Consider the following 72,089-nt stretch of genomic DNA (forward strand, 5'->3'; position numbering starts at 1 on the left):
GTCTTCCAGCCTGTTTGCGATTGCTAAGCTCACCGGTGCTTTCTTTCTTTTTGAATGACGTTAAAAACTGTTGATTTTGGTATGTCTAAGGTTTTGGCCATGTTTCAGATATTTCAGCCTCATAATGGCTTGATTGACTTTCATTGACGCCTCTTTGGTCCTCATGTTGACAGACACCAATAGCAGAGTGCAAAGGCAAAAGAAAAGCCAAGAATCAATACTAGACATTGACAGCTCTCTTATGCCTGCACAAATGATGTGACAGAACACACCTGACTAACCAGAAACACCCGTCAATGGTGAAACCAATCTGGAAAAAAAACATTGAATTCAAGCTGAGAATCTCTACTTCAACCTCATAGTAATTGTTTGATTTCAAATCCAAACTGTTGGCGTATAGAGCTAAAAGAAGACAAAACGCTTCCTCTTTCCAATACTCATGGAGGGCTCTGTAGGTTGTGTGTGCACCCAAAGTTGGATGGAGGTTGAATGCAAACATGTGGACATGCATCTAAAAAAACATCTGATTCTTTGTCCATGTAAGCCTGAGGCATTGCCATTGTCCAATCCATTGTAAGACATCCAGCTGTGAGTGACTTCACATGAAGAAAACCAAATCACTTGCAGCAATGCACCTTCCTTCCTTCTTTCTTAGTATAGGACTTGTGAAAGAAAGATGGACAGTAGCCTCTTTCTATTGTGTATGGAATATTTGTGTGGAAAGGACTGTTCTCTGTATGTATAAAAAGCTAATTTACAGTAGGATCCATAGGAATACATGCCACTGCATCAAGTTTCAGTTTTAATTCTGTGGAAATTACTTTCCTGAATCTGGGGTTTGTCATAATGTTTGATTGCAACTCTAAGAATGGAATTCAATGGTCACAAAATCTGCAAGTCGTATTATGAATAACAACCTCATAAGAGTATTTACTAATCATCATACAGTTGTAATTCTACATACACAAATATGAAGTCAACTAATCACAGCATTTGCACCCTCTGAAAATGACAGAATGAGGTTGCATGCGCACATCTCAGAAATACTTGACAAACTAAAAGACAACAAATGCTTTATTACAATAATGTCTGCCTGGTAACAAAACAGACCAAAACTATTGAAATATGTAGAGTGTCCTGGTGAATTCCTGAAGTTTCAACAATGTTAAAAGATTGTTGATTGTACACTGTGTATGATCATATAACAGGTAGTGTAGCCATTAGAAAACAGCCCAATCTCTCCATTCTCTCCTTCCATATTCATCAAGCACAAAACTGGGTCAACAAAATCACTGTTTTAAGTTTTTTAATGTCTTAAACGGTAAACTATTTCAGTTCTACAAATAAGAGTAGGTTTGAGATTCTAAACTTCACAACAGCTTGAAAGGAAAGAGGACAGGCCCATAACAAGTGTCCTGCTATTTTGACCTACATATTATACAACTGTCACCGTGCAACCCTGTGTGCTCATTACAATCTAAGGAATAAAAGGCAGTTCTGTGCGTAATTAAATATACATTGATGAGTTTTGTTTGATGACATCAACAAATGACATCAACAAATACGTTAATGTTTGAATTCCTATAATTGAGCTACCGATTTACAGGCCTTAATGTACCGACTAGTCTATAGAATTATAACGTATATTCTGGAAATGTTGGCTATAACGCACTATGCTAAGCTATGCGCGGAAACATTTACGCTCAGACGTGTGATCTTGGTATAGTTACCGCCTGTCTCGGAAAACATCATTAATGATACCTAGTAGCAACCTCCTTCGTTAATTTGGCTAGAATGTCAACGCAAATCCCGTAGAACGAAGTTTGCTCTACTGATCTACTGACCTAGTTTCGGAGAGCGCAGCGCTTACGCCCAATCATTGAGAAATTCGCAGATAGTTCCTCCCTCCCGCGACTCGGATACGGCAATCACTCGTCTCAAATGCCGAATAATTAACAAATTGTCACAGCTCCCGGGTCTTCTTTAGGTTGGCTTTACCTGTCTGTTCCCCTGTCGCTCTGTCACCGCCGCCAGCCGCTGCATTCCTCACCGACATGGCTGGAGCCGGTGCGCCGGGGCCCAGGACTCCAATTCATGTGGTTGAGGCGGTAGAAGATGTTGTTGGAAGAGGTAGCTTCAGAGGGAGGCGGGGGGACAGTGTATTGTATAATTGCCTTGTTTTTTTCCCTTCCCCAACTACGGCGGGGGAAAGGGGGGAGGGGGACACAGAAACGTGCGAGAAAAGTACACGGTGTAATCAGGGCACAGTGCTGAAATCCGGGAAAACGCGGAAGACGACGAACAGCCTCCTCCCCCCACCGACCGGGGCTGTGTTCCATTCCAGAAAATTGTTCCCTCTAATCTGTCCTTGTTCTCTCTCTCCTTCACAGATCTGATAGGTGTAAATTGCACAGTGAGAACTGTGTTGCTTACACCTCTCCAGCTACCGTGTTCTATCCGATCTGTAATGGGAGTGAACGAGGTCAGATAGGAACAACTTCCCGGAATGAAACGCAGCCCGAGCCCAGCATCAACGCAGCCTTTTCACTCAAGTCACCCGTGCAAACAACTCGGCCATTCACGCGATATGTTGCCTTACCTACTAGCCCACTGATCTATACAGATAGTGCCGTAGCCTAGCTTGTACTGCGGTTAGGCCATTCAATATTGAAGCACAGTAACGCATAGGGGCAGAGCGCATTGTCAACACGCGATGAATTATTGCCCCAAGCCACTACTGCATCATTCTTGTGCATGTTGCGTAGATTAGGCTATATGTATCATATGGGTATTATATACTGTTTGTCAACTTTCAGCATTGACACACAATGATAATAGTGAAAGAATGATCAAGTCAAAAGTGGCCATTTGTGTGACACTTCAGAACAACTACATGCATTTATTCAACCCGTTGGAGACTGACAGAGCTTGCCTTTCTGTCTAGTTTAAACAAACTGAGAAGAAAATTCAAAATGGTTCGATTGATCATGAAACTTAATCTGCAGAGTAAATTATTATTGGGGGGGGGATTGGAATAGAAATTCGAATGAAACCAGTTTTAAATCAAACTATTAAATGAAGTCTGTTGTCTTGAACAAATACTCAGCTTTCAAATCAAACAAAGGCCCACCGGTTAAATTATATAACCACGATCAAAAAAAAAAAAAAGCCCTGAGTGGAATGAAATGTATACCTCTCATGTAACTGTAAGTTGTTAAATGAAAGATACAACTGTGTCGACGTATTCAGGTCTTGGGGGGGGGGGGGGGGGGGGTTCCATTGAAGCACTACGAGTTTCATATGAACGTTGTGACTTTTGTCCAACCTGTCAATCAAATAGACCTGCCCAAGAATCGACAGTCTCACTGCTCAATGTCAGAGTCTAGATTTCGCCAGCCAATCGGGAAGCTGGAATTCGAGGCAGTAAGTAAGCTGTTTGAAAAAATGAGGAACATCACGTTTTGTATCCGATGTAGTAAGGCACGCAGTGTAGCAACATTATCCAGAGAAAAGAGACACGTTGGTAGGCACTGTCTACTTGGAAAGTCCAGTAGTGCGCATTAGACAAATGGACGATACGTACGTCGTATGGTGACAAATAAAAACGAGGATTATGTTTACTTTTGTAATATTTCTAAAGGCTATATTAAAGCTACATTCTGTTTTGTTGATAACACGTGAACGATGCAAGCAATTATCCAGTTTGCTAATTTAATTGAAATGAGCACGGATCTCTGCTGCTACTGCAATAAATTGTCCTTTTCATAGGCTGCAATTGCCCTATTTTGACATGGTCCACTGCATGTCTGGCAGTATGTAGTCTAACTAGGGCCAACCGGTTTCTGTATGGGATGCCTGCTAACTAAACCTGATCTAAATTCTCCTCAATGTCCATCCACTCTGAGGGTCTCAGTGAATATTTCCTTAAAACCTTGCATCCCTCCTACAGATCGTCCAAGGGGAGGGACCTTTACCTTCAACACAATTGAGAAGGAAAGGACAGAGGAAATAAGGTGCAAGGTATCGAAGAAAAATGAGATTGAGCTGCATGCATATTCTCTTTTTTGCTCCCTTCACCTCTCCCTTACTTGGTGAGGTAATACAGGGATCTTCAAGCAGCCCTTATTACCTATGACCCACAACAGTTTTGGTTTTATTTGCTGCAGCAAGTAAGCCAAATACTTGTGTTGTATGGTCACTGTTCTTATTCCCATTACATAAAGGGCTGTTAGACATACACACACAATTCCATGTTACAGAATAATGCTGCTTTGAGAGATAATGATCAGGTCAAAGGTGCCATTTTAGATATGACACTTCAGAACAACTACATACATCAAATCAACCCATTGGAGACTGTGACAGAGCTTGCCTTCCTCTGTCCACTTTAAACAAACATAGAAAGAAACAATTCAAAATGGTTCAATTGATCACAAAACTGCATCTGCAGAGTTAGTTATAACCATAAAACCTTGCCTAGCTTAAACATAAAATCTGACAAAACTAGAATCTCACCTTGGTAAAAGACATTCAAACCAACACACAATAGACACAATCATTTAAAAAGCATGTGCACTAATCATCTCAATTGATATCACCTGTATCCGTTAGCCACATAATTTAGCTGAACCAATAGAACATTTACAATTACCTGTTGGAGTAATAGTTGATGAGATGGTAAATACAGTCTACTATACCTTCTAGGTTACTATACCTTTTACAAACTGAACTTATTCCTTGCAGTAGACTACATCACCTTTGAGTAAATAGGTTATAGATGAAGCTTACAGTAGGCCACTCCTTCACTGAGACTAATAAAGCCAACTACTGTAATAGGCCTACCCTATTTCCTGAACCAGACTGATTATTTAATTTGTTTCAGTTTGCTGTAAGTAATTCAGTCGTGTCTCCGGCAACTTCATACTATACTGTAAGTGCAGCTTATGAGTGCACCTTCTCAAGTTTTGAGACCAGGGAAATGGTTTTGATTGGAGTACAATGTTCCTTAACATTATAACATCAGTGTCCCATTTTAACCAGTAGATGGTACTGTAGGCAAGGCTTTTACTGAAAGTGTAATCAGGACAACACAACTACAAGAAATCAGTCTCTTGCTGCATATGATTGAATACTGTAGCAATCAAATGTATGCGTCCCACTTTGCATTGTTCCCTAAAACCAATGCATTTCCATGGTAGTTACATAGTTAGGAAGTGTGATTACAGTAGAGGTACACATAGCTACATTATAACTGATTCCTGTTTATGATTTCTGTAATAACATAATAACATATTGTAACAACAAACTCAAATTTATTGTGGCCTTTTTTTCTAATAGTCTTATCTTACAGCTTGCAGAATGGGCATTTTTTTCAGATCTTACACAAGCTCTCCTAGCCTGCAGCCACATTAGCCTGGTGGAAACAGCCTATTCTGCAATAGTTCACATTCTATTTCACTTCTCATATCAGTCTGGAATTCACTCAATACACTAGCACTGTGGAATACCTCAAATCTAGCCGGACCAATCAGCATACTTTAAAAAAACGATGGTGGTGGTTCATTGGATCGGTTCAGTTTTCTGATTTGTTGAAGGTTGATCCAATTGATTGCACATTTGTTTAGGCCATATCCCTGGGCTCAAACGGTTTCAATGAGGAGGAATACCAAGCTGATGCATGTATGTGACAATGGTGAACGCAGCGATCAGGCTGGTTCCATCAGGCTACAGCCGCATAGGTATCCAGTTTCAGAAACACAGCAGCTAATGTCCAACACTGCAAGTCCATTTCGGGGGGCGGTTATATTATTATTAAGGAGGATGTTGTTGTTTGGAAATTTCACTGTGGTGACCAGAGGTGGAAGATTTCCAACAAACTTACACCCTGCTCCTTTAACCGTGTTGTTCTACAGAAGTATTAAATGATCCTCGACTCACCGAAGGTATATAGAATGAAGAAGCAAAAATATTTTAAACAAATGTTCTAATTTAAAGTCCCTCCAACTCCACTTGACAAAGAGTTTTATGATTTTTTCCCACTAAAAATCATGTTGTCTGTACTGATGTTACTGTCTGTAACACAAAATGAATGTTGTGGAGGCTTAATTACAGAGGAAGTTGGCAATTGACTCCTTTCAGGCCTTGATGGCATTCCAATATACAGTAGGTATATCAAACATTTTATGATTTAATCAAAGATCCACTATTAGAATGTTTTAATTACTCATATATAAATGGCAAACTGTCTGACACAAAAAGAGGGATTGATCTCTCCTACTGAAGCAGGAACCCTAACCCTGTCTTTTTTTAATTTATTTTTTAAAGGAGGCATTGGAGGCCTCTCACCCTCCACTGTTGTGATGCAAAAATATTGGCAACATTTATTTATGTTAGAAACAAAAAGTTTCCAGATATTATTCATCACAATCAGAGGGTTCTTTCAAGGGAGATATATTGGAAATAATATTCAACAACTACTAGAAATAATGGAACACTACGAGAATGCAAGGAAACTGCCTGGACTTTTTAAACTTTGGAGAATATCTCATAAAATGGGTAAAAGTCATGCATAATAATCCTATATGTAAAATTATAAATAATAATTACATCTCTGAGAATATTGAATTGTCAAGAGGCATTAAACAAGGTTGCCCTTTATCACCATACTTGTTTATTGTGGCCAATAAAATGTTAGCTATTAAAATCAGAGCCAATGATAATATTTACTGGTTAGAAATGAATGCGAAACATAAATATCAATGTACACCAATGACTCAAGTTTTCTCCTGAGTCCACAATCTTCATCCCTGAAGGGTCTTATCATTTAGGACCTGGAACATTTCTCCAATTTCTCTGGATTAAAGTAACTAACTATGATAACTGTACTATGTTACGGATTGGGTCTCTGAAAGATACAAACTTTAAATTGCAATGTGGTCTTCCGGTTAAATGGGGGGATCGTGCAGTTGATGTGCTTATATATAACATCTATATATATCTGTCTACTAACCATTCATACCATTTATAGGTCTCTATAGTTGACGGTTTGATGAGAGTATTGATTTTAATACAAAACAGGTAGGGGTCAATTGTAACACTTACAAAATACACCAAGTAAACTCACTTATGTTTTGCTGTTGTTGAGTTCTATGTGTTCCCAGTCAAGACAGTGTAGAGACATCAAATTAGTTTAACTACAGTTGAGGCCTTTTGTTGCTTTCTAATGGTCTCTAGGTCTGTTGTCAGTGTACAACTTTATTTGCACTATTGTCCCGCTGAAACCATATATACTGAAACATGTATGCACGCACTGCAATGTAAGTGGCTTTGGATAAAAGTGTCAGCTAAATGGCATATATTGCAACCCCAAGGCTATCAAAAGATAGATTTTTATATAATTCATACCGTTTCAAAGTTAAAATAACTTCTTTTCATCTTAAAGCTGCTTGGTTTGGGGGAAATGTATTAATGTTACAATCGCCCTGACCCTAACAGCCATGACAAAACCTCATGTGCTAGCAAGACATAAACAAGTTGACATGTCAATCATGTCAATGTTTAACCAATATAATGGTGATTATAAGCATATTGATTTGGATTCTTGGATATCAAAACTCTGGATACATTTACCTCTCAAAAACTACTATTCCCAATAAAACCTGCAGATGGTGAGATATTTGACTGATTTGTTTCATGCAGGGAGAAAACCTAACTATGCATATACTGAGTGAGTTTCAGGGTGAGCAAAGCAGGGTGTTACAATTTGACCCCTGATACATTTGTCCCTGGTCTCCCATACAGGCAGTGATGGGGAAACTATATGTGTCTATATGCGTATACTGTATATGTGTCTATGCATATGTATTATAAGTATGTTACCATGGAATGAAAAATAACATTTTATATCTATAATAATATAAAAAAAAGAAATATATTTTATATAGCAGAAGTAGAAGTATAATTCATATTTTCCTTTCATGCTACCAGTCAGGGGAGGGTTGGGATTAAAAAGGGACTAGACATGATGCAAGTACTGCTAACTGATAGAACTTCTACCTGCTAATTTCAAAGCCCCCCGCAATAAAAGAAAGAAAAGAAAAAAAAGATGACAGGGCATGTTGCACACTGTACATACAGTATATGTATGCATACTTAAACATAGTAAATACAGACCTTACACAGTACACATACATGCATACATATACACTCACTGAGCACTTTATTAGGAACATCTGTACACCTTCTCATGGTGGAGGTGGTGTAATGATGTGGGGAATGTTTTCTTGGCACACTTTGGGCCTGTTAATACCAATCAATCATCGCTTGAATGCCACAGCCTATTTGAGTATTGTTGCTGACCATGTGCATCCCTTCATGGCCTCAATTTACCCATCTTCTAATGGCTACTTCCAGCATGATAATGCACCATGTCGCAAAGCAAAAGTCATCTCAAACTGGTTCATGGATATGACAATGAGTTCAGTGTTCTTCAGTGGCCTTCCCAGTCACTGGATCTGAATCCAACAGAACACATTTGGAATGTGGCAGAATGGGAGATTCACAGCTTGAAAGTACACCTGAAAAATCTTCAGGAATTGTTGATGCATTCATGTCATCATGGACCAGAATCTCAAAGGAATGTTTCCAACATCTCGTGGAATCAATGCCATGAAGAATTGAGGCTGTTTTGAGAGCAAAGGGAGGCCCTACCCAGTATTAGTATAGTGTTCCTAATAAAATGGTTGGTGAGTGTATACATACAATACATTTGGAAAGAGGAAACTTAATTCCTGTTTGTTACACTGAGTCCAGGTTTCCTGCAACTGGGCTGTTATATTTCTGGCATGAAGGGCCTTATTTATTGAAAGAGAGCCCACAAGGGAGCCAGGTCCACGGTTTATTTATGGCACATACACAGACTAGTGAAGTACCGGCACTGCCCCAAGCCGTCACTTTGGAACAACCCATCAGTAACACAGACTTTGAGAGCTTAGCGCAGCACCAAGCAGTCTACTGATGAATTTTTAAAATCTCAATATCTGAATTTTTAAAACATTCTGCATATTTAATGACCGGCAAATAAAGAAACTCACACTGGAATGAGGTGGGCTTGCCCATACTAGTAACATTGTGCATTTAGGAAATAACTCAAAGGTGTCATTTGATGTGAATAATGTCCATGAAGATTATGTGTGTACCTGCAGAATATTGTGACAGTAGTGATACCAGCTTTTCCCATCTCTACAGCAGGTACCCCTGCTGTGACATGGAAAAGCTGGCAAAGAATGGGAGTGTACCTGGAACCTGATGCACATCTTACGTTTCACCTGCGCACATCTTACACCACAGCAGCCTGCTACTCTTGTCTCTCTTGAATGCGGCTTGTCAAGCCTGTCAATATTTAATCATTCATCCTCCGCGTTGGTATCAGATGAACCAGCCTGGTTGTGGAGGAGGTGGGGCTGGATGGCTGACGATGGGGGAGAGAGGGGCGGGCTCTGGAAGGCAGGTACCCCAACTCCTCCTTGCCAAGGGTGGTGGAGCTATCAGGAGGAGAGGAGAGCAGAGGGGGCTGCTCAGTCCTGCTGCACCCACACAACAGATCACAATGCCCAGATACTGAAGTGGCAGTCTACTCTCTCACTCCCTCTCTCTCTCCCTCTGTGTCTCTCTTTCCACTGGACCTGTTGGAGGTTACATACTCATGCCATGCTAGTGGACTCTATCTGGTGCCTTGGACCTTGAGGAGTACATCTGATACATACTCATCCTCTGTCTCCACCACCCACCATCCACCATCCACCAACCTCCTCCTCATCCTCCCCTCACATCCCTGTCAGACCTTCTGGTCGCAGCAGAGAGAAGCGGAGAGGTAAAGCTCACGTCTGAGGGACCCTTGGCTCCACACAAAGGCGGAGCCAGCCCCTGGTGCCTAAAACTCAGGAAGGATGAGCAACAACGTCTAGCGGATTCTTTTCTATCGAAGAGCAAAGCGCACAAGTGAGGGAGAGACACACTTTGTGAAATAAAGAGAGGAAAAAGAGAGAGAAGCAGAGGAAGATGCCTTTCGGGGGGTTTGCGGGGCTGAAGGAGCGGGTGCTGAAGCCAGGGAAGGAGGAGGTGAAGAACACAGTGGGAGACACCATGGGGAACCTGCAGAGGTGAGGTTTGGACTGGGAGTACTGGTGCATGATTTGTATGGCTGCTGTTAATGTACAGGTTTTTTACATTTTTATTTTGGTTAAAAAATAAAATGAAAAAGTCTAACCCATTGGAAGGGCCAGGAGGAACCTGGGAGCCAGCACATTAAGCTCAATGTGTTCTGTACCCAGAGATCCCAAATTAATATTTTATTATTTTGCCAGGCAATGCAAGTGATGTAATCATAGATACAGATTTATTTTAAGACATTGATACATATTTCATATCTGATACATATTTCACAAGGGGAGGACGAATATGGAAACTCCACATATGAGGTAGATTGTTGTCTTAGAGATGAAGCAAGTAAGTAGGCAATTTCCTGTGAAATTAAATGTTGCATGTTTAAAGTGAGTTGGTTCACTGTGCAGTCTGAAACAAATCAAGCCCAACAGTAGACGTTTTTTTTTTTTTTTTAAACCCCCAAATCTAATCCAAAGAAGAAAAAAAAGAAAGAAACATATTTATCAAATGTGTTTTATCATATCTATTCATCCATCACGATTTCATGTTCAGGGAGATGGGGCTAAAATTATTACAAAAGAAATGCTGTTGTCTGCTCACCCTATTTTTGCCATGCATTCACATAACAGCATCATTCACAACATAGATATTGTATCCAAAAGCTGGGGAAAGGCGTAGTGAAGGGTTACTTCAAGTGTACAACGACCCATGCAGCGATTCCATCAAGCTGCTAAAATCCATTCTACCAGGTGAGACTAATGACATTTAAACATACTGAGCAAAAGAGGAACAAGTTCAGGTTAAGCAGAATTAATAATCTAACATCATGATGAAAGACAGGTTATTTTCTAAAAATTAATCCAGATTGTTCTGGTACAAGTTACATTATTAATCAAGCCATTCATTATTGATCCCATTAATCAGGGATCATCAATTTCAGTTTATCATCTTATCTATAGCCTCTCTGTGCTGTAATGAGGACAACCATTATAAATGTGACTGTTTGATCATTAACATGGTCTGAAGGCAAAATTGTCTTTTCACACCCAACATGTTTTGACTGAGATTACATTTATTGAAAGAAGTAAATGACATCACTGTTTATTCTATCTACATTTGACTGGAGGGCGATAACCCACCTTGGTTGTGCCAAAGCAGTTTGATTCTTAGACTGAGATGAATTAGAAGTCTGCTTGTGATTTTACAGATCATGTTTAAACAGGAATTCACAGTTGTCTATGAATTCATGTCACGGACATTGTAAGGAAGACAATTGATATTATATTGTCTATATCCTCTGATGTGAGTAGAAGGCTATACATGACTGGCTATTTGTGTGAGCCATATAGTTGTTCAGTAACTGTGTAGTCACTTGCGCAGGCCTTACCAAATATCATGAAATCCATAAGCTCAGTGAGTGATCTTTTTCTTTCATTGTCAAAGTATGATCATCTTCAGGTTCTCTCCACTCTGTGGCTAACCACATCAATACAACAGAGCCATGTTTTGCCTACTTGTGGATAGTAAACTCTTAATTAAAAAGGCTCTAATATGTTTCCATTAGTGTTGTGGTGTGAGGAAGGCTGCTCATGACTGCCATTTCCTGCTTCTGATAATGATCAGATGTTCTCATAGTATTTGCCCAGTCTATTTTATATTGTGGAGATTGGGAGTACATGGTGGGGGGAGGGATTGGGAGTTGGGGGAGGCAGGGATTGGGAGTTGGGGGATGCAGGGATTGGGGGTTGGGGGAGGCAGGGATTGGGGGTTGGGGGAGGCAGGGAGGAGTGGGACTGCTAATACCTGTAGGGAAGGTAAAAGGCAGCCTTTTGTTTTGATCTACAAATGCGGGCCTTTCGAGCAAGCATCTCTTTCACATAAAAGACTCGTCCAGTGATTTAAGTGCACATACTACAGGATAGACTGTAACTCCAAAGACTGGAGGTAGATGGGGATAGGGCGCAGCACATCAATCCCAAAAAGGAAAGGACTTGAAAAAGGAGCTTTTGATATTGCATTACTACAGCCTGTATGGTTGGTCTCTTTTGTGCTAGGTACACTCACTATTAAAAACTCTGAATTCAATCCAGTCTTGAATATGAAGGAAACGCTCTGACATTTCAAACACTGGCCTAGCCTCCTGTGGATCACTACAGCTGGCAGTGTATCAGGGATTGAAAATATATTTTGAACATACAGGAGTACTGTGCTGCACCCTCAACACAACACATGTAAGAGCAAGACCAGAATGATGAAAAAAGGCACTTCTTGATCTCCCACTCATTCATTCATATCTTCCCGGAGAGGAACTCAGGTGTAGATCTGAGGCACCCAGATGAAAGCAATTTCTGTGAACTAGAGGATAAGGGGAGAGATGGACGTTGGGTAATGGAACAGGTGTGTGGAGTGAGGAGGTTGAGGAGAGCCAAATAACAGATGCGCTGTGACCTTTTCAGAAGTACATCCTGGGTTCACCTCCTGCCCTTTGATAGAGAGTAGGGAGAGACTTTCCTCACCCCTTCTATTTTCTTTTATCAAAGAATATCCTAAAGATAAAAAATAAATAAAGATACAGTAAATGATCCTCTTTTTTTAGAAAGAATGCTTGAAACCAATGTAGGTCTTATTTAAGCGTGTAAGAGGACGATAAGCAAACCTCATAATATATAACAGTATTCCCATCCACTAACCAACTGGGTTAGTATTGAAAAGAGATATGTATATACAATATTGCCCAGTTCTAATTTCATGTCAAATCTAATTCCTAAATTGCCAAAGTGAAATGTCTGGGTGGTGATTGGCAGGTTTCTTTTTTTTGGGATGAAGGAAGGAGCGTTTGTCTAAAGCTCCTTACCTCTTGTCCTTTTAGTCCTTCATTTAGCATTTAAACTATTTCCCTGATTTTAGCCTGCTGTATTTATATCTATTTATTTTCAATAAATCTACACTTTTGAGGAAACTGTTCCAGCTTTTTAAGTTAAACCTTTTTATGGGTGACGCCTTCGGCCAGCTTCATCACACACTGATCATCAGGAACTCCTGCCTCCCCTATGTTCACATTACAGGAAAATAGATGGCACCAATGTGGACGAGGAGGACAACATTGAGCTGACGGAGGATGGACGTCCAGTGGTGGCGCCCATTCACAGTGCCCCTCTGCTGGACTGCAGCTGCTGCGGCCTGCCCAAACGCTACATCATCGCCATGCTCAGTGGCCTGGGCTTCTGTATCTCCTTTGGCATCCGCTGTAACCTGGGCGTGGCCATTGTGGAGATGGTCAACAACAACACAGTGTACATCAATGGGACCGCCGTACTCCAGGTGGGGCAAGAGGGAGAGAAGTTCCTGACATTAGCCTATTCCATTGGTTGGGGATACATGGGCTTGTTCATCAGTGTAATATCATTCTATGTACAGTACAGTACATACTCTAGTAACCATGGGCATATATAATGCAGAGAATGATTAGTCATCATTAATGTTTCATCATTCATCAGTGTATACATTCATTGTGGTCTATATCTAAATCTTTGATTAGTCCATTTGATTAGCACAACAATTAATTCTATTATGTATGTATACATAATATAGGGGAATGCATTACATGAATATGGTATTATTGTTATTCAACAGCTGATACTGTTTTTGCATGGAAAAGTTCAAGTGCTGTTTTGAAGGACAGCAGCATCATCCAAACCATTCTCTATTTCAACAGCATAATTGCACCAGACACACACACACACACACACACGCACAGAGACAGAGACAGACAGACAGACAGACACACACACACACACACACACACACACACACACACTGCAGTTTACTGTCAAAAAAGAGTTTGTTATATGCTAAAAGAATGACCCCCACTATCCCCACTGTCCAGAAAGCTCAGTTTAACTGGGACCCAGAGACCGTGGGGCTGATCCATGGATCCTTCTTCTGGGGCTACATTGTCACACAGATCCCTGGAGGCTTCATCTCCAACAAGCTAGCCGCCAACAGGTGAGACCAAACCACTGTCAATCACCTCAATCAAGAAATCTTTACAGAAAGAAAGAGTGTATTTTGATCTAACAGATTTGTGTGTATGTTGAGGGTTAAAACAGAGAGGAGGGCGGGGTCTTTGGAATTGATATTTGTTTCTGTGGGGTGAGGAGTTATAACAGAGTAATAGACTGACGTACAGTGGTGCAGTAAGGGATTATAACAGAGGAATAGACTGACGTACAGTGGTGCAGTAAGGGATTATAACAGAGGAATAGACACACATCTGGGTTGTAATGGTTAAAATCAAAAGATGGGGTGAGGGCAACATGCTCTCAAGAGTGTGTGTGTGTGTGTGTGTGTGTGGTAAGGGTTAAAGCCGTCTGGTGTGGTGAGCAGAGCTGATGGGCTGATAGCAGACCTGTAATAAAAGCTTCACAGGAAAAGAGGACACGCAACTGACAGAGTTAATAATGAAAGATCCTGCGTCTGATTTCTCTCTGAAACACCAGCCACTGGAATATTACAAGTGTCACTTACACACTGTTTTGGAAAAAGGGAGAGGTGGGGCTGGGGGTTGGGGGAGCGAATGGCGATAAAGAAAAATCCTATGGTTTCAAATGGGATCTTTGGATCTTTATCCATCAATGGCAAATGCATCAGATCTGTCATTTTGTGACGTTGGATTTGTCACCTGCCCGAGTGAAAGGTTTGAATGGACCTGGGACGGATTGAATATCTCCCGAACATAGACTATTGATACTGAGAGAGTGGATACATTGAGCTGAGGTCCTCATGTTCACCTGGGACTGCATACAATGCAAACAACAGAAAAGGTCATAACTACTTTAGACTGTGAAACAAGGATGAAAAGCATGGGATTAAATGGATACCCAAGAGGTAGGAGCTGGATACAATAGTATCATGGCCTTATGCTATTGCTTTAGTATGTCGCTCAATGTTGCTGTGTTCATCATGATCACTTTATAATGGTTCCACAGGGTGTTTGGTGCAGCCATTTTCCTGACGTCAGTGCTGAACATGTTCATTCCGACAGCAGCCAGGCGGCACTACGGCTGTGTCATGTTCGTACGCATCCTGCAGGGCTTGGTGGAGGTGAGAGAGTCCTCATGGCATCTGATCATTTGTTAAGGTTGATCATGGCAACCAATTAGGGCTGCTTCACCCTGGCAGTAGTCTGTGGTTTTGTCCTGCTTTTCAAATGTTCTCTGTATGGATAAACCGTGACAATAAAGGCTTATTAACTTATTCAACATTCTGCTACTGATATTCAACATCCTTGTTATTTTGGGATGAGCCACTACGGTATGCCTATTTTATTCCCTCTTGACTATTGCTGATCACGTTTCTCTAACAGGGTGTCACCTACCCAGCATGCCATGGGATGTGGAGCAAATGGGCACCACCCTTGGAGCGAAGTCGACTGGCCACCACATCATTTTGTGGTGAGTCATGATACTACAGTACATACTGTATCATCAGGGTTCTTATTGTTTACATTAAACTGTTTTTGTTTTCTACTTTTTCTGCCAGCAATCACAGAATTGAAAAATAAAATCATAAAGCAGAATGGTTGAAAATTGTAATACCATTCTACAATAGCAACACTTCTGAGTGAGGAATGGAAGCAAAAGAAAGCCTAACTACCAAAAGCTAATAAATGATTGGATACTTATTCTAATACATCTTTCTGTTTTAACCATTACCATACACAAACGTGTTAGTTCAAAACCAAATAAAGCCATTGAGTGGATATTCAATTGTTCTCTGTTCAGAGATGTTTAGCATCCCGGGTAAATGGATGAAAAGGGGAGTGGGCAGCTTTTTTTGTTTTGCAAATGTCTGCTGTTGTTCCCCCTGAAATGCATTAAAACAGCCATCTTCCACAATAAACTGGTGCCATGACAACCCACGCTTGAATCCCCTCTTGACATCGCCTGTGAATGAAGATTCCCTGCACACAGCTCACCTGCTCACTCTGAAGGAGCTCCTCTCCCATTCACCCAAATGAAGTGTCATTTTGCCTACTGTCCAAAAGCACACTCATGCTCCATGGCCTATTCAAAATCAGTGTTTATAAGACCATCAGATAATAGAATATACATTAGAACACCCTATCTCATGGACAGTGCCAATGGCTCATTCTAACAGTACTAATGCAATAAGTCCAGTAAGGCTGCTGGCTTGTCACTTTCTCAGATAATTCATGTTGTTTTTTATGAAACACTTCCAGCATGCTGTGAGACCATAGTTTATACTGAATTCAAATCATACAGTAGTAAACACACAAATTCGCTAAAATCCCTACACACAAATCTTTGATATTATCAACAGGGTGTCTCTGAGATCTGAGATCTGAGAAATTCCTTCCACACAAAAAAAGAAGCTACTTGATTTTTATTGATCATATTTTCTTCTTGTTCCTAGGCTCCTATGCTGGTGCAGTGATTGCCATGCCATTAGCTGGAGTTCTGGTGCAGTATGTTGGATGGCCCTCAGTCTTCTATATCTATGGTGAGATTACAGTAAAATACTTAAAACAAATGGCTAAATTGGGCTATCATGTTTTGTGATTATTTCATAAAAAAGTATGCAGACCAGGAAAAATCTTTGAAATGGATGCATTGAAGATTAGATACTTTTTAGATACTCTAGAAGGAAAAAATTACCAAAGATATGAATCTTTGTGAACCAGAGAAGGGTCTGTAATCTCTAACTAGCCATAGGGAAAACATTTGGATTCGATTTCCAAATGTACGGCCAAATTACAGGTACAGTATATTACTGTACATGACCTTAGAATAGCTTCTGCAAGGCCAATGATCCCCAGACCCAGTTGATTGTGAGTAGTTCATACATTATTATTATTATTATTATTATTATTATTGCTATTAGTATTATTATTATTATTGTTAATAATAATAATAATAATCACAATAATAATTTATTACATTTATAAAGATCTTTTCATTATTCAAGAATAATCTCAAAGTACATCAAATAAAAGATAAAATAGAAAAGCGGTTAAAATCACACTAGGTGTTACTTTAACGACATGCAAAGCATCATGGTCATATGTCATCAGAGTGACAGCAGGTAAACATATTGTTCTCTAATGTCTGTCCTTGGTTGCCTTTGTTCACTTTACAAAATGTAAACAGTTGTTTGATTAAGATTGAACCCATTCTCACAATCTCATACTTTGCCTGCTGTATTTCAATATAACAACTGTTGCTCTCTTGAGATCTAATCACATGATTAATCGGCTAAAATGAACATTTTCCTGTCTTGCCTCTATGACTCATATTTCATTCACGTTGTCTGAATAATGAAAAATCTTTGGATTTTTCCAGAAAAGGTCACGGCCCATTTTAATTAGGCTGTCCTGTCCTCCTCCCCTGCATGGAACCCTTACATAGCCCTACAGTATGTTTCACTGATAAGCATACGGAAGTAACCTGGAGGTATAGGGCCTACAAAGGAGGTTATGGAAGCCACTGGCTGTACAGGCCTGTAGGTGTATTGTAAGTTTAGTGAACAATCTGAGAAGGTTACAATGTCATTTAGGTTATGAATCCTGACAGCTGAGGAGTTAGTCACAAAGCAAGGGTGTAGGCGATAGGCAGGACAATGACGGTGATCTGTGCTGTGTTTGTGCCCTCAGGTGTATTTGGAATAATATGGTATGTCTTCTGGCTGCTGCTTGCCTATGGGAGCCCAGCTGCCCATCCTACTATCAGTGCTGAGGAGAGGACCTATATAGAGACCACTATTGGAGAGGGGGTCAAGAACAGCGCTGAGGTGTGAAACTCACACTTATCTTGTCATAGAGTCCCATACATCTTCAAGCATAATGAATACCTATGTTATGACTTGTGTTAAGATACTCATGTAAAGGTTACAAAGTGACATATAGGCAATATCCATTGTGATGCCCACACTTGACTGATTAAGGGGGCATTTGGTGTAGAAGATCACTCTCACCTCTCTCACCACAGAAATTCAAGACACCATGGCGCCGCTTCTTTACCTCCATGCCGGTGTACGCCATCATCGTGGCCAACTTCTGCCGTAGCTGGACCTTCTACCTGCTCCTGATCAGCCAGCCTGCCTACTTTGAGGAGGTCTTCGGTTTGCCCATTAGCAAGGTGTGCCTCGCCTCACAGTAACCCTATTTGTTGTGAACTTGAGAAATCGCTTTAAAATAAACAAATCTTAATAAATGGGAAAACATGTAATATGTCATGTGCACTGAAAAACAGGTATCGCAATGTATACCTAAATCAGAGCACATCCATATGTTTCATCCATCTTACCAGCATTTTCGGGGTGCTTTCCCTCTCTGCAGGTGGGGCTTCTGTCTGCTGTGCCCCACATGGTGATGACCATCATAGTCCCCATTGGAGGCCAGCTGGCAGACCTTTTACGGAGTCGTAAAATCATGTCGACAACAAACGTGCGAAAAATCATGAACTGCGGAGGTACAGTACATGGCCGTAACCATTTATTGTAGTAATGCTTTATCTAAAAGTCCTGTCTCAGACTGCACTTACCTGATACCTACAGTATACACAATACCATCATGTGATAACTTCAAATAACATCCTGCTTCCAAATGGTACATCATTGTATTTTGATTCAAAGAGTAATTCCAAAGTAATTATTGTGTAATTAGTGTATTACCATGTAATTCCTAGGTAAATATCAGATTAATTGAGTTCTATAAGATTAAGCTTAATCAATCATTTCAAAGCTCCTAGTTGCTCTTCGGGAGTAGCGTAGTCCTCTGACCATGTGTGTCTGTCTGCAGGCTTTGGTATGGAGGCTAGTCTGCTCCTGGTGGTGGGGTTCTCTCACACACGCGGCATGGCCATTTGCTTCCTAGTGCTGGCTGTGGGCTTCAGTGGATTTGCCATCTCAGGTAAGGCTTCAGTGCTGTACAGTAAAGAAAGATATTTGACATCCTGAAGAACCCTTTATTGGTTTCACAGAACCGGGTCCTACTGTATGTCTAGGGTGACAGACAAAGGAAAAAAAACATAAACGGTATGGTAGAAACATGAATAAACATTGAGGCTGCAGACTCATCCTCCTTTTACAGGTGCAGTATGTTTGAAGAGTCTAGTTTCTAGAGTTAAGTTAGTTTGATGAGTCTCAGTGTTTAAGTCTACCTTCTGCCTTAACGGCAGCTGACAGCAGATTGCAGTAAATCCTTTTTAAACTCCTTGGGGTTGGATGCAGTGTGCATTCAACACTGCTGTCTCTTGCTAGGCACTTTTAGTGAATATTTTATAGAATGTTGGCAGGGCAACCAAAGAAAGACAGATTTTAGTTGTGCCTTCTAAATTCCATCCATTACATTACAGTGTGGAAATGGTAAATGGTTATAATCCAAATTCTACGTTTCAAAATTCCGAACAATCTTTCCGAAGGCAGTGCATACTTTCTAAAACTGTGAGTGGTATTGATATCAACGGTCAATTATTTGTTAAATATTTTGATTTGTACAGTGGCATAAGCCATTTGCACTCATGAACTGTTTTTCTTTACTGCATTCGCAGGGTTTAATGTAAATCACTTGGACATTGCCCCACGCTATGCCAGTATTCTGATGGGCATCTCCAATGGTGTAGGAACACTGTCTGGAATGGTGTGCCCCCTCATTGTTGGAGCCCTGACTAAACACAAGGTTGGTTATACAGTAATTACTATGTAACAACATGTTAATTCAATGTTTTTGCTAGAATGATTACAGTGTTACTATATGTGTACAAGAGCACTTGTTACCTTTAGATCAAATATAAACTCAAACAAATTCCACCAGTGATAGTTTGGTTACAGACTTATCTCTCCTTCTCATTGCCCCCCCCCCCCCCTCCCCCCCTCCATAGACCCGTCTGGAGTGGCAGAACGTGTTTGTCATCGCAGCCATGGTGCACTACACGGGGGTCATCTTCTACGCCATCTTTGCCTCGGGGGAGAAGCAAGACTGGGCCGACCCCGAAAGCACGAGTGAGGACAAGGTTGGCATCATCGACGAGGATGAGCTTGCCGAGGAGTCAGAGCTCGCCAGCGACACCGCCTTGGCAACAAAGAAGAGTTACGGCACTACAGAGAACCCATCTGATCGCAAGAAGGGCTGGAAGAAGAATAAAGGGATGACCATGCAAGAGGAGGAGGATGGGAACCACTACGGGAATGGGAACTACCAGGACCAGTACCAGTGATGCACCCTAATGGGCAAGGACTTCCCCTTCAATCAAACCTACAGTAAAGGGTGAAGGGTCAAATTCACACTGGCTGGCGGAACTATCAACGGCTATCCCTCTGAGAGGTCACAAAAACAGCAGCCATCTGTGTACCACAAACTGGCCTTTTGTTGTTGTTTGGTCATTTTACCCATTTGATGGTTATACCTCATACTGACTGAGGTACCTGTCATTATTCATTAGTGTTTTGACCCAAGCTCCTTTCTGATTGGACATTGATTAAGATAGTAAATGGGTGGAAAGGGGGGCATTTTGAAAAAATAAAGTAAGTGAGCTGATAAATTAGTTTAACAAGAGTTTACAGGTGAAGGGATATTGATGTAAAGATATGAGCCTACATTAAGCAACATATCGTAATTAACATAGCATGGTAACAAGATACAATATGAAGACAATGGGTTGATTAGTTATCCATGTCAGCATAAATCAACATTAACATTAACTATCTTGTTTCATCTAGAGCTCATTTACATTGGTCAGTACATGTAGAAACATTTCAGTAATGCTTTTTTGCTATCCTCTGGGATCAGATCTATCTTATGTTATGCTAGCTCAATCAAATATACAAATATTACTTATGGAGAATATTACATCAAACATTTTTCTACACATGGTTAAACAAAGTTTTGATGTACAATAGGTTTAGATCTTATCTGAATGAAGTAACTCAAAACATACAGTAGATCAAATCCCTCTTAACTTCCTACAAATGTTGCTGACCAACCCTTTTCTTTGCACTGTATGTGCAAGTGAAACATTGTGTGGCTTACCTTTAATTTTGTAAATAGTATTGAAATGTTTTGTGTCAGCTATGCAAAGTGAGGGAGATGTGTATGCATATGTATCTTGAATGTGACTGGTTTGATATCAGTGTCAACCATTAGAGCAAAACACAGTAATGGGCCTTCTATTTGGTTTCTTGTTCTGATTTGCTAACATCCAGTGATGACACTCTGCTCTCCATGCCTGAGCAGGCCCTAGTCCCACCATCCCCCCTAATGCACTATACCCAGCCCTGTTATCTTTATTTATGGTGCTGCGAGCTCACAGTGGGACAATGTGCTACAGTAGGGTAAACTGTGCACATAGTGTAATCTCCAATTTAACAACACATGTTGGTTGATGTCACATATCATGCAATCATCTATTGTTTATCTATTTGATATTGATTTGTTTTTAATTTTTTGTTACATTTTCTGAACATAAATAAAGGGTAGATCAGCTACCTTTAAGTGCAACCTTTGCTAAGAATAATGCAATTTCACGGAGGTAATTGTGAATTTGAGAATTGTGAATATGAAATGTGAATTAAAATCTACAGTATATGGGTTTGAACAGATTATCAATATCTTTAGGTGATATTTAAAATCATCTTTTGTGATTGTTTTGTACAATATATGATTATTTGTCATCCTATTGTTTTGGATTTATTTATTTTTTTGATTTGATATATGCACTTTACTGTTTCAAGATTTGTCAGCTATTCTTTTTTGAAGTTTATTTGTTTTAAAATCATAACCAGCCTGAACTGGTCTGTACTGATGGATCATTGAGTCATGTGAAAGGAGTTGTTCCACATCCCATCACTGATTATTTAAAGGTTATCTGTGGTGAATTCACCAATAAAGTGCGATTTGTCAATCGCTTTAATTCAAAATAAATCGTACAGTTTGAAACACAATTTGTCAGAGGAGTCTTATTGGGAAAACCTGCAAATAAGCTTGGGTGAACATTTTACAGCACATACTGTCAATACAAAATAATCAAATGTCATAGATGTACAGTAGCCACCCCTATTTATTTTCATCAAGTTACATTTTCTTTTTTACACCTTGAATTGACCTCACATACATAGGGAATGAAGGAGACCACAAGGCTTATAGTTTATCTACCATGTACAGAGTATGGATCAGAGGTAAACATGAGTAGCTTAATTGAACACATAAATAAAGAACAACATTAACACAGATTTCCTCCCATGAATGTTGGACTCTCTTTATCTGGCTCAACTACAAGACAAAATGGATGCTCTACCATCAACACCGAGCTGGCTGTTTATGTAGGGCTCAAATTAGATGTCTAAATCATTTTAAAGACTCCACAGACTGCTCTGTTTCTCATCATCCATTAGTAAACATCCTTCCACTTATCTGTTTTGTTCATAAACACATATATCCACCAGTCTGCTTCATTCTCACATTGGCTGATAAATCAGAAATTAGTAAGACACTTACTGAAATAGCTTCACAAAACCACAACCATGCAAAGTTTTCAAAGTTGGAGTCACATATAGTAAGAGCTCATCCCTATAAAATGGCCTAATCTAAGTAGCAGTGTAGTAGAACACAACTCAGGCCTAAATTCCACCAACAACACCTCAGGTGCCAAATGACTGCATTTACCTTTAAGATGGGCTATAACCTTTTCTTTATAGTCTTACTGTCTACTCAGTTATAGTGAATTTCAAGAGGGAAATGCTGTGAAATTAAATTGGAGGGCCTAAGAGACGAGCTTGCCATTTTTGTTATCAGCCATTGTATGTTAACGAGTTGTTCTGTAGATAGACTGGGGAGAGTTCAAGGTTATGGACCTTGTTATTGTCCATATTTACAGGCATTTTTCATTACTGACAGTCCTTGAGAGCTTGTTTGAGAAAGACGAGTGTCTCTCTCTTGCCAGTTTGAAGCACACTGTTTGATCGACTTATCTCCTCAGCTACCTTTACGATTTGGAGGTGGTTCACAGTAAACAGTAACCTCTATTTAGAATCAATAACCAAACATTAGATCCAATACCTTACCCACCAAACCAACACTTAATCACAGTGGTTTGATCAGTGTCATGGTGTGGGGACTGTCTGAAGGAAGTGCTGGACTGTGCGTGTTCTGTGGAGCCTACTACTACGTGTCTCTCTCATGAGGCTATCACAACCCAGTCCCCCCTACGTCCCTCCAGCACAGAGCAGCTCATCTACAAACAGCCAGCAGCCAATGGCAAAGGTTCTGTTTATTTCAGAGGGACTGTCTATTGACTCAAATGGGCCTCTTTGGATGGAGCAACAACCCATCAATGATTAAGCTCTTTTTTGGATACTAAAGGACTAGAGAGACAAGACTTATTCTCGTCTTATTTCTCACAAACCGTGTCTACCTACTCTATGGACAAGCAATGAGGTGAATGCCTGTATAACAAATTGCCAAAAAAGAAGAAAAGCCAACCCAAAATCAAAACACTTTGAAAGATCAAAGGTCTCATGATAAGGCTGTTGGATGTACTGTATGTACTGTAGTTAAAATGAGGCACACTAAGAACATAGACATGAGTTATTCATTCAGTAATATGAATTATAATCAATAATGACTCGTGGGACACTTTCAGTCATCTTGACTGTACATCAACTGATATGAACTCACAGTTGGGTAGACATGGGCAGGGACAACCTTGAGTGACATGCCAACGATATGTCGTAGTTGGCAAATGGAAAAGTGTCATGGTGAGCACCCAAGCTACTGTATCCTCCATTAAATCTGGTTGACCAGGCCAGGACAGCAATTCTTCCGGATACTCTGGTGAGATGCTAGACACAACTTGCACTTAGAAAGCGCTTAACATGTTTGCCTCTGTTATGATAAATTAAAAAGATGATATATTTAATTCATTGCTTGATTGCTGACTCTAGTAATTCACTTGCGACTTGGCTGTGACTAAGTGTGTGTGCGATGTGTGTGGTGTGTGTGTGTGGGAGGGAATGCAGGACTGCTAGGGAGTTGACATGCCTGCCACATCTCTTGGCAGGATGTAGAGGGATTTTGGGGATGGGAGGCGTGAGACGGGGTGGGTGGATTGGGCGGGAGGGGGTGTAGTGCGTTCATGGAGAGGAATGGACAGTTTAATTAATAACCACTGTCCTCTTTCTCCATGACCCCAGCCAGCCATACATACTCTCACTGGTGCCCCAGACAGAAGCAGCTAGATGCTCATTAGCAAATATTGATGGTGCCTGTACTTCACAACGTGGATATCCAAGGAAGGGTGAAGGCTGGAACTAGACTGGACTTACACAAGGGAAATCATCAGAGACGAATAAGGTAAGAATGACTTATAGCGGGAGCATGTATCACGTAAATAGAGAGGCAAAAAAAAAAGACTTCTCAGTTCTCATAACTTTGTGGCGAGAGAGAGGGATACAGTATAGGTTTGCCTGTTGAGTGGGCTGACAGACTGGACTGGAGGCCCTATTTGAGACCTCCATGTGGGCTGCTGTTGAATCTCAGGGGAAATTAAACCAGGTTAATTAAATCCATGTCAGGCGAGATTTATAAAGGGAATGGCTCACATTGTGGCTGTGTTGTCACGTGTTAATTCACCTCCACACAGCTCACTGTAGCCTGGTGTCAGTTACAATAATGCCACTACAGGGTGTCCATGGCACAGTTTGGAGAAATAGCTGAGCTCAAGAATGGGTATCTACGGTATACTGTAAGTTTTATTGCTCCTCTCAAGGACCTATTTAATTATACATGTGCTCCTCATGAACAGGCCTCATTAAATACAGTTATAGCCTGCAGGGAACATTGTGAAACAGAAACATAATGCCTTAAATACTCTATCAGATATGGTCAGTGTAACAGAAAGAAGTGAAGTGAAAAGGCACATTACATGAGACAAAGAAATATAACAATATTTGTAATGTTCATGCATCAATCTTATCAAACGTATCTTCAGTTGAAGTATGAAGTATCAATTGAAGTGAGTTGTGAATTTGACAGTGGATGATATTGTACAAGACACCAGCTGTTACAAGTTACTAAATATAGGCTTATCCAGCAAAACACTTAAACAAGCAATCTCATCCAGTATGGAGCAAGAGGGAAATACAGGCTGCTGTCTAGTAAACACACTTTTTGGGCCGGTTTCACAGACAAGGCTTAAGCCTAGTCCTGGACTAATTCACATTTTCAATGGCAAATTGCCACTGAGGATGCTTTAGTCGAGGACTAGGCTTAAGCCATGTCTGTGAAACTGGCCCTTAATGTGATTGCGAGCACACTCCACGACAGTTAATTATTGATAAGCCAAGATAGCTTTGCCCATCTGTGTGTTCCCCTCTAACTCCTCTCTTACCCCCATCCTCCACCCCACAGGGGGCACCCACAGGGTGTCACCTCTGTGTAGGCGGAGAGGCACTGTTAAGTGTGTTGATGTAAAGACCAGGTACCCGATGATTAATTACCTTCCAGAAACAGAGGGCACTCAGAGGATAAAACAGTCATGTCCAGGTGAACAGCAACTGTAGCACTGCTGGGAAACATGACAGGTACTGTACAGTAGCCAGAGGCTACAGAGGAGGGATCCACTAAATGCTCATTATTTGGGGTAATGCTGATTAATCCCAACATACTGTATCAGTCTGTGATGTGCCACATGAGGTTTTTTAACAGCTACTGTACAGTATCTTCAAACAGCTTTGTAAAATATATAAACTTGCACTAAATTAATTCCTTGATCTTGGGTGTTTGTTACAGAATTGAACTGGGGCTTACTGTGTGCCTTCCTTGTGTTGTGGCCAATCACACCATTTTAACTCAGAGTTGACTCCAACCGCACTCCTGAATGAATGAGTGGGTGGGCCCCGACGTCAATGTGGTGGGACCACTACAGATCCCACCCAGCGATGGATTCCCACTCTCCGAGGGCACCCACTTCTTTGGTAAGCAACCTTCTCCACCTCAGGAGTGAGTGACCACCTCTGACACACATGACTGTCTATCTCCAAGGAGATAGCACTCACTCCCCCCCCCCCCACACACACACACACACTCACTCAGTAGCACCCAGTCACACTGTCCAGATGTAAAAGTGACTTTACACATTACCAGCCAACTACCTGTAATGATGCACAGAAATGTGACTGGCTAGTTAATGAGTAACCATGACAACCTTTGGTCCTCTTGGCACTCCTCAAGCAAGCACCAAGGTGCTCTGTAATAGAACTACGGTTCTGGTGATTTTATGGAAAGTTTCTTTTTCTCGAGAGAATAGAGGGAGATGTTTAGGTAGAGGTAAAGGTGAAGGTAGAGCCACAGAGGGGAACTGTTGTGGTAGGAGATAGGTGGCTTTCCCCTGGGTGTGCTGGGTCACACTGAGATGGTAATGGTCCAGAACAATTCTTCAGGAGGTCAGTATCTCACGCCTATCTTGTTGCATCAGCTGGGGTTATTGTTTTTGCTCACATGCACATCAGATGAGTGGCTGAATCAAACACTGTAGAAGTACTTTATAGATTAGGTTTTATGTTCAGTATTTGTATTTTGTACATTGTTTATGATATGAAATATGAATATGGTATGAAATAAATCTTGTTACAATGCTAGCTGATGTTGAGTCCTATTGGGTTCTACAGTGTATGGAGAGCATTGATATAAAGGTTCATGATATTTGTTCACTGTCTATGGCCACAGCATATTATATATCTCTGCTAAATAGCTGTTTAGCTTAAGTCTTACTGCCATTCTACTGTGACAGTGTTCTGTGATAGTGTGTGGTTAATCATTGATGGGTTTATATCTGGCTGTGTAGATACGATCCACTGTTATGTTAAAGTTTAAGTGGTTAGATTAAGTCACTATACTACCATACTAACAGCTTCTGCTGGGAAGTAGTTGTTGCACCATCAATACCTTAAAAAAGCTGTCATTGTTGATATTGCAACTTGCATAGTTAAACAACGCAAGCTTGGGGTTTTATAGAAAAACATTCAAAATGTCAATTTTACACATGCTCCTTATCAGTGATTCAATTTCATCTGTTTCCCATCCCCTTTATCTTCTCCTCAGATATTCTGGCAGAGCAAGGAAGCCCGCTGCTTCAGGACCAGGAGGTCTTACCCTTCACCAGCTATCCCAGCATGCAGTACCCCTCAGTGGAGCACAACATGTCCTCCCCACCATACTACTCCAGTCAGAACTACTACCCCCATTACGGCGGTGAGGAGTGGTACTCACCCACAGGGATGTATGAACTGAGGAAAGGACCCCTGGAGGGCAGCTACGATGCAGAAATGGAGGAGGCGTCCGCTGTAGTGCCTGCAGTATGCAAGCGGACCAGGCACGCGTCACACACTGGAAGGGTCAAAGGGGAGGAACTGTGTGTAGTTTGTGGGGACAAAGCCTCTGGGTACCACTATAATGCTCTCACCTGTGAGGGATGTAAAGGTAAGAGTTGTGGTTAAATGTTACATCTCTATTATTGTTGTAGACATTCAAGTGATATGAACTACAGATCTATAGACTTTTACAATTGTAGATCCTGAAAGGGAGCATCTACGAACATCTTTGACATTTGAGAAACCACTTTGAGGGCTCACATCCAAAGGGCTGTGCAGATCAACTCTGGTGAGGTGCAGTACCTGTAGCTACATCTGTGGATTAAAATGTTGTTAGCAATGAACACTTCAAGCTCTAAAATTCATTTGAGTAGTAATTGGCTTAATTAGGCCTGAGGCTGGCTGGCTTGGCGAGAGTGCTCCACATGGGGAAATTCAATTGTGATGAGGAGGAAGTGTAGAGAGAGTGTGATGCCAAAAGTGACTCATATGTTTTCAGAATGATGTTTTGGACTGCCATTGCTCCTCTAGGGAATTAGACATTAGAGGGACTAGCTAATCATTAGTTAATCATTAGCTGGCGATGTGCATCTGAGGGGAAGGGAGGTTGTGATCAGTGGTTGAAAGGTTCAATTTAAGGAGCTATTGCCAGAACAGTACCTTTAAAATAACTGTTAGATGTCACAAATGACAGTGACAAATTCTTCTAGTACATTTGTCAGTACAGTTTCTAGATAACATTGTATTTGATGGAACAGCCGAATAGAATATATATATTTTTTTTTTTAAATGTTGTACTGGTATGATAAATATTCAGTGGTTGGTAAATAAGATATCTTGTCACAAAATGTACAGTAGATATCAACTGCTAACACAAACAGTCTCTGGACTTTGAAGCTCTGCCAAGAGTGAGAATGACTTTACAATTCCTCTGCATGTAAAATTGATGAGCTTAGTGACACCTAACATGACAACTACCTTTTAAAAACCCCTCCCTTCCTTTTCATGACAACATAGTTTGATTCGACAGTATTTCTTGCGCAGGGAAGGCTGCTGGAGGCAGAAATCGGAGGACGGGCTCATTGTAATGCATGGAATGGAATATGGAATGGTATCAAACACGCAAGTTTGATATCATTCCTCATTCCATTCCATACATTAAAATGAGCCTGTCCTCCGATTTCTGCCTCCACCAGACTGGTAACCCTTGGTCTTACGAAACCTCTGGTGAATGGGTATGAGTGTAATTCCACCCTGTTAGGTTGGACAATGCCAGGAAAGAGGTCGCTGGGCTGTCCTACCTCGTCTGACTGTAGGTTTGGGGTTAGTCCGTCCCTTGTACCCCCTTCAGATTGGGTTCCCTCTCAGCTTTCTGCTGTATAATGGCGGAGGGAACCGGAGCTAAGCAAATTTAATGTGTGTCATTGTGCTCATCACCCTGTGCTAGAATGTCCAATGACTTGTTTCAGAGCTATCTTGTGTGTGTGTGTGCGTGTGCGTGTGTATACCCACTGTCTGGAACCAGTCCAGTAGAGCCCAGGGGGGTCTCTGTGTTACATTGTTAGGACATTGTGTTACATTGTGTCCATTCTAAAGTTAATGTTTCTTATCATCCTCAGGCTTTTCACAGTTGGGATTATTCTGTAATGAGAGTGACTAGGATTAGCAGGCCATATAAGAGAGGGTCATCTATGGGTGACCATATGTCACTGTCAAGTTTTGTCGTTAGGACAAGATTTCTGATTCATCATATAATATCTACTCGTATTATAGGCAGCTCTACCAGATTGTGGTGTTATTTGCTTTATGCAGAACGCTGCATAGATTTTCATGATATGATAACAAAAGTAAGTTGCAGGCTGATGATGACACTGTCTTGTTTTGACCACTGCCCTCAGGCTTCTTCAGACGGAGCATCACCAAGAACGCTGAGTACAAATGCAAGAGTGGAGGGAACTGCGAGATGGACATGTACATGCGCAGGAAGTGCCAAGAGTGCCGCCTCCGGAAGTGCAAGGAGATGGGCATGCTGGCAGAGTGTGAGTAACAGCTGTTGGCACTGATCCAGGGTGCCCAGGAGACTATTAAACTACAAGTAGACTATAAAGTACTGACTTTATGAACTATAGAGGAGGAAAGGAGAGACGAGGGAATATCTGGGAATGCTTAACAATTGCTGGGAGAGTTTATTTAAATTCTCCCTAAAACAAATGTTCATGTTCATGACTTTTATACACACTAGGAGAACCCCTTTGTCATTTTCTTTTGAGGAAGTCATGTTATCTTTGCTTCAGAATACATGTAGTTACAGATGCATCAAATAACAAAAAGGTATGAAAATATCCTATTGCTTCAATTACAATTTTTTTTAATATATATATATGTAACAGAATATCCTGTCAGCTCAGGAAATGAATTTGGAGATAACACCATCTCTTTAATACTACCATGTGCATGTATTACTTCAGAGGAAGCATTATAGGTTTTGTTAACCCATGGTCCTTTCACAATGCAGGTACGATCCACAAAATATGTGATATTGTCTGCCTTTAGCGTATTCATAGACAAATACTTTCTTTTAAGTCAGCTGGGGCATTGGTAGGCTCATTCAATGCTTGATGCTGGGAGTTCTTTAATTATATTGCATTTTATTTTATGGTAATCTATCATAAATTTATGTTGAAACAATATAGATTCAGCAAGGTTGAAACAGCATTCAGAGTATTTGATTCAGATTGCTATACTGTATATCTGGCTCTGAGTCTGAGCCCTCTGATCATCTCCCCGAGACTGAATGATATCATACTTTACTTCACTGACATGCATGAAAGGTCGTGCCAGTTCACAGCAGAGAGCCCTCATTATGGATTCTGACACGGACGCTCTGAATTCCGCTGAGGGACAGTATGTTGTGCCTCTTACAATAGAAAGGTCTCGCCATTGTTGCTAGTACAGGAAATACTGTGGAAAGACTGACGGGATGAAGGAGGAAGAAGGCCGCTACTTATGCTAGGAAATACAGCCATTGACATTTTTTCACAGACAGATGTGAAACTTGATTAAAGATAGGGTCACAATGAAGTGTATTTATCCCTCCTCCTGGGTTGGTCCAGCCATTGAGGAAACCTAATTAGTGGGTCTATTTGAAGCTGTCAGACGAGAAGTGCAGGAGGACTGAGTGGGCTCGTGTTGCTCATAAATAGTGCAGGGAAGTTGTGATGAATATTGCAGGTAGCAGGCATTCATGGCCCTGCCGGTTGGCACTACAGATCTCCCTCACTGACTCCCAAGGCTATATGTACTGCTGCTTAGACAGGGCTGGACTGCTCTCAAAGCCTTGCCTTGCCCAAAGTCTCCTTTGGTCTCTGTCAAAAAAGCAGGGGTTCTGACAGGTCTCCATTCCAAAGAGAAGCTGACCGTGTAGTTTTCCTTGGTTTGTCTTTTTCATGATCCACAGAGGTGTTGGATAGTATGATTTTACTCAAAGAGAAAACATTCACTTACATTCAGTTACTTTAAGAAACAGGGCATTGCATGATTTAGCAATCATTTTAGTTGATTTGATACATTGCTTTCAACAGGTATGCATTGACATCTATAACTAAACTGCTATGGTTACTGCCATTATGAACTCCCTGATTATGTGGACATCTTATCTGCACAAAGCTAGCCTCTATCCCTCAGTGAGAATCATTGTTCAAAACGTTCCCAAATCCAAGAATCATGGCCATAATATGCTATTTGTAGAAAAGAATACCTGCAGTGTTGGACATCAGGGCTGGCTACACTCTCAAAGAGCTCATCACTGTTGAACATGCAACAGTGAAACTCTCCTTCAACACATTGTCTTTGAACCCTTCATCACTGCTTCCAGGTCTGCTGACAGAGATCCAGTGTAAGTCTAAAAGGCTGAGGAAAAACACCAAAGCCTCCCCGGGAGAGTCCACTGGGGATGAAACAGAGGGGGGAGAGAATGGAGACACCAAGCAGGTCACCTCCACCACCAAACTTTCAAAGGCAAGTACTCTTACAGTATGTTCTCCAAAAATAGAGAAAAGTCAGTGAAGCTAAATAAGAGCTGGAATATAAGTTTAAATCTTTGTAGTTCAGGGAAAGTTGTTTATGAAGCCTATTGTTACTCAACAATATCATTAGCACTGGATATGGAGATAACATGTTACTAATCAATGTGATGATTGAGGTAATTGTTCTTCAAATTCCATTGTCCTTGACCTTCATAAGCCCCACATTAAAGGAAATGTTCTCTCTATGAATATTTAAACATTTCTAACATTTCTAAAGTTCTGTCTAGGTCACCAAGAGATAGTATTACTTCCAGGAAGGGCTACCACTTTACAATGTACAGTATAACTCTCGTGTATCTAACAGAGACTAAAGCTGATTTCTATTGGTTTCCATCCAGGAGAAGGTACAGCTCAGTCAAGACCAGCAGGCTATACTGAGCTTCATCGTAGATGCTTACAACAAACATAGAATCCCTCAAGACATGGCCAAAAAACTGGTATGCTGTTATCTCTCCTTTTCTATCTAATTCCACAGTGTATTTTCTAAATCCGTCACTAGAGTTACCAAACAACAATAGAAACATTCAAATACATCATAATACAAAGTTCCTGGAAGATATTCAAATGAAAGGAGACATGTCCCTGGTGATGAAACACTAGCTTACAGTCCACCACACATGCTCTCAGTTCCAGTAAGAAGCAGCATGTCCTCTCTCACAGTGTCTCTCACAGTGTCAGTGGAAGTGATGTAACCTTCCTTATCAGCTAGCAGTGTCATATAACTTCACTCACACAGAGATGTTTTCTTCTTGTTTGTGTGCTTGTGTTGTCTCTCCAGCTACAAGAACAGTTCAACGCCGAAGAAAACTTCCTCCTGTTGACAGAAATGGCCACAAGTCACGTTCAAGTGCTGGTGGAGTTTACCAAAAACATTCCAGGTCTGGACTTCCATTAGAATACACTATCTTCTACATTTGAGCAAGTAGAACATCATACACCCATTGATCAAAGAACACTGATTATTAGGCAATATCTAGCCAATAATATTGCCTCACTGTACTTTTGTGCCTATATACTGTACTCTTATAGTCTAATGGAGTCACTGATATTATGACAGCAGTGAGAGTACTATGATAGCAAATAGGACTGGGGACATATGTCCTCCATATCTAAGCTCTTTTCAGATGGTGAGACATACTGTATAATAAATGTGGTGGTGTGTCTGGCAGGCTTCCAGGTACTTGACCATGAGGATCAGATAGCTCTGCTGAAAGGCTCGGCCGTGGAGGCCATGTTCCTCCGCTCAGCACAGGTCTTCACCCGGAAACTGCCCCATGGACACACAGAGGTGCTGGAGGACAGGATACGCAAGAGTGGTAAGATCATGAAAAAAGTTCTCGAAAACTGAACTTTACTATTCAAAATGCACACTTGGATATTACAATACTGATGACATCAACAATTCTACATCCTCACTGATTTAGTCTGTCCTCCGATGGCCCCTAGCCCTCTCATCCACTAGTGAACACACTACACACACCTCCCAGAGCTGTACTGTATCAGATCCGTCTGCAGGCAGTCAGGCAGGTCTATGATGAATAATGTATGTGGCTGCTCTGTATGAGAAGGCTGGGGGACATGTGCTGACCTGCTGATCTCAGGCCAGGTGTGTGTTACCCGTGTAAATGGACCCATGCAGTCCCCCGCTGGATACGGTTTCATTCCATTCTGAGCGTTCCTGGGCACACTGCCAGGCTGGGTGGTGAAGCTGAAGGAGGGATGCCTTGTACCACACTAACAGAAAGGGGGCTACCCCCTTGATCTATAGTTCAAACTTCAGAGGTGTGTGTGTGTGTGTGTGTGTGTGTGTGTGTGTGTGTGTGTGTGTGTGTGTGGTATAGGATGGCAATGTGGTGTTGTGGTTTTATGCAAGGGTATGGAGATGCAGATCATAAGTGGAAAGAGTGCACAGAAAACATGAGGAGCTAGCTTTGATGTTGTCTAACGTATTTGCTTTATGCTGTGGGAACTTATGGATCTTCTGAATATTGAAGAGGGTTTAAAGGTACTCAAACATATGTGTAAGACGATCGCAACGTTTTTGTCTTTTGTCAAATTAGCATTATTCTAATACTATTTGTTGATCTTATTTAGGCATCTTAATTTATGGTTCTATCACTTTTACATTTTTGCAGCAGTCTGGCTGTCTTGATATCCAAAGTTTACCGCATTGCTGTCATACGCTGTAATATCTGAGCTGTCATTTTGACATCCCTGCTTGGACAGATGAATGCAGAGTGGCAGAGATGGATGCTATGTGTGCGTCACTGCATCCCCTGGTGCAGGTCCAGAGTGAATGGACGGGTTCAGAGATATTCACGCTAAAGGCCAGTCTGAGGGAAAAGAGAAAGATGCTGTCTAGAGAGGCCATTGTTCTTTATCTAAACATCAAGGGTGCTATTGTCCCCCTCTCTCCCTCTGTGCGCTCTTGGCATTTGTGAAGCCTTGCTGCTCTATGATGTGTCTGAGTGGACAGGCTCTTCTTTTGGTGGTTTTGATGGTACAGTAGCAGGGCTGGCGGTGGGGTTACCCTGCTCACAGTAAAAGGTGCATACTGAAACCTTGGGAGGTCTTCTTGCAGTCTGCCAAAGTTTTTGCAGTTTGCCAATGGTATCCTCCCATTCATCATTCAATGCCACCATTTGGTTAGTCTCAGAGGGACTGTACAAATGTGTGAATCTGAGTTTCTGTTTCTGCACGTACATATCTGGATTATATCTGATGATCTACAGTATACGCACATAGCAGATCTATGTGTAGGCCTTTGGGGTTTGCCAGTTTGAAACAAAAGGACACTTATTGATTATCATTGATTATTTTATTTTCTAAACGTTAAAACATGATTATTGTTGATGTTATGGTATTGGATTACTGACAGGTACTACAGAACAGTATTCCGACTTCAATGCTTCATATCTATTGCCCTAATCGATTTATGGACAATACTGCCATCCAATGGTTATAAAAGGAAACATTTTGTATATGGAACAAGCACTCCACATTCCCTGCTCCCCAGCTCTAGAGTCAGCAGGCTTCCCTTAGATTCTACACCATTTCATACTGAACTGACAAATGTTCAAGGAACACCTAATGACTACTGCATGAGATATCTATGGGCCAATGGGTGTAGTCTAAACCCTTGATCAAGTGGTATCAAGTGTCTTGATGTAATGTCAAGGAAATAGTTTACTGTAAATTAATAACTACTCAGCCAATGCTGTATTTAGATTGTGTGTGTGTGTGTGTGTGTGTGTGTGTGTGTGTGTGTGTGTGTGTGTGTGTGTGTGTGTGTGTGTGTGTGTGTGTGTGTGTGTGTGTGTGTGTGTGTGTGCCGTGTGTGTTTTTGTTTGATAGGCATATCAGAGGAATTCATTACACCCATGTTTAACTTCTACAAGAGCATCGGGGAGCTCCAGATGATGCAGGAAGAACACGCTCTCCTTACCGCCATAACCATCCTTTCACCAGGTGAGCTACAGTGCTGCAGGTTTGATCTCATAGAGGAGAGTAACTGCTACTGAAGCCTTTTTTTAACCCAAAATGTAGGTTTTTGTGGGGGTTTATTTTTTAAAGACCAACTTTCGTTATTGATTGCTGACCGTCTTGTCACTGTCACCTTTTTGTTACCCCTGCCGGCAAACCAAAGTTCCCTCTGGGATAATAAAGTTTTACAGATTTTCTCCAAACAGTATTTCAAAACAGCTAACATGTTCCGCTAAACCGTTAACACGTTGGCCAAAACACCACATTTATTTTGCAAAATGCAAAAGAACTGTGGTAACTCTCAAAACTTAGAATACATGTCACTGTATCCTTTGTCATCTAATGAAAAGTTCAATCCACCATTTATTTCATAATGACTCACTAAATAGTAACTATAGCCATCATTGTAGGTTGGACAGTTTTAAACAAAGGTGAAAAACAGTAAGAATTTCACTCAGCAGAAAAACGTACTATATAGTTTATGGTAGTACAGTGTCTGTTACAGATGATATGATTGCTTACTATAAATATAAATCAAATTGATCTTAAATATTCTGAATCAAGCAGGTAGTTACAACAACAAAAATGACATTACTGTAGAACACAAAAAGTGCCAACATAGACATTTGCAGTAATCTATTCTCTCCTGTCTGCCAGGCCACATGTTATGTTTCTGATGACCTATTTAATGTGATTACAGACTGATTGTTAGTTGAGCTGTTGAACTATGAGAGTTTAAATGTTTGGAGCAGAGATTCACAATAATCTGAGAAATAGCTGTATGCTGTATGGAAATAATTCAGTTGTTTGTCAACACTTACTCAATATACAGTATGTTTGTGTTTTATGTAGAGAGTTGTGTTAACTGTTTTGCAAAAAGGTGCTTAACATTTGCATTTTGTGTGAAAGCAATGTTGTGTTATTATGTTATTGTTATGTATGTATGTATGTTATTGCTGTGGGCATGTTAACATCAGTTTCATAGAAATGGTGTAAGCAATCGCGAAAAACTGAAGTGAACTGAGCCAGGTGTAACACAACTCAATAAGTCTTTATTCTACAGATCGATTTCAGCTAATTACATGGTATATAATAAGGACTTACAGTAATTATGGTAATTAGGATACCGTAAGGTAGCCAGCAAGATTATGGACTTATCTCATCATGTTTTCTGCAGCTCCATATCAATAGAATGCGATAACACCCCTAGGCGCCCCAATTTGATTCCGCTAAAGAGCACTGGATGAGGAGCGGCAAGAGTGAGCCTCCATCGTACACCAATCAATACTCAGGGAATTACACCAATAATTAACCTTCTGAATATTGGCTGCTCAATAGTAAACCAATAAGTTAGGTAGCACTAGCCCACTGTCCTGTTTGCGTCTGTTCAGAATTACTTTCCGTACTCTAGAAGTCTTGCCTCCCCAAATAAATTCTGAAATCATCTTATCCAACACAATAAAAAAATATTGTAGTGTTGCAGGTCTGCTTTAATTTTACTGATCAAATTTGTAAAGTTATTTTTGTGAAGTGATGGAAGAGAATGTGAAATGTTTACACCTAAATAACGAAAGCTAGTGGGAGATAAACGAAATGGTGTGGTGGAAGTCTAGGATTTACCACTCCGTACTTTAGCTCTTCGGAGGTAAGAATCAAGAAACAAATCCTGAGTAGCCACAATGTCTGAGTCCGGTATTTATTGCTTGCAAACAAGAGACAAGAGCGTAACAGCAGCCCAGCGTAGATCCGGGGGTCAGTTCAGCGCAAGTCTAAAGAGACAATGATCAGGTTTGTCTTTTATACAGTTTGAACATAATGGGAGTCGCCGCCAAATCTATCGGCTGATGGGCTTGTGCTTACGTGAGAAAGGGCGGGAGAGAATGAACAAATGGGGAGACTCTCTCCCTGATCAGTCAATGCTTTCTTACTGATTAATCGGCATTCAACATTTCACACCTATCGGCAGGATGCGCCTGTCCCCCCATTATCTTTCTCTCTCACCACTCCCCTCGAAACCACCGCTGTTCATATGGTGAATCATACAGTGCTTCTCAGAACAATGGCCTTAGAGGTGTCAACATTTCACACCTATCGGCAGGATGCGCCTGTCCCCCCATTATCTTTCTCTCTCACCACTCCCCTCGAAACCACCGCTGTTCATATGGTGAATCATACAGTGCTTCTCAGAAAAATGGCCTTAGAGGTGTGGCAAGAGAAAATGTAATCACAACACAAATTGTATCAGTCATATGAAAGTGTATAACCTGAAAATAGTTATATGAATGTATTTTCCATAACAATGGCAGTTATTCCTGAAGAGATTTGTTTAGCTGCCGTGTTAATAGGAAAACATTTGTTTTTAAGAATATTCAATTTATAGCCTGAAAAGGACCCAAAGGTGTTCATAATGTGCAAAATGTCACCAGCACAGTTAACTGGGTTCAAGACATAAAGCAAAAGATCATCTGCAAAAAGTGACACAGGTGTTCTACACCTGCCCTGCGACTACCAGTAAACAAAGGGGAAGACTGAAGAGCTATGGTGAGGGGTTCTATCGCTAACGCAAAAAGTAGAGGCGAGGTTGGGCACCCCTGACAGGTGCCTCTGGTGAGAGAGAAATAGTGAGTGCTGAGAATTTGTGTTAACATTTGCAGTGGAGGCAGAGTAGAGAAGATGGAAGTGAACTTTAACCCAAAACCCAATTTTCTTAAAGTGGCAAATAAATAATTCCACTCCACCCGATCAAAGGCCTTCTCTGCATCTAGGGACACCACCATTTCAGGAGCCTGTGAGGTCGAAGGGGAAAGAATAATGTTCAGTAGTCTGCGTATATTAGAAGACAATTGACGTCCCCTGATGAAAAAATGAAAAATCCTTTGTGACCGGGTGGAGGAAATGCCAAGTATCAACACAACCTACTTGGTTCATAAATGCAGCAAGAGCCCTAGACATTGTCGATGGTGTGTGATGACAGCAATCAAGCTTTGGGTCAATGACACAGTTAAGATCCCCCCAAAGATGATGTTATGGATATCAAGGTTGGGAAGGCACAAAAAAGTTAAGTCATGAAGCTGGGATTATCCGAGTTAGGTGCATAAACATTAATCAGCACAACCGTAGTTTGAAAAAGAGTGCCTCTCACTACCGTACAGCGCCCTCCAGGATCAGATATAGTCTGAGGTGGCAAGAATTTAATTAGTTAATCAATATGGCTGTGCCTCTGACTTTACTGTTAAAACTTTAATGAAAAATCTGACCCACCCAACACTTTCGTAATCTAGTTTGATCAATCATTCACAGATGTGTTTCCTGGTGAAGTTCGGCCCTTCAGACATTCCAAGAAACAAATCTAATGGAAGGGCCTGTTCTCCCACTTTGGTTTACAGTTGGATTAGTTTTCATTCATTGATCATGAAGGGGAAAAAAGGAAGAAAGAAGGTGAAACGTAAAATATATTTAAAAAGTGGTACAGTAAGAGTACGAGTGAAGAATAGAGGAGAGAATGAAAATGGAGCAAGAATACAGATGAACCTGTCTGAAGCCAACAAATAACCAACAAACCACAAATAAAAACAATTGATTGATTAAAGACCAATAAAATAAAAAAAATAATAAAAAATATCAAATCTCAAACTCGACATTTTTGAGAAGGCGAGTAGCAGGAACAGTATCATACACAGCATTCGATTACCTAAGCGGTAGGGCCTATTCCAACTCGTTGAATGAAATAGACGACGCTATGAGGGGAAAAAAACTGAGCATCAAACTGCTAGGCGGGACCAAACACACTTTCTTAATCAGAGGACATTTAGCAGTCGAACAATGTTAAACGCATGTCAGGCAAAAAAATGTGTAGCACCAGGGTTGAAATTGTCTATGAGAAGAAAACAAACATGCCGAAACACATGCCTGTCGATTCCCCTGTTTTAAAAGAAAACGCTATATAGCTCACGTTTGCAAGGAGGAGAAAAAAAAAGAAGTAAAAGCAGTGATAAAAATGTATTAAACAGCCATTACGAACCAGCCGTCCGGGTCCATAGATCAGGTAATCCACAACATTGTTCTCATAAACTCCAACAAGAAAACTGATTATCCATCAGTAGCCTACTCTGTTTGTAGACGTATTTGGGCAGGCGGGTAGGGTAGGAGAGCCCAGACCGAATTCCCTTTTTATAAAGGCAGGACTTGATGTCATTGAAAGCAGCTCGCTTCTTTGCAAAGAAATCCTCTAAAACTTAATTGAGTGGCCCTGATAAGCAACATTCTAGTTCTCCTTGGCCCTCTGCAGAACGCGTTCCTTCTCAATGTAACAATGACATCTGACTATGCTCTCCCAGTCGGGGCCTCAGTCTCAGGCCGAGGTGAGCACGGTCCAACTCCAGGGCCTCTGGAAGCAAATCCTCGCCCACCACCTTCTGGTAAAGGCCCCCCATGAACTGCCTTGGGTCTCTTACCTCCAATTCCTCGGGCAAGCCAACCACTTGTATATTCTGACGCCTAGAACGAGACACGAGGTCCTTGACTGCCGCCCGACCCGTTCATTCTCCTCGTTCACAGCCTTGGTCTGCAGCGAGGATACCGCGTTTTCCAGCATGGAAATCCTGTCGCCGTGATCCGTCAGGGTGGCTTTCATGTCACGGAGAGTAGCTGTATGCGTTGCCACAGTAGACCTAATGGCATCCAGCGATGTCAAGAGTGGAGCTCTAGATTTCACCAGTTCTTTAACCAGCACATCAATTGTTATAGGAACAGTTAAGCCACCAGAATTACTCCCTGCTGAACTCCGTTGGTCGCCATATTGGGTTCGTGTTCTTGTCGGGAATCTGCAGATTGTTGCGTTTGATTTCTTCCGCCGGAGCGTGTGGGCTTGTTGCTCATATTTACAGTTTCAACCCCTGTGAACTAAAGAACGTCAGCTCTTATTTGAACCCTATCAAAGACATGCACTGTTCCTTGATTCAATTAGTAATTGGCACAGATCGGGGAGGCGAACGGTCATTCGATGTTTTAGGCTTACAGAACCAAGTAATCTACAATTACTTTGTTCTTTTAATTAATTAAAATATACACTAGGCCTGCTTCCACATATTTATAGAGGATAAAATAGGTCGTATGAGGTATTATCCCCGATAGGCGACAACTGCTGCCCATTATGATCAAATAAGTGTCTATTTTCACCTATGTGAAATCAGAAAAAAATAAATAATAATAATAATGAAAGATTTTTTCCCCTAGTGTTGACCAAGATTTGAATCACTTATTAAACACATTTGACCTGCCTAATTGCAGTGTTACCATACAGGTGCATGATGTAAAGTGACCCAATTCTCAAACATGAATTTTAATCTATTTGATATGGAATTGTATCCTGTAGTCCTGATACATGCGTATTATGCACTCTGGACCCTGATTAGTGTTATATACTAAAGCTGTTGTCCTGTGCAGACCGGCCATATGTGAAGGACCAGCAGGCAGTGGAGAAACTTCAGGAGCCTATGTTGGAGGTGCTGCGAAAGTTCTGTGCCCTGCAGCACCCACAGGAGCCACAGCACTTTGCCCGTCTGCTAGGTCGTCTAACCGAGCTGCGGACTCTCAACCACCACCACGCCGAGATGCTTACGTCCTGGCGCATGAGCGACCACAAGTTTACCCCCCTCCTCTGTGAGATCTGGGACGTGCAGTGACATATACAGGAGGAGCAGGAAAGGCAGGATGGAGGCCAGAGAGGGCAAGGAGGTCAAACAAACATTTCAACCTGAGTGACTCCTCCATTTCAGAAGCTCTAATTGTGACTCAATAGGATGAAACACCACTTTCACATATTGTGAATGAAATATCATTAAATGTATGGCATCTGTATTACTTCTGTGACTGTACGTTTAAATGTACAGACAAAAAGAAAGTGAAGCTTTGAGACAATATCAAGAAAACTCTCCCAAAGATTATGGATTTATCTCATCCTGTGTTTGCTGCACTTTACCGCAGCACTTGGATTGCGATGACACCTCTACTGTTGAACAATATTTTAATCACTCATTAAACATCTTTGATTAATACTCTGTTTACTACTGTTACAGTATTGTTCTCCAATCACGTTGGTGTTCATAATAGTTGCGTGTATGTAGTCAACCTGTTTGTTCTGGCTGAAATAGTTATCATCACACTTTTGGGAAAAGACATGCACCCGACTGAAGCTGAGGTGCAGGAGATGAAGAGCAATACAACACACACACCCAGGATGAAAGCAGAATTTATATTAAACCTGGATGGTGAGGAGCATAGCCTATCAGAGGCAGAGGATTGCCATGACAAAATCCTGATGTAAGGGCTGCAGCAGGGTAGCCTATTAAAATTGATTTTAACAACACTAAAACATTACAATCCATGGTATCCGGTATCACTTGCGCCCTACCTATGACCCTGTCAAAGTCCTTCCGATATGTATTACATAGCACGCTAGGGGCAAGGGGAAAACAGGGAATACCATTGCCGTGTTCCTTGTTCCTTGTTCTTTCACTGTATCACAGCTATTGAGATCTGACAATGTGATTACGTTTTTAGCAAAACAATTTTTTAGGGGTTTTCCCTAAACGATAACCCATTTCCAGGTAAAGGCATGAGTAGGTCTGTCCCTGAATTACTAACTAAAGGACCGCTGTACCGCTGTTGTATGTGGTCTTCAGGTTTGCTTTTGGTAGACATCTAAAGATAACTATCTCTTAACACCTGTTTTTATGATCACTAGACATAAACCTAACCTGATTTGTATTCTACCTAAACCAGTCATTCCTAATGCTATTTCCTTTTGTACTCATCAGTGTATCACACCTATCGATACATATATTTAGGGATGGGCATTCGACTAAATTGTCTTAGTCGATCATCGGGAGAATTAACGATCGATTTTCGATTAATCATTAATATTTTTATATTAAAATTCACTATTTATAGGCTATATTCAAAATGCAATGAAAATACAAAAACACAGCGTGTTTTCCTCATTGAGATCTTTATTACAAGATGAACAACTCTTGTGGCAGTTAAACCGGATCCGTTCAATTGAAGATACGCGCTGCTGTGTCGTGACGGAATGTGATATGCTGGTTCCAATAAGTTTATCAGTTTTCGAAAACCTTCTCCCTCAACAATACTTAAGGGCAGCATATCCATCTCAATGAACTTGCAGATCCCTTAGGGTAATTTTCTCTGCTCGTTGTGCATCGCAGCTCCTCCGTGCTAACACCGAGTTGATGCTAGGTTGAGGGTCGGATCAACCGCCACTAACCAGGGTCGGATGCGCGTTGTTCAAGTGGTACATCATTTGAGTCGTGGCCGAGTTATACTTATACACAGCTTCGCAGTGTTTGCAGTTAACATAGTCATTTTTTAAAACAAAATGGTCCCACACCACACTTCGCCGTGACCTCTTCATGATTACTTTTGAAATACACGGAAACTCGCAGGTAACTGAGTAGGCCTGTGGCGTTTTTTTCAAATATTGCCCCCGTGTGGTAAAATTAAGCAAAGCCCCAAGAGGCCGCGGGTTTCGCTGATTTTACAACAGGTAAGGGGAGTTGTTTGGCACGACGCGAAGCCTAGTTTCATCGACTAAAAAAATAATGTCATCGACGAAATTCTAATGATCAATTAATCGATCGTCGATTAATCATGCCCATCCCTAATTCCTATCATTTCTAATAAATCATGATCAAGAAAAAGCAAAGAGCGAGGAGACGTTGCAATGATCAATAAATGAATAATGTCACAGATGGGGTTATGACCCATTATCCCTTGTTTACTGGATTGAAAGAAAATGCACTGTATAAGTGCTTTATGGTACACATATTTATTATTGAGAAAACTCATTAAAATGTTCAGTTTAACATTTGAAACATTATTTGTAATGATTGTATTTGGTAATCAGACTGTGTTTTAACCTGTAGCTGTTTCTCAGATATCCATGAAATGCACCAAAATGTATTATTCATAAATTCACTGACTGAGGTCTATTTAATCACTTATTTTTTATTGACAAATAAGTTGGCAAACTCCACAGCAAAACGGTGACTCCCCTTTCTCACTGCAAGTTTCCTCCCATTCAGAGAGGTCATATAAAACGTGCGCTGGCTCCACAGTGCATGCAAATAACAGGACAAATATGGATAGGGAACAGAGAGAACATATTTTCAGGTAACTCAATCATTTTTTATCATGAAATAATTTTCTTTTTTATTCTGCTAAATTAAAGTCATGTAACCTTGGGGATTAATTAAATATACTATTATATTATTATGATTATATGTTTTAGTACACAGAGCCAGAGGATAACACATGAAAGTATAATACAACATTTAGACACGGGTCTGTTCTATTGCTTTTGAAATGACCTTATCTGAATCAATTTATGTGATTTAAAATGTGGGGTAATCATGAGGTGATATAGCTATCACCATCCATAGGGATGTTTTGATGCTGAATTCTCTATGCTGTAGGAAATCCTGGGACACATTTAGAGAGGTCCCTGTCATCCAGGGTGAAGAGAACCCACGGAAACGAGTGAGGTTTCTGAAATGGCTATCCTGCTCTACTGTTGGCCTTCTTGTATTTGTTTTTGCCATACTTAGTAAGGTAAGATTATTTTTTGAGGGAGGATTACATTTTTTCTTGAAAGGTGTTTTTTACTGTTAGAATGTGTGGTAATGCTTTGCTTTATAGTCATATTATATGAACCTAATATTAGACTTAATTCAACTTTTTTAAAAACAGGTACGAGTAACATTGAATCCTAGAGTAACTAATACTGTATGTAATTTTTGGTAATAATTATATAATTATGCTATGTCGTTTTTCTAACCCTAACTATTAGGCAATTAGGAGACTGTAAATAAAGTGTTACTGAATTTGTTAATTCAAAACAATATCTATTCACATTTTTACATAATAAAGAACATGAAAAACCTGTAGGCTACAGGTTTAATTTGTTTCTGTTATTCTGAAAAATTTTCAGTCATCCTTTTTGCTCCTGATAACACTATCAAGTAACGCGACTCAGACAGTCCCAACTGGCCAGAAGCCATGCGCCCTACTGAGTGTCAGCTGTGCAATCATTGGACCAAGCGTACTGCTCCTCATCAAAAGCCTGTGGAAATGTGTCTTCAAAAGCTGCAAGAAACCAACAAGGAAGACGGTGCTGTGGGTATGTTTCCAGGAATTCATCCCTATTGTTCCCAACAATAATGGTCTTGGAATCAAATACCTTCAATCTTTTGTCATACTTTAGTTATCCCACACTACTCAAGTGGTGGGATGGTCATGTTTCTCTTCATTGGAACAGTGTGTTAGTTTGCCTCATGAATTACATATTCTTTGGTAATCCGACTGTGTTTTAAACTGTAGCTATGCCCAAAGTAATTGCCCTTCGGTGATGAGTGCAGTTTTTTGTTTGTTTTTTAAATATGTTTTTAGAGCATTTCTGCTTTATTGGGCGAGAGACAGTAGATATCAACAGGAAGGATGGGAGAGAGAGGAGGGATGACATGCAAGACGTGTCGAACCAGGAACCTTGTGATTATGTGGTATGCGCATTAGTGTGCTTCGCCACTAAGTGCCCCTAGAGTACAGTTTTTTTAACTGAATTTAATTGAATTGAATCATAATGTGTTTCATTCTTTAGTATTCCATCCACTTTGTTCAATCCTTTTGTAAGATTTATGTAATGCCAGCTTGGCATTGATTTGTTCTGGCTCTTGTTTTCCAGGTGCTATGTGTTGAGTTCCTGGTGGCATTGGGGGCAGCAGTTCTCACTATCGTCGCCATGCCATTCTTTGACATCGTGACCAACGTGATGATGCTGAACAGCGTCAGCATTCTGTCCTCGGTGTTCCAAGTGAGCGCCCAGTGTTTTGCTAAGGAGAAGAAGAGATTCATAACACCCTCAATCATCTCCATCACCCTCATACTGGTGGGGTACGTGCTCTTCACCCTGAGTTACCTGTTAGCAAACAGAGATATGGCCACCCCGGTCGGTATGGCCATTACTGGGACCCTCTTGGTGTCCTTGAACTGGTGGGAGAACTACAGTACCCTCTTTGAGAACCGCTTCCTCAACAGTGTCTCTGAGGACATAGGGAAGTCCAGGATCATGGTGTGCATTCTCTCCAGCCTGGTCAGGATCTTCGTCACCCTGGCAGTAGTAGGGGCATACATCCCTCTCTCAGGCCAGGACTGGTCGTCAGTGACATCAGTTCCGGGCAATGTGAGCACAGTCATTGGGGTCTTAGTGGCCATCCAGATATTGTCCTCGGCTTTATGCCACTGGTTTGTGGTGGTGGCCTGTAAGATGCATGTACACCGGCAAAGCTTCATTCTACCATTGTACCTGGCCTCCATTGGTGTTCTGGCAGCATTCCTTGTTCCTGTCCATGTCTATCTCAAAAACACAATTGACCTCAGCATCTCAAAATACTGTAATAACATCACTCTTGGAGTGGGCCTAGGCCGCGATGTTGACTGGTTTGATGAGCTGGTTCTAGACATCACTCACACTATCTGTGTCCGGGACATGACAGACCGAAAAGAGGTGGTCCTGATGATGGGAGCTGCATTCTGCTGGTGGTTGGGTTTGATGTTATCCACTGTGTACATCTGGTTCCTCCGGACCCAGCGCATTGAGAGGACCCAGGACCTGTTTGTACGGAGGCTGTATGAGGGGGCCTTTCTGGAACAGTCTATGTTGCTCAATACACGATTTGACATTCAGAAGAACATCAAACAGAAGAGGCAAGATTTCCCAATGTTTTGTGAGGAGTGTGAGGTGTTTGTCAAGTGGAGTGTTTTGTGTGTGTGTGTGTGTGTGTGTGTGTGTGTGTGTGTGTGTGTGTGTGTGTGAGAGAGAAAGAGAGAGAGAGAGAGAACGGGAATGAGGTTGTCAAAATATTTTTTCTAAATCTGTAATACTGATATATCCCCCACCACCAGGCAAGCAGACCCAGTTACTGTATACTTATGTGCAACAATGTGGCATGAGAACTATGATGAAATGATGAAAATAATCATCTCAATGTTCAGGTAATGTGTAATATTTATACTCAATTCATAGTGACAAAATTAGTCACAAATACAAGTATAGAGTACATCAAATGATGAATGTTAAAATCATATGAATAGTTTAACAAATATGTTTCTTTACTAGGCTGGACAAATACAGGCCAAGGAATCACCCAATAAAAGATGTGAGCTTTGAGGCCCACATTTACTTTGATGACGCCTTTACAGACGTTAAAGGGAGTAAAGAACGGCATGTCAACGAATATGCAGAGACCCTGTCAGAAGTAATCCGTGAGGTTTACATGTAAGCAATATTTGACAGTAAATACCGATACATTAGAATAGAGTTATAATAGTCTCTAAATCCACCAAAGCAAGATATGAATACCATCAGCATTACATCCACTTTTCATTTTCTCTTTCTTTGATCACCAGTATTTTCTTTGAGGAGCCAGACATCTTCAAAATGAGGTCTGACCTCCCAAGCCAGAGAATCATACGCACCCCCTACGGGGGACGTCTGCAGTACAACCTCCCCCACGGAAACCTACTGATGGTCCACTTTAAGGACAAGCTGCTGATCCGCCATAAGAAGAGATGGTCTCAGGTGAGAAAATATTGTACACTTTAGTCACATTTCATATTTCATTTATTGTCCTAAGTAAGATATTCTTAAGATCAAGGGTATGAATCAATCTAATCTAGTCCCACTGCATCATATGTTAGATTTAGTTAGAAATAATGTCGTAATTGTGTGTTTTTTGCAGATTATGTACATGTACTATATCCTCGGCTGGCGACTCAATAGGAAGTATTTCAAGAGGTTTGAGAGAGGTGAAGATAAGAGCGAGCTGAGTGAAAAGCTGAAGGTAAAGACAAATAAAAGCAGACACACAGGCATGCACGCACAAAAACACACACACAACCATCTCTTCTCATATTTATCAGATGCACTTAATTCTAATCTCGTTACCTAGTTGTGCATCATTATCAAATGGATGAATTTTTGTATTCTTCTAGAAAGAGAAGGACAATACCTATCTCCTAGCACTGGATGGGGACACAGACTTTCAGCCCCCTGCTGTCATGCTCCTGATAGATCGACTGAAACTTTACCCACAAGTAGGGGCAGCATGTGGCAGGATTCACCCTACAGGCACAGGTAGGCCAATCATATAAATATAACTTGTCTGCTGTGATTTTTGTTGGTTTGAAAGGGGATTCACATATAAAATGACTCATAAATGAAAAATCACAACTTAAAAAAGTAATTTTCATCTGTTGAATCTTATGTCTCTGCATCTTACGCTTCTCCTCTACCAGACAGCCACAACTGAACACATCATATGGTTCTCCAAACTAACACAGTTCCCTTAACATAATACTGGCCTCTAAGAAACCAAATGTACTCAGATGTGGTATCAGAAGTGTGAGTATGCTGTGGTATCCCCCCTAGGTCCCATGGTGTGGTATCAGAAGTTTGAGTATGCTGTGGGCCACTGGATGCAGAAGACTGCAGAGCATGTGTTTGGCTGTGTGCTCTGTAGCCCTGGCTGCTTCAGTCTCTTCAGGGGTTCAGCCCTCATGGACGACAATGTTATGAAGAGATACACCACCAAGGCCACTGAGGCCAGCCATTACATCCAGTATGATCAAGGTAGAACTTTATTCGTCAACATTATCATGAGTAACCTGTGAACTAATATTGATGATCAATTAATGATAATAATAATACATACACATTTATCTTTAATGCACTTTGTATTTGTACAATATAAAATGCATTTAAATAATAACGACTATACATCGTAAAGATGCAAAAAATCTACAACATTAATAATTTTCCTTCACATCTTTAAGGTTGATGATATGTCGATTCCAAGGTTGATTGTATATCCAGTTATAACGTATAATAATGGTAGGCACATACTGTACCCTACAGTCAGATCTCCAGATCACACATTTCCCTCTGTTGTGTCCCAGGTGAGGACCGTTGGCTGTGCACTCTGCTACTGCAGCAGGGCTGGAGGGTGGAATACAACGCTGCATCCGATGCTTACACCAACGCCCCCCAGGACTTTAAGGAGTTCTACAACCAGCGGCGTCGCTGGGGGCCCTCCACCATGGCCAACACCATCGACCTACTGGGCACAGGGAGCCTGACCTCCCAGAGGAACAGCTCCATCTCCAAACCCTTCATCCTTTACCAGATCCTCAGCATGGCTGCCTCCATCCTGGGCCCGGCTACTGTCTGCATGATGACTGCAGGTAACTAACCACCACCACTCTAACTGTTGGAATCTTATAGCTTTTATCAGCTCCAGATGCTGGGAGGTTTCGTCTGAGGAGTGAAATTGTGGCAATGAAGACATTATGTCCACACTACACAGGAAAACATTCATGATTATTATTATTATTATTCAGAATCCTGGTTATCTTTTCTCTTTCAGGAAGTTTCACATTCATCTTCAGTGTCGATTCCAACGTTGCCTTGCTCATCTCAACAGTGCCCCCTGTGGTATACCTGGGACTGTGCTTCAAGCTGAAATCTGACATGCAGATCACTATAGCAGCCTTCATGAGTGTGATTTATGCATTGCTTATGACGGGAGTGATTTTGTCCATCATAGGTAAATGATACACTACACTAGGTCCTTAATCACAGTCAACATAAATAATGAACCATCTCTGCTTGTAGAACATTAGACCAATTGTTTTGTTCAAGTAATTCTATTTGAATATTTGCTAACAGATAAGACACACATCCACAAGATCCCAGGGTCAGAATGCCAGACTTTCACAACTTCTCATTATCAGCAAAACTAGGCTATGAAAACTATGTGTTTTCTCTATGATAATGTTAACCCTTTCTGTCCATGCAGGTAACATGATTCAGGAGCAGACCATTTGGACTCCGAGTGGCCTGTTCCTCATAGGCATGGTGTGGATGTATGCCACCACCGCAGTGCTGCACCCAGAGGAGTTCCACCTGATCATCTACGGCTTGCTCTACTTCATCTGCATCCCCAGCGGCTACCTCCTGCTGGTCATCTACTCCATGGTCAACATGAACAACGTGTCCTGGGGCACCCGCGAGACAGGCAGTCAGTCTGCTCCTCCGCCACCAGCCAAGGCCTCAGTCACACAGCACATCCAGCAGGCCAAAGAGTGCTGCAAGTGTCCCTGCTGGGATCATGGGATGGAGGTGAATCAATATGAGAAAGTGCCATTAACCATGGCTATTTCTGAGAACCCTGAGGTCAGCGCTGATCTGAACTTTCAGGACAATAGAAGGTATGTTAGTGACATCTTGAGGTGGCTTATTAGATGACCTCATCATTTGCGTGTGTAGCTTCCGTCATCCTAAATATTGTATTTGGGTTTGTATTTTGTTCCAGGGGTGAGGAACTCCATTCATGTGTTGAACAAAGTGAGTATTGGATATACTACTTTCTTATCCAGTGTGTGATTGCGAAATAAAACATTAGAAATTACAGTATACTATTTCTCTAACATGTAAAAAACACAGACACATCCTAACTCATAGCCTTTAATTTACAATGTGTTAACACCCCTCATCTGTATGTCTACAGGTTGGGTAGCACAACTGCAAAAAAAGTCCTATGATTTCTCTCTCAATGAGAATGTTCTTGTGAAGGTATAATGTTATTATTTGATCACTACGATATTTTGATTTGTAATACTGTAATTTGCACACTGACATTGAAATATGTGGGGGTTAAAGATTATACATTTTCAAATGACTCTTTAGTTTATGTTATATAATCATTGGCATGTGTTGAAAAGCATAATATTTGCCATTTTAGTATGTCAGAGTAGGTCTATTTGATAAGTTTGATAACTGTGTGTCTGATGTTCCTCAGGAAGAAGAGGAGTTTTGGAGAGAACTCCTAAAACGATATTTGGAACCTCTGGCTGAAGATAAAGGGAAACAGAGGCAAATTGCAAATGACCTAAAGGATCTCAGAAATAAGGTGAGCATGGGTTGTAGGACCTCAGATGTCTTCTCTGCACTTTAGAAAGCCCAGGCACATGTGACCATTCCCTTCACTGTATCCTGCAGGTTGTGGGATACTATTGAAATAGATTATTCACCTAGGGTTGAGTGGTTAGGGTGAGAGTCAAGGTATGGGTCAGGGTTAGGTTGGGGACGGATAGCAGCATGGTCCAAATAGGTTAAAGTTAGGATGCATACAAAGCATTGGGTTAAGGATTAAATTAGGGCTGTAGCTAGGGTTAGGGGTAGAGCTAGGGTCAGGGTTGGAGTTAGGGTCAGGGACTTAACATCTGAACGTGCCATTAATGAAATTACACCCCTCTTCTTATACAGTTGACTTTTATTTTTTTTATCTGCAACGCCCTCTGGCTGGTAGCAACCTTCTGCCTTCAGCTCATTGGACCGGCAATCTGTATCAGAATCCCAAAGCTCCATCTCAACGGGTCTTTCACTGGGGACTACATACAACTGGACCCAATAGGACTGATGTTTCTTTTGGGCTTTGCATCTTTACTGGTGGTGCAGTTTTTTGCCATGTTGTATCACAGGTGATTATCTTCATTATCCTTTTCTAAAACAAAGGAATATGCAGTTTTAAATCAACCCATTGATTAAGATATATCCATATCATGGCATTTGTAAGTAATATGTCATTTGCTTTTACAAAGCATTTCTTATGATGAACTATTATGTTGACTTTTTCCAACTATTACCGTTATTACATTCCACTCTATTGTGTTCATTCAGAATTTACACTCTGATCCATTTTGTGGCATTTGTGGATACTGAGTCTAAGAGTGGGAGGAAACTTGCCAAACAGTCGTCACAGGATTCAGTCGATGACCAAGAGGTGAGATACGTTTGATAATTGTATCAATCATGATAAAAGGGACCATGGAAAGTTTTGTTACAGGTGTCATTATCATCCTTGATAGAGGAGAGCTGGATAAGTGTGTCTTAATTCTCTGATGCCCAACTCTTCACAGATTCCTGACTTCATGGAAAAGGAGCACACATTTACGTGTATTCAGAATCCAGCCATATTGCCTTATGCAATAACTGAGGTGTGAAGTCCTACTGACTGCAGACAGTATGAAGGATCTACTGCTGCTCACCAGATGTTAATCTACAGTAGTTGAATGAGTTCAGAACATTGCTACTCCATGGACAAGAAGATTCCTCAAGAACATTTTTTTTTTATTCATTGAATTGGTCTTAAACACTGTGACCAAGGAACTGTTTTCATATCATTATCAACAAATTAATAATCAATTTGAAATGGTTGGTTTACCAAAGCAGTACAATCATATTAATCGCAACACCTTCATGTTTACTGTATCTCTTTACTCTAATCATCTGCTAATTAGGGAGAAAAATAAAATAAAATCTAACTTGAGGCAATGGTGTGAATGAAGCAGATCTGTTAAAATGCTCAAATAGAACAAAATGTGCACCAAGTTTTCCCTAAACGATAACCCATTTCCAGGTAAAGGCATGAGTAGGTCTATCCCTGAATTACTAACAAAAGGACCGCTGTACCGCTGTTGTATGTGGTCTTCAGGTTTGCTTTTGGTAGACATCCAAATATAACTATCTCTTAACACCTATTTTTATGATCACTAGACAGAAACCTAACCTGATTTGTATTCTACCTAAACCAGTCATTCGTAATGCTATTTCCTTTTGTACTCATCAATGTATCACACCTATCGATACATATATTCCTATCATTTCTAATATATCATGATCAATAAAAAGCAAAGAGCGAGGAGACGTTGCAATGATCAATAAATGAATAATGTCCCAGATGGGGTTATGACTCATTATCCCTTGTTTACTGGATTGACAGAAAATGCACTGTATAAGTGCTTTATGGTACACATATTTATTATTGAGAAAACTCATTAAAAAAAAAACTTCATAGTTTAACATTTGAAACATTATTTGTAATGATTGTATTTGGTAATCAGACTGTGTTTTAACCTGTAGCTGTTTCTCAGATATCCATGAAATGCACCAAAATGTATTATTCATAAATTCACTGACTGAGGTCTATTTAATCACTTATTTTTTATTGACAAATAAGTTGGCAAACTCCACAGCAAAACGGTGACTCCCCTTTCTCACTGCAAGTTTCCTCCCATTCAGAGAGGTCATATAAAACGTGCGCTGGCTCCACAGTGCATGCAAATAACAGGACAAATATGGATAGGGAACAGAGAGAACATATTTTCAGGTAACTCAATCATTTTTTATCATGAAATAATTTTCTTTTTTATTCTGCTAAATTAAAGTCATGTAACCTTGGGGATTAATTAAATATACTATTATATTATTATGATTATATGTTTTAGTACACAGAGCCAGAGGATAACACATGAAAGTATAATACAACATTTAGACACGGGTCTGTTCTATTGCTTTTGAAATGACCTGATCTGAATCAATTTATGTGATTTAAAATGTGGGGTAATCATGAGGTGATATAGCTATCACCATCCACAGGGATGTTTTGATGCTGAATTCTCTATGCTGTAGGAAATCCTGGGACACATTTAGAGAGGTCCCTGTCATCCAGGGTGAAGAGAACCCACGGAAAGGAGGGAGGTTTCTGAAATGGCTATCCTGCTCTACTGTTGGCCTTCTTGTATTTGTTTTTGCCATACTTAGTAAGGTAAGATTATTTTTTGAGGGAGGATTACATTTTTTCTTGAAAGGTGTTTTTTACTGTTAGAATGTGTGGTAATGCTTTGCTTTATAGTCATATTATATGAACCTAATATTTGACTTAATTCAACTTTTTTTAAAACAGGTACGAGTAACATTGAATCCTAGAGTAACTAATACTGTATGTAATTTTTGGTAATAATTATATAATTATGCTATGTCGTTTTTCTAACCCTAACTATTAGGCAATTAGGAGACTGTAAATAAATTGTCACTGAATTTGTTAATTCAAAACAATATCTATTCACATTTTTACATAATAAAGAACATGAAAAACCTGTAGGCTACAGGTTTAATTTGTTTCTGTTATTCTGAAAAATTTTCAGTCATCCTTTTTGCTCCTGATAACACTATCAAGTAACGTGACTCAGACAGTCCCAACTGGCCAGAAGCCATGCGCCCTACTGAGTGTCAGCTGTGCAATCATTGGACCAAGCGTACTGCTCCTCATCAAAAGCCTGTGGAAATGTGTCTTCAAAAGCTGCAAGAAACCAACAAGGAAGACGGTGCTGTGGGTATGTTTCCAGGAATTCATCCCTATTGTTCCCAACAATAATGGTCTTGGAATCAAATACCTTCAATCTTTTGTCGTACTTTTGTCATCCCACACTACTCAAGTGGTGGGATGGTTATGTTTCTCTTCATTGGAACAGTGTGCTAGTTTGCCTCATGAATTACATATTCTTTGGTAATCCGACTGTGTTTTAAACTGTAGCTATGCCCAAAGTAATTGCCCTTCGGTGATGAGTGCAGTTTTTTGTTTGTTTTTTAAACATGTTTTTCGAGCATTTCTGCTTTATTGGGCGAGAGACAGTAGATATCAACAGGAAGGATGGGAGAGAGAGGAGGGATGACATGCAAGACGTGTCGAACCAGGAACCTTGTGATTATGTGGTATGCGCATTAGTGTGCTTCGCCACTAAGTGCCCCTAGAGTACAGTTTTTTTAACTGAATTTAATTGAATTGAATCATAATGTGTTTCATTCTTTAGTATTCCATCCACTTTGTTCAATCCTTTTGTAAGATTTATGTAATGCCAGCTTGGCATTGATTTGTTCTGGCTCTTGTTTTCCAGGTGCTATGTGTTGAGTTCCTGGTGGCATTGGGGGCAGCAGTTCTCACTATCGTCGCCATGCCATTCTTTGACATCGTGACCAACGTGATGATGCTGAACAGCGTCAGCATTCTGTCCTCGGTGTTCCAAGTGAGCGCCCAGTGTTTTGCTAAGGAGAAGAAGAGATTCATAACACCCTCAATCATCTCCATCACCCTCATACTGGTGGGGTACGTGCTCTTCACCCTGAGTTACCTGTTAGCAAACAGAGATATGGCCACCCCGGTTGGTATGGCCATTACTGGGACCCTCTTGGTGTCCTTGAACTGGTGGGAGAACTACAGTACCCTCTTTGAGAACCGCTTCCTCAACAGTGTCTCTGAGGACATAGGGAAGTCCAGGATCATGGTGTGCATTCTCTCCAGCCTGGTCAGGATCTTCGTCACCCTGGCAGTAGTAGGGGCATACATCCCTCTCTCAGGCCAGGACTGGTCGTCAGTGACATCAGTTCCGGGCAATGTGAGCACAGTCATTGGGGTCTTAGTGGCCATCCAGATATTGTCCTCGGCTTTATGCCACTGGTTTGTGGTGGTGGCCTGTAAGATGCATGTACACCGGCAAAGCTTCATTCTACCATTGTACCTGGCCTCCATTGGTGTTCTGGCAGCATTCCTTGTTCCTGTCCATGTCTATCTCAAAAACACAACTGACCTCAGCATCTCAAAATACTGTAATAACATCACTCTTGGAGTGGGCCTAGGCCGCGATGTTGACTGGTTTGATGAGCTGGTTCTAGACATCACTCACACTATCTGTGTCCGGGACATGACAGACCGAAAAGAGGTGGTCCTGATGATGGGAGCTGCATTCTGCTGGTGGTTGGGTTTGATGTTATCCACTGTGTACATCTGGTTCCTCCGGACCCAGCGCATTGAGAGGACCCAGGACCTGTTTGTACGGAGGCTGTATGAGGGGGCCTTTCTGGAACAGTCTATGTTGCTCAATACACGATTTGACATTCAGAAGAAAATCAAACAGAAGAGGCAAGATTTCCCAATGTTTTGTGAGGAGTGTGAGGTGTTTGTCAAGTGGAGTGTTTTGTGTGTGTGTGTGTGTGTGTGTGTGTGTGTGTGTGTGTGTGTGTGTGTGTGTGTGTGTATGTGTGTGTGTATATGTGTATATGTGTGTGTGTGAGTGTGTGTGTGTGTGTGTGTGTGTGTGTGTGTGTGTGTGTGTGTGTGTGTGTGTGTGTGTGTGTGTGAGAGAGAAAGAGAGAGAGAGAGAACGGGAATGAGGTTGTCAAAATATTTTTTCTAAATCTGTAATACTGATATATCCCCCACCACCAGGCAAGCAGACCCAGTTACTGTATACTTATGTGCAACAATGTGGCATGAGAACTATGATGAAATGATGAAAATAATCATCTCAATGTTCAGGTAATGTGTAATATTTATACTCAATTCATAGTGACAAAATTTGTCACAAATACAAGTATAGAGTACATCAAATGATGAATGTTAAAATCATATGAATAGTTTAACAAATATGTTTCTTTACTAGGCTGGACAAATACAGGCCAAGGAATCACCCAATAAAAGATGTGAGCTTTGAGGCCCACATTTACTTTGATGACGCCTTTACAGACGTTAAAGGGAGTAAAGAACGGCATGTCAACGAATATGCAGAGACCCTGTCAGAAGTAATCCGTGAGGTTTACATGTAAGCAATATTTGACAGTAAATACCGATACATTAGAATAGAGTTATAACAGTCTCTAAATCCACCAAAGCAAGATATGAATACCATCAGCATTACATCCACTTTTCATTTTTCTCTTTCTTTGATCACCAGTATTTTCTTTGAGGAGCCAGACATCTTTAAAATGAGGTCTGACCTCCCAAGCCAGAGAATCATACGCACCCCCTACGGGGGACGTCTGCAGTACAACCTCCCCCACGGAAACCTACTGATGGTCCACTTTAAGGACAAGCTGCTGATCCGCCATAAGAAGAGATGGTCTCAGGTGAGAAAATATTGTACACTTTAGTCACATTTCATATTTCATTTATTGTCCTAAGTAAGATATTCCTAAAATCAAGGGTATGAATCAATCTAATCTAGTCCCACTGCATCATATGTTAGATTACGTTAGAAATAATGTCGTAATTGTGTGTTTTTTGCAGATTATGTACATGTACTATATCCTCGGCTGGCGACTCAATAGGAAGTATTTCAAGAGGTTTGAGAGAGGTGAAGATAAGAGCGAGCTGAGTGAAAAGCTGAAGGTAAAGACAAATAAAAGCAGACACACAGGCATGCACGCACAAAAACACACACACAACCATCTCTTCTCATATTTATCAGATGCACTTAATTCTAGTCTCGTTACCTAGTTGTGCATCATTATCAAATGGATGAATTTTTGTATTCTTCTAGAAAGAGAAGGACAATACCTATCTCCTAGCACTGGATGGGGACACAGACTTTCAGCCCTCTGCTGTCATGCTCCTGATAGATCGACTGAAACTATACCCACAAGTAGGGGCAGCATGTGGCAGGATTCACCCTACAGGCACAGGTAGGCCAATCATATAAATATAACTTGTCTGCTGTGATTTTTGTTGGTTTGAAAGGGGATTCACATATAAAATGACTCATAAATGAAAAATCACAACTTAAAAAAGTAATTTTCATCTGTTGAATCTTATGTCTCTGCATCTTACGCTTCTCCTCTACCAGACAGCCACAACTGAACACATCATATGGTTCTCCAAACTAACACAGTTCCCTTAACATAATACTGGCCTCTAAGAAACCAAATGTACTCAGATGTGGTATCAGAAGTGTGAGTATGCTGTGGTATCCCCCCTAGGTCCCATGGTGTGGTATCAGAAGTTTGAGTATGCTGTGGGCCACTGGATGCAGAAGACTGCAGAGCATGTGTTTGGCTGTGTGCTCTGTAGCCCTGGCTGCTTCAGTCTCTTCAGGGGTTCAGCCCTCATGGACGACAATGTTATGAAGAGATACACCACCAAGGCCACTGAGGCCAGCCATTACATCCAGTATGATCAAGGTAGAACTTTATTCGTCAACATTATCATGAGTAACCTGTGAACTAATATTGATGATCAATTAATGATAATAATAATACATACATATTTATCTTTAATGCACTTTGTATTTGTACAATATAAAAGTGCATTTAAATAATAACGACTATACATCGTAAAGATGCAAGAAATCTACAACATTAATAATTTTCCTTCACATCTTTAAGGTTGATGATATATCGATTCCAAGGTTGATTGTATATCCAGTTATAACGTATAATAATGGTAGGCACATACTGTACCCTACAGTCAGATCTCCAGATCACACATTTCCCTCTGTTGTGTCCCAGGTGAGGACCGTTGGCTGTGCACTCTGCTACTGCAGCAGGGCTGGAGGGTGGAATACAATGCTGCATCCGATGCTTACACCAACGCCCCCCAGGACTTTAAGGAGTTCTACAACCAGCGGCGTCGCTGGGGGCCCTCCACCATGGCCAACACCATCGACCTACTGGGCACAGGGAGCCTGACCTCCCAGAAGAACAGCTCCATCTCCAAACCCTTCATCCTCTACCAGATCCTCAGCATGGCTGCCTCCATCCTGGGCCCGGCTACTATCTGCATGATGACTGCAGGTAACTAACCACCACCACTCTAACTGTTGGAATCTTATAGCTTTTATCAGCTCCAGATGCTGGGAGGTTTCGTCTGAGGAGTGAAATTGTGGCAATGAAGACATTATGTCCACACTACACAGGAAAACATTCATGATTATTATTATTACTATTCAGAATCCTGGTTATCTTTTCTCTTTCAGGAAGTTTCACATTCATCTTCAGTGTCGATTCCAACGTTGCCTTGCTCATCTCAACAGTGCCCCCTGTGGTATACCTGGGACTGTGCTTCAAGCTGAAATCTGACATGCAGATCACTATAGCAGCCTTCATGAGTGTGATTTATGCATTGCTTATGACGGGAGTGATTTTGTCCATCATAGGTAAATGATACACTACACTAGATCCTTAATCACAGTCAACATAAATAATGAACCATCTCTGCTTGTAGAACATTAGACCAATTGTTTTGTTCAAGTAATTCTATTTGAATATTTGCTAACAGATAAGACACACATCCACAAGATCCCAGGGTCAGAATGCCAGACTTTCACAACTTCTCATTATCAGCAAAACTAGGCTATGAAAACTATGTGTTTTCTCTATGATAATGTTAACCCTTTCTGTCCATGCAGGTAACATGACTCAGGCGCAGACCATTTGGACTCCGAGTGGCCTGTTCCTCATAGGCATGGTGTTGATGTATACCACCACCGCAGTGCTGCACCCAGAGGAGTTCCACCTGATCATCTACGGCTTGCTCTACTTCATCTGCATCCCCAGCGGCTACCTCCTGCTGGTCATCTACTACATGGTCAACATGAACAACGTGTCCTGGGGCACCCGCGAGACAGGCAGTCAGTCTGCTCCTCCACCACCAGCCAAGGCCTCAGTCACACAGCACATCCAGCAGGCCAAAGAGTGCTGCAAGTGTCCCTGCTGGGATCATGGGATGGAGGTGAATCAATATGAGAAAGTGCCATTAACCATGGCTATTTCTGAGAACCCTGAGGTCAGCGCTGATCTGAACTTTCAGGACAATAGAAGGTACGTTAGTGACATCTTGAGGTGGCTTATTAGATGACCTCATCACTTGCGTGTGTAGCTTCCGTCATCCTAAATATTGTATTTGGGTTTGTATTTTGTTCTAGGGGTGAGGAACTCCATTCTTGTCAATGTGTTGAACAAAGTGAGTATTGGATATACTACTTTCTTATCCAGTGTGTGATTGCGAAATAAAACATTAGAAATTACAGTATACTATTTCTCTAACATGTAAAAAACACAGACACATCCTAACTCATAGCCTTTAATTTACAATGTGTTAACACCCCTCATCTGTATGTCTACAGGTTGGGTAGCACAACTGCAAAAAAAGTCCTATGATTTCTCTCTCAATGAGAATGTTCTTGTGAAGGTATAATGTTATTATTTGATCACTACGATATTTTGATTTGTAATACTGTAATTTGCACACTGACATTGAAATATGTGGGGGTTAAAGATTATACATTTTCAAATGACTCTTTAGTTTATGTTATATAATCATTGGCATGTGTTGAAAAGCATAATATTTGCCATTTTAGTATGTCAGAGTAGGTCTATTTGATAAGTTTGATAACTGTGTGTCTGATGTTCCTCAGGAAGAAGAGGAGTTTTGGAGAGAGCTCCTAAAACGATATTTGGAACCTCTGGCTGAAGATAAAGGGAAACAGAGGCAAATTGCAAATGACCTAAAGGATCTCAGAAATAAGGTGAGCATGGGTTGTAGGACCTCAGATGTCTTCTCTGCACTTTAGAAAGCCCAGGCACATGTGACCATTCCCTTCACTGTATCCTGCAGGTTGTGGGATACTATTGAAATAGATTATTCACCTAGGGTTGAGTGGTTAGGGTGAGAGTCAAGGTATGGGTCAGGGTTAGGTTGGGGACGGATAGCAGCATGGTCCAAATAGGTTAAAGTTAGGATGCATACAAAGCATTGGGTTAAGGATTAAATTAGGGCTGTAGCTAGGGTTAGGGGTAGAGCTAGGGTCAGGGTTGGAGTTAGGGTCAGGGACTTAACATCTGAACGTGCCATTAATGAAATTACACCCCTCTTCTTATACAGTTGACTTTTATTTTTTTTATCTGCAACGCCCTCTGGCTGGTAGCAACCTTCTGCCTTCAGCTCATTGGACCGGCAATCTGTATCAGAATCCCAAAGCTCCATCTCAACGGGTCTTTCACTGGGGACTACATACAACTGGACCCAATAGGACTGATGTTTCTTTTGGGCTTTGCATCTTTACTGGTGGTGCAGTTTTTTGCCATGTTGTATCACAGGTGATTATCTTCATTATCCTTTTCTAAAATAAAGGAATATGCAGTTTTAAATCAACCCATTGATTAAGATATATCCATATCATGGCATTTGTAAGTAATATGTCATTTGCTTTTACAAAGCATTTCTTATGATGAACTATTATGTTGACATTTTCCAACTATTACCGTTATTACATTCCACTCTATTGTGTTCATTCAGAATTTACACTCTGATCCATTTTGTGGCATTTGTGGATACTGAGTCTAAGAGTGGGAGAAAACTTGCCAAACAGTCGTCACAGGATTCAGTCGATGACCAAGAGGTGAGATAAGTTTGATAATCGTATCAATCATGATAAAAGGGACCATGGAAAGTTTTGTTACAGGTGTCATTATCATCCTTGATAGAGGAGAGCTGGATAAGTGTGTCTTAATTCTCTGATGCCCAACTCTTCACAGATTCCTGACTTCATGGAAAAGGAGCACACATTTACGTGTATTCAGAATCCAGCCATATTGCCTTATGCAATAACTGAGGTGTGAAGTCCTACTGACTGCAGACAGTATGAAGGATCTACTGCTGCTCACCAGATGTGAATCTACAGTAGTTGAATGAGTTCAGAACATTGCTACTCCATGGACAAGAAGATTCCTCAAGAACATTTTTTTATTTTTTATTCATTGAATTGGTCTTAAACACTGTGACCAAGGAACTGTTTTCATATCATTATCAACAAATTAATAATCAATTTGAAATGGTTGGTTTACCAAAGCAGTACAATCATATTAATCGCAACACCTTCATGTTTACTGTATCTCTTTACTCTAATCATCTGCTAATTAGGGAGAAAAATAAAATAAAATCTATTGAGGCAATGGTGTGAATGAAGCAGATCTGTTAAAATGCTCAAATAGAACAAAATGTGCACCAAGTCAGCTTAGGGAAAATAATAGTTCTAGTGAGCACAAGTACTACTAAACATTACCTGGGGTATTCCTTAATTGTTTCTGTTAGGTTGCTCCACTGAATGTATCTACTGAAGTCTGAATAATTACACAATCTTGACTTTGTTTATCTACTGTACATCATGAAGCTTCACGTAATAGCTCAACACTCCCTACTCTGGAAGATGTATTAACATATCTGAGGAACATTGTGCATCTCAGAGAAGCAAGAAAAAGACCTACAGTATGACGTATGTAATGTAATGTAAGGTTTCTAAACGTTTTGTTATTTTCCCTTTAAACGTTTTTTTTCTACTCAATGCACTTTACATAAGGGGAAGAAGAATAAAGAGACTGAATAGCATGACTTTAAATATTAAATTTTATTATCATTTTACTTTTTCAATTCCCCATGAGCTTTGAATACATTTCCTCAATCTAAAAAGATTAAAAAAAATGTTCACTATGCATTCAGAATACATAACATATGATATGTGTTAATTTGTTTGTGATTTATCCAAACATACTGAGGGATTCATATCTAAACTATACAGTATTTATTTACACAATAGTCCCTATTCAATGATTACCACACAAGAGAAACATTAAATATGGTCTTGTGAGTTACTCTGGATCTTGCACAAACATCAGCTCAGTATGTATATACTACTTTACTACGCTACTGTAACTCTGTCACTAAACAAGTCTGTAAATATACAGTCAAGATAACAATGGATAAATCCACGTAGCTTTTGGTGAACAATAGAAAATATTTCATGATCTATCCAAAAAATCATTTGGGTCAAGTACAATACCATGTATAACTTTGTGAGGGGTTTGAACACAACCATATAAGCGTCATATGTTTTTTCATCCTCTGTTTTATAGAAAATGTACTCATCACAGAAAAATGTACATTATGACCATGACATACAAGCTTTTGCTGAAGGAAAGTGCTATCAATTCAAATAAGTTGTTGTAATATGTTTTCAGGCAATTCTTCCTACTTATTTTGAGAGGTTGCTTTTGTTGTTCAATCCACACCCAGAAAGTGACTACAGAGATTCTACACAGCCTATGAAGCATGGTGTATGACATTCACACTTACATAGTTTGGTTAGGGACCATAGCACCATTTAAAGGAAGGGTCCAGTGTGTTGTAGGACTGATATCCCTCAGAGGTGAGTTCTATCCTGGCTCGTCGTAGGCTCTGTGTCGGGGTAGACCAGGAAGCCAGAAAAGGTGGTGTAACGTCCTTGGTTGCTGTACACACCATAGCGCTCATCCTGTTGGCTGTAGAGCCAGACGATGTCCCCACGACGCAGTGACAGCAGCAGACTCTGGCTCTGCATCTCCCGTCGCCTCGACGTGTCCTCATCGAACACCATGGCCTGCACCTCGCCGTGCCCCGTCATCAGCTTCACAGACACAGCCCTGCGGGGGTGCTTCCCCACAGTGAAGGCAAAGTAGTATGCCCCAGGGAAGAGGCAGGTGAAGTGCCCTGACGTCTTATTGAAGTGTCCTCCAATGTTAACGTACTCCACGTCGAAGGTCAGGGGCTCCTTCTCCTGCTGCCCCCCACTCTCCCCCAGGACTGGGGATGTACGAGCCACTGAGAAGGCAGACCGAGGCTCCTCTGGGGCTTCGCCTCCGGTCCAGCCATAATGGTGATCTCCAGGAGGGGGGCAACCAGGAGGGAGTAGCCCTGGTGGGGACAGGTGGTTGTTGAGGTAGCCTGTTGCAGTGGTCTCAGGGTATACCAGGTAACCAGTGAAGGTGATGTAAGGGCCAGCGTTGCTGTAGATAGCGTACTGAGGACTCTCCTGTAAAAGCAGCCATACAGTGTCCATGGCCTTCAGACTGACCATGACACTTTGACTCTGAACCTTCCTACCTTTACGACGGTGGTCATCATATGCTATAGCCTGCACCTCATGCCCATTCTTTACTAGTATGACCGACAACATTTTCTTTGGGAATTTCCCCATTGTGAAGGAAAAATAGTAGGCGCCAGGGATTCTGCACCGGAAGTGGCCCGTGTCTGGGTTGAAGTCACTGCCCATATTGACCAGGAGCCTGTTGAAGGTCACAGCCTTCTGAGTGCCGCCCAGGATACTGCTGGTGCGTGTGGCAGAGAACGCAGAGCGGAGGCCTGCTGTCATGGGAGCTACATGGAGGGGCGTGACTGACCCCAGGCAGGTGAGCATGCCCAGTAAACATGCCAGGCGCCAGGGACTGCTCCATGGGGCCACCTCAACTAGAAAAGATAAACAACGATAAGAAAACACATCACACCACAACAAGGCAGGGCAAGTTTATAGTTTTGTTGAAAGCAAAAACACTAAGGCATCCAAGCAAATCATTTTCTTTTCTCCAATTGGAGAGTCCAATTGGACTGACTCCAAACCTATTGCAAGTATACCAAAAGGTTGTTGACATTTTCATAATCCAGAAATATCATGCACTGCTCAAAAGTAAGATGTGAATTAGCTAAGTAGAGGTGTTTACTCTTTCACATGTTACTATTTTTGTTGAATGCGTAAATGTGCGTAAATTTGCATGTTTGTAATGAAAAAGTCAACCGTGTTTGTTTTAATAGGGTCTTATGGCTTGTGGATTGCTGCATGTGTCATTGTGTGATGGGCCGGCTGAAATACTATATGAGTGGGTTAGGAAGTCTGGTTGAGCCCTGTCAGGACAGATACCGCTCCTCAAATCAAACGCTCAGTGGAAGCAACAGCCCCTCTAATTCAGCTGGTATTGTCTGTTCTCTCTGTGCACTGAGAAAAAGGACTAGATTAGGTGCTGGTTCATCTGTTCCTGTGTGTCTGAACAATGGAATATTTTGGAGTAGGGGGTGGAGGGGGAAGTGGGGCAGGGCATCAGGGTAGTGTTGGTTAGGAACACATTTTTTTTAAAGCATAAAAGCTCTATAGTATACTAATTACTGAGTGAGAGATCACAGTGAAGATCATGGGGGGATGGGTTGGAGGTCAACTGGAAGAATGAGGTTGTTTTTAGGACAACAAGTATCACTACTTCATGTTTATGCTAGACGGAAAAGAGTGTGGACATTTTGGAGTGTTTTCTCGCTTCAGGACAAACACAGGTGCCTTCAGTAGCTTGGCATTGTTACATGATGTTCTCCTACATTGTCTTTAGTCTAAACTGTTTCCAGAACTCAGACAGGGGCATGGTTCAAGGTTAGGGGGTCTGCCATACAACTTAGGTTCAATATTTGTGAGAGCTATACAGTATGGCTTCACTCATGAACTGTCTGATTTTACAGAGCACTTGGTGTCATCTGAAAAATAGTTCATACTCATCAAATAAAATGCTTAATCAATGTGTTGTACAATAGTTTTCCCTTCTGTTCAATATTTGATGTAGAGTATTTTAACTGGAACACATAGTAGTAGTTACATTATACAAAAAAAACAAATATTGTTTTGTACAGCTGCTCTCCTTAATCTACACTAAACAAGTGACAAACATGCAGCCAAATATATGCAAAATACAAATTACAGTTGCCTGTAATGTACATTCCAAAGCACTGTAATGAATGTATTAACACATAAATGTGTGTTTGAATTAGTTCAAGCTCTGGAAAGCAATGAACAGTGAGTTGGCAAAATAGGCATTTTTTCCCCTTATTGCCTTGGTGTCAAGCTTAACTGGAAATGTTCTATACATTTCATGAAAAACACAATTTAAAAGAAAAATACTTCACTATGGAAGAGTGGCATGGTTCCAACATAATTTTAACAGCAACAACAATCCTTCAACTGATACATTTCGTAATTGCAGCTGCAACATGTAATTCTCAAAAGAAAACACAAAAAAAACAATTATTTGAATTAAAACCAACCCATTCTCTAGCATTGTGACTGCTTGTGACACTCTTACATTTTTTTCTTACTTGCAATGATTGTGATGCATAGTTAATTCACTTACTTTTTTAAGAGAAATGTACTTATTGTAATTCGCTTTGGATAGGAATGTTTGCTAAATTACTAAAATCAATTGTGAATCCCCAGGCTGTTACTGATATGATTAACTATGGTTGAGTAACAAACCCCAATACCATATTGAGAGTTTGGATCCTACCTGCTCTTGTATGGTGGTGCAGAGTGTGCATGTCTGTAGTCAGCTGGTCACCTTCTCTCTGGTCAGCCTTTTCCTAAAGTCCCTGACATTGTGCTGCTGTTCTAATGTCAACCCCCCTCCCCTTCCATCCACCACACCTACCCCTACCCACCCCTCAGCCTCCCCCTCATGGTCAGTGCTGTCTTTCCCATTGATATAGGTCTTTCCATAGGAATAAGTTAAGAGGAGGAGCTCCCCAATCATGTCATCCCTAGGTTTCATTCAACACTGCTGAAAACTGCAACTTGTTTAGAATAGTGAAAGTTTATCTCAAAGGGGAGTGCATGGAGTCTGTTTTGTCTCATGTGGACAAAATGTTCCCTTCCTCATCTAAGAGAGAATGTGGAAACAGATTTTTATTTGTGTTTCTCTGACTGCATATTGATGTGGCCCATTAGAAGTACTTAGGCTACTTCAATTTCCCCCTTTTCCAAAAACTATAAACACTTATTTAACACACGTTGCTGAGAATGAAATTCAAAAGGGACTGTGTGCTGGGACACACAAATGTTATCTTCCATTTGTATTAATTTTCACATCAACAGTAGGACAAAATAGACACATGACAGACATAGAACTACATTGTCCATAATATTTCATTATGGCCTCATGACGCAAAGCGCCGGAAGACGTGTGCGCCTCTGCTGTCAATGCAAACGAAAGAGAAGAAGCATTGAGAGTCACAGCTAACCCCGTATTTAAGACAAGATGGCAGGACTGCCCCGCAGGATCATTAAGGTAATTATTCAGGGATAAACACTGTATAAAATGGGATATTTGTGTGTGTGAAATACATAACATATTCATCAATAACTCAAAATGCTGAGGTGGCACGCAGTGTAGTGATAGCTAGCAGATTGAGCTAGCTACTAGCTTTTGCGCTTGCTGTAAAGTTACTTCCGTTTCGTCCCCGTTCCTAAACCGAATAAGGGTGGGTTAAAAATATATTCATGCTTGGTAAAGATGGCGGAGAAATGTGGTTCTTGACGGGTTGTTCATTGTCAAGTACACGCTACATAAGCTAGCTACTGACCAGAGGCTAGATATTGACTTCAAATAACAAGCTAACTAACTAGTAGCCACCTAGCTAGCTAGCTAGGTGTCAACGTTCAGTAGCCATCCACCCAGCTAGCCAGCCTCATTGCCTGCTGGATTGTAGCTGTAGCTAGCTAATAAATGTTGCTACCATAATCAGTCTTGTCAGCCCACTCCCTTGCATTTAGAACTGGGTGTAGCTGGACTCCTACATACACTGAGCTTTATATTGGGCGACATTTGTTGTAAATTCACATATTTTGAACATTCAAAGGCCATTTTAGTGTATAGCTAGTTAGCTTGCTATCAAAATAGTTCCATGCCATTGCATATTTCTTTTCCGCAAGGCCCACATAGCAAAGCCATAATGGAAAGCGATATCTCAAAGAGAATAATTAATTCGACCTGCAGATTATCCTGTAGTTGGCTAGATAGCTTGGTTATAATTTCCCTGACAAATTTTAACGAGTTGATTAGCTTGACAATATCACACCACCAAAATTGGACAGCTGTCAATCTTGCCTGGCTGGACTAAAGACCGCTGGCGCTGGCTATCTGGTGTTTTGATTGTGTCGGCAGCTACACATGTATTAGATACAGATTTCAGTATTACTGCAGATGATTATTGAAATGTTTGACTCTAATGAACATTGACCTTTCTCTAAGTCATTATTAATTTGATTCTTTGGTTTGTATTTATTATGTATTGGTCAAAAAGTTGATTTCCGCCCTTATGTTTTTTTTTATTTAACTGTCTTCCTATATCGAATATAAGGCAAAATGAAGCCTATTTTTGTCCCAGCATCTGCTAGACCCCCTTATTCCCTTTCCATAGTCAAGTTGTTGGGCCTGTCTAAAACTGGAAAGATTGGATTCCAGGTAGTGAATTATAGTTTATTTGGCCATATAATAGGCTACATTTTTATGATCACCAACTTTGCAGGAAAGGAACATGCTACACTATTCTTTTCAAAGTTGATCTGAACCGTCCAACAACAATGTCCCCATGGGAATGCTGGTCTGCAGTTCCCAAGTTCAAGGCCTTTAGCATTGAGATTTGCCATTTAATGCTGTTATTTTAACATTGGGCAGGACCCAGGTGGTCACTAGAGAAAGGAGGGGTGAGCAAGGGAGGGATCCATTGATGAATTAAGGTGGTGGGAAAAGGTGGGAGGGCTGGCTGGGAACCGTTCCCTGTGAGCCTGGCCCATGAGCCCCTGAGCGTGCGACTGGGACTGGGAGCCCCTCTCTTGTCTGTGTTTTCACTAGATGGTTTTGTCTGTGGGTTATCTGAAACATTTCAGGAATCTCGCTCTGAGTTGCATTCAGAAAAAAAATATAAAAACAGCAGTGCCTGCCGGGCAACTTTTTAACTCGCTAGTCTGTCTGTCAAAGCTGTGCGTAAATAGAGGCAACACAGAGTTGATTCATTAGGTTGTTTTTTTGTTTTTGTTTTTTTTTAATCAGAGAAAAGTCTGATAGTATCTTTCTGAAGCAAATATATTTAGTTTTTTTTCCTGAGGGATTGCTGAAGATTGTGTCAGGGTTAGGTGCTTATACTTATTAGGAAAGTAGCCCAAATAGATTTGTGAAATCTTCAATGCATATCTTCTGTAGTTATTATTGGAGTTCAGGTTTTTGTAAGGGAAGTGAAAAGTGAAGCGTTATTTGTCTTATTGCTTGTCGCGTCTCTAGAGAACTAGTTGCTCCGTGTTGCTTGTGCACCTCTCTCAGGTGTGTCCACCTCATGCATACCATAGGCCGTATCAGATACCTGCTCCTCTGTCATGCTGAGGGTGTGCATTTCCACAGGTCACATGGGTCATTTGACTGCCATGATGAACTGATGGTAGTCTTACTGCAGTGGTCGATGGGAATGGAAGGAACGTCTCACCTGTGGTGTCACCTCTACAAGCCCTTAGCCCACTGCAGAGAGAGCTGCCTGGTATTCAGCTTTACCCCTGTTGCAGCCACTGCCACCCTCCCCACTGTGTGAAAGAATAAAAGCCAAGCAGACCACAATGCACCTCCTAGCAACTCTTGGCAACCAGTCTCCTTTGTAAGCCTTATGACTCACTGTTAGCTGCCTAAGAGGCCTGGGCCAGGCCAGTGTGCTTGTGTTTTTTCCCTTCAAATTGATAGACATATGGTTACGCTAGATGTCATTGTCTTATCAATAGTTATACATTGGTTTGATTCAAGGCTATATAGTTGACTTTCACTCTGTACCATCTATGTGGATTAACAAGGAACTGTAACCTAGGTGATACCAACCAGTGGGGTCGCACATTTGCAATAGTTGTCCCAGGATCATGGTTGTCATTAGATTGAACAGAAGTAAACTGCTGTAGCTTGCGGGTACACTGTAAAAGAGCAATGACAGTTCATCTCTGGAAATGATACTATGGCATTTGAAAGTAAATTAGTCTGAGTAGTCCCAGCAGCATGCTTTTCAAGAATTACCAGTGTGGGTGGGGCAAGACTATATGCACCAGGAATCACAAAAGACAATCTGTTCTGTAGAAGGGGGCATTTGACTTCCCACATAGGGTCATTAGAATAGCACTAAATAGTCTAGCTTGATCAAAACTTTCACAATCACACAATTGTCTCGGTAGTATTTGCTTCACTGTGTTTGAGTGCTTATTCTAACCCTGTGTCTGTGTTTACTTGTGTTGTCAGGAGACTCAGCGTTTGATGGCAGAGCCCGTCCCAGGGATCAAAGCGGAGCCTGATGAAGGGAACGCCCGCTACTTCCATGTGGTCATCGCTGGGCCTCAAGACTCGCCCTTCGAGGGGGGCACGTTTAAACTTGAACTCTTTCTCCCAGAAGAATACCCCATGGCAGCTCCTAAAGTACGCTTCATGACCAAAATATATCACCCCAACGTAGACAAGCTGGGGAGAATATGTCTAGACATCTTGAAAGGTAAGGAACCACTCTGGCTGTTGTCACAACATGAATGCTTGAACACAAAGAGTTAGTTATGATAAAGCAGGCGGTTTCTGTATGTAGGCTAGTATATTCTCCATTTGGACAGTGAGGCTTAATTGTCTGTATTGTCTTTAAGAACTTGTAGGCTATAATTCTATTTGTGTCATCAGGTGACAGATAACATACTGGCTTATTGTCCCTGCAGCCTGTGCTGCAAAACTGCACCTGCTCTGTGTCCCTGGTCTGTCAGATCAGGCTTGTTAGCAGGCCTGTGCATTGTTTCCTTTGATGTCCCCTCTGCGTAGAATCATGTGTGACCTGTGAATGTTATAAGGGATTTGCCTTTTTAAATCTCCCTCAAAAGATCAAGGGCCTATTAGATAACACTTTTGACCTCTCACTGGAGCTGTGTCTCACCACTGCGACATGCCACACTAGCTACTGACTCTCCACTGCCCCTAGTGCTGAAAATAGATACATCACTCATACCCTCTCCCTTTCTCTGCCCCACTGCTCCTTATTCTCCTCCCCTCATCCCTCATTTCTCCATCACCTTCTTTGTTCTTGGTTTATTTCTCATATCAAATCTATTTTGCAGATAAATGGTCTCCAGCCTTGCAGATCCGCACAGTCCTGCTATCAATCCAGGCATTACTAAGTGCTCCCAACCCAGATGATCCTCTAGCGAATGATGTTGCAGAGCAGTGGAAGACCAATGAAGCTCAAGCCATAGAGACAGGTGAGAGTCATAAAGCCAGGGCTTGAACAGCCCCCTATAATGTTCCCTTACTCAATCATCACTCACTCACACGGATCAAGTTCACTTTATATAGCCTACCATTCAGCAAAGACAACACTGAGTCCCATTGTTGTTGCTGCTGCTGCTCTACCCTGGAGGCAGCTTCAGATGCGATTCCCTTTACAGTCATGGCTTCCTTAAATCCTTTCATATCCACAGTCCACCTCTTGCCCTCACTCAAGCGGCATTTCTTCTTGTTGAATGTCTAGTTTCCTTCTCTCACCTTATCTCTTAATTGTTTATGTTTCAGCCCGGACATGGACCAGGCTTTATGCTGGGAACAACATAGAAGTGTAGAAGGGTGAAACAAGCAGAAGTCAAGTGTGAACACAACTCCTCATGTTCTGCCAAGACCTCTTCCTACATCATTTGCATTTAAAGGACACCGTCTTAGAAAAAAAAATGTTATTATTAAAAACAAACATTAAGGAATATATTATAAAGGAAAAAGGCAACTGCAGACGATTGGTGATTTAAATGCACATTAAAAAATGACTTGTCTTTGTCCTAATTCACTACTGTTCAAATGCATGAGCAGAGTATTTTAAATCTACTCACATGGCTTTCTTTTCCCCTTGATTTGGGAGGCAACAGCCAACCTCTGCTTTAAAGAGTGCATTTAGAAAAAAAAACTTGGTGTCATTTGTCTGTCCCATGTTTTTTTTTTTTTTGGGGGGGGGGTGGCTGTAGGGGGTTCTGTCATGATGGCATACTTTTTACTTTTCTTTTAACTTTGTTTTTCTTGTGTTGCTGTTTGTTTATTGAACGCAGCTAATTAGCCTCATGTAGACGCACCTTTGAAACAGACTATGGACTAGCAGAAAACATCGCTTTGCTTCTTTAAACCACATCTGACTTGAACATGAACACAAAGTAATGATATGACTAAATATGAAACTGAGCCTGCCACCTTCACTATAACTTGCAACTGCTGTCAGTGTAGATCCTAATGTAGGCTTGTGACCTGTGGCTGTGGGGGAGTAAAGGGGGATGGGGGGGGGAATTCCATGCTCCTGTTTTAGGAATATATTTTGTCATTCTATTCTGCCTTTTATTTTATTTGGATCTTTCCTGCCATAGCCCCACTAATTACTCTCTGGCTACACAACTCTTTGCTTTTTCCTGTTAGTCACCCAACGATTTGCTTCCTCCCCATGGCATTTATTTCAGGAAATAAGGGTTCCATTGGAGTTGTCAGTTGTTTGGCGATGTGTGTGTGTGGGAGGGAGGGATTTGGGAGCAAGGGAATGGGTGGGGAGGGGTAAAGGGAGGGAGAGAGGGGGGTTGTTGCAGGAACAAACTCTTAAGAGATCAATGAAGGCTTTGTGTCTCAACTGTTACGATTGGTCTTTGGTTTAAAAGTCTGTATTCAATTCACTGTTTGTAAATTCATTCTTTCTATTGAACTGGGGGCAGGGGAATGTTTTCCTGCTCTCAGAATGGTATGAAAACAGTCCACCTGCATACTTATGTTTTTTTTTTCCTGTAAATAAAATCTGTTGATTAATAAGAAATTGCTGTCTGTCTTTGTATTTGGGGAAGTAATGAAGGGGCATTGGGGATTTATTATTTCTAGACAGGGAGTGTGTGTGTGTTCTTATAGTCTGCACCACTAGAGGGAAGCATTGTATAATTAGATTGTGTTACAACTTAGAGTTCTCCCTCTATGTAGCTAAGCTGTGTTCCAAAATGCGTTCTTGCACTCGAGCGTTTTCCGTATAGGCTCTAGATAGAGTGCACAGAACGCATTTTCGAACAAAATTTGTATTTAGTTAGCCTGAAAAGTACACTGTAGCCTGAAGCAAGGTTAAGGAGTCAGTTGGACGTGAGATGGGGGGACATTTTGTTAGGGGGGTCTTGGCGCATCACTTTTTATTAAAAAATAAAAGTCCTACAGCAAAATAATCCTATTATTATTGAGAGGGATCATTTTCCCTGCTTCTAACATTGTCCCTGCGCCCTTGGGCCGAAGCAAAGGCTATTACTGAGCCATACTTGGAGACTTACTTATTGTAAGTCATTGTTACAAGATCTTGAACTACTGTCCCTGTATGATCCTGATTTGGAAAAAATGAAATATCTCGTGTACCTGAGAAATTGAGACTGATGTTGTTTACAGTATAAACATTACTGAGGTATCAATAAGGGCGTTTCATTCATATTTCTGCTTTGGAAACGCCTAGTAAATGAACATCTAATCGTGGCATGGAACGCAGCTTGGGCTGGCTCTGATAGGTAGGTTGGCCACTGCACAGTAGTGAGATCAGCAAGTAGTGGTGCTCACTGACTACTATGGGA

General features: G+C 41.1%; 7 protein-coding genes across 7 annotated transcripts in view; 5 read left to right on the forward strand and 2 right to left on the reverse strand.

Moving 5' to 3' along the window:
- bmal2 (basic helix-loop-helix ARNT like 2) overlaps positions 1-2,254 on the reverse strand; it is a 14,885-nt gene extending 12,631 nt beyond the window's left edge. The window contains exon 1 of the mRNA XM_083666898.1: positions 1,999-2,254. Within this exon, the coding sequence (XP_083523024.1) occupies positions 1,999-2,056 (58 nt within the window). The 5' untranslated portion in view covers positions 2,057-2,254. The remainder of the gene's footprint in view (positions 1-1,998) is intronic.
- A 7,805-nt stretch (positions 2,255-10,059) lies between these two features.
- slc17a8 (solute carrier family 17 member 8) lies at positions 10,060-20,399 on the forward strand (the record flags this gene model as incomplete). The annotated part of the gene is made up of 12 exons (XM_083666902.1): positions 10,060-10,160; positions 13,230-13,485; positions 14,051-14,169; positions 15,153-15,267; positions 15,530-15,617; positions 16,600-16,686; positions 17,837-17,973; positions 18,171-18,320; positions 18,521-18,653; positions 18,983-19,093; positions 19,734-19,861; positions 20,064-20,399. 12 exons carry the CDS (start codon positions 10,060-10,062, stop codon positions 20,397-20,399), a joined length of 1,761 nt encoding a protein of 586 aa, XP_083523028.1.
- A 5,655-nt stretch (positions 20,400-26,054) lies between these two features.
- On the forward strand, positions 26,055-40,798 carry nr1h4 (nuclear receptor subfamily 1, group H, member 4; the record flags this gene model as incomplete). The annotated part of the gene is made up of 9 exons (XM_083666903.1): positions 26,055-26,151; positions 27,278-27,655; positions 29,445-29,585; positions 31,421-31,563; positions 31,970-32,068; positions 32,410-32,509; positions 32,801-32,947; positions 34,986-35,099; positions 40,560-40,798. The coding sequence occupies 9 exons, from the start codon at positions 26,055-26,057 to the stop codon at positions 40,796-40,798; spliced, it is 1,458 nt and encodes a 485-aa protein (XP_083523029.1).
- Positions 40,799-44,928: 4,130 nt separating this feature from the next.
- On the forward strand, positions 44,929-51,248 carry LOC310802169 (chitin synthase chs-2-like; the record flags this gene model as incomplete). Its single annotated transcript, XM_083666461.1, has 14 exons — positions 44,929-45,913; positions 46,100-46,181; positions 46,306-46,464; positions 46,596-46,767; positions 46,928-47,029; positions 47,181-47,322; positions 47,617-47,817; positions 48,144-48,428; positions 48,611-48,790; positions 49,043-49,365; positions 50,045-50,155; positions 50,572-50,726; positions 50,926-51,028; positions 51,165-51,248. The coding sequence occupies 14 exons, from the start codon at positions 44,929-44,931 to the stop codon at positions 51,246-51,248; spliced, it is 3,084 nt and encodes a 1,027-aa protein (XP_083522587.1).
- Positions 51,249-53,299: 2,051 nt separating this feature from the next.
- On the forward strand, positions 53,300-59,326 carry LOC310802170 (chitin synthase chs-2-like; the record flags this gene model as incomplete). The annotated part of the gene is made up of 13 exons (XM_083666462.1): positions 53,300-53,416; positions 53,982-55,023; positions 55,318-55,399; positions 55,524-55,682; positions 55,815-55,986; positions 56,147-56,248; positions 56,400-56,541; positions 56,836-57,036; positions 57,364-57,648; positions 57,831-58,010; positions 58,263-58,674; positions 58,980-58,984; positions 59,271-59,326. 13 exons carry the CDS (start codon positions 53,300-53,302, stop codon positions 59,324-59,326), a joined length of 2,955 nt encoding a protein of 984 aa, XP_083522588.1.
- Positions 59,327-62,051: 2,725 nt separating this feature from the next.
- c1qtnf13 (C1q and TNF related 13) lies at positions 62,052-63,125 on the reverse strand (the record flags this gene model as incomplete). Its single annotated transcript, XM_083666685.1, has 1 exon — positions 62,052-63,125. Exon 1 carries the CDS (start codon positions 63,081-63,083, stop codon positions 62,052-62,054), a length of 1,032 nt encoding a protein of 343 aa, XP_083522811.1. The 5' UTR covers positions 63,084-63,125.
- A 2,505-nt stretch (positions 63,126-65,630) lies between these two features.
- ube2na (ubiquitin-conjugating enzyme E2Na) lies at positions 65,631-71,305 on the forward strand. The gene is made up of 4 exons (XM_083665985.1): positions 65,631-65,760; positions 68,740-68,986; positions 69,591-69,731; positions 70,042-71,305. Exons 1-4 carry the CDS (start codon positions 65,731-65,733, stop codon positions 70,086-70,088), a joined length of 465 nt encoding a protein of 154 aa, XP_083522111.1. The 5' UTR covers positions 65,631-65,730; the 3' UTR covers positions 70,089-71,305.
- Positions 71,306-72,089: the final 784 nt, after the last annotated feature.

The sequence above is a fragment of the Argentina silus genome (assembly GCF_951799395.1).
Source record: "Argentina silus genome assembly, chromosome: 3".
NCBI classification, from domain to species: Eukaryota; Metazoa; Chordata; class Actinopteri; order Argentiniformes; family Argentinidae; genus Argentina; species Argentina silus.

Coding starts and splice junctions, on each gene's coding strand:
- ube2na (XM_083665985.1), top strand. CDS start 65,731: ATGGCAGGACTGCCCCGCAGGATCATTAAG. Junction 68,987..69,590: donor ATGTCTAGACATCTTGAAAG/GTAAGGAACCAC, acceptor TCTATTTTGCAG/ATAAATGGTCTCCAGCCTTG. Junction 69,732..70,041: donor AGCTCAAGCCATAGAGACAG/GTGAGAGTCATA, acceptor TTTATGTTTCAG/CCCGGACATGGACCAGGCTT.